General features: G+C 45.0%; 1 protein-coding gene across 1 annotated transcript; it reads right to left on the bottom strand.

Annotated features, from left to right (window-relative positions):
• Nucleotides 1-10,665: 10,665 nt before the first annotated feature.
• Nucleotides 10,666-56,848, bottom strand: WDR86 (WD repeat domain 86). The gene is made up of 6 exons (XM_077809498.1): nt 56,686-56,848; nt 45,432-45,573; nt 42,292-42,715; nt 20,675-20,810; nt 12,970-13,073; nt 10,666-12,864 (listed from the first exon to the last, which is right to left on the bottom strand). The coding sequence occupies exons 1-6, from the start codon at nt 56,846-56,848 to the stop codon at nt 12,646-12,648; spliced, it is 1,188 nt and encodes a 395-aa protein (XP_077665624.1). The 3' UTR covers nt 10,666-12,645.
• Nucleotides 56,849-57,914: the final 1,066 nt, after the last annotated feature.

Genomic DNA, 57,914 nt, shown 5'->3' with positions numbered 1-57,914 from the left:
TCATTCCCAATGCTCTTTATCTTCCTTTTGATTCTAACACTTAGCCCTCTTCTTTTTGGTGTCCCTCCAAATGCAACTGCTGAACAGAGATGTTCCATTTTTGAGATCTGTGGTGGTGCCGTAGCCCTGTTGGTCCCATGAGACTAGAGAGACAACATGGGGGAGGTAATATCTTTTACTGGACCAACTTCTGTTGGTGAAAGAGACAAGCTTTCAGGCTTAAACAGACCGACCTCTTCTTAAGGTCTGGGAAACTGAAGAAGAGCTCTGTGTAAACTCAAAAGCTTGTCTCTCTCACCAACAGAAGTTGGTCCAGTAAAAGATACTATCTCACCTACCTCTTGTGTCCATTTTTGAGAGGCTGTTTATACCACAGAGAATGTGGTATAATATTTTTATTAACTTTATTCAAGCAGTAGAGGGACTCAAAGTCCCATCCATTGTGTCGGTCCATTTAAATGGCCCTACTTCAATGAAGAAAACAGTGATTGGGAAAGGAGGGAATATGACAGCAATGTGTGGTGTTCATAGTCATCTGTATCTAAACCCAGATGAAGCCCCTTCAAAGGTTAGTTTACTGCCTAAGCAGTGTACACAAGTTATTCAGGGGCCTGCTTTTCAGTTTACTCCAGTTAATTCATATGTGCTGGAATTCTAATGAATTAGCCTTCTCTAGAAAACACAAGGACAGTGGCACCTTATGGTCCAGTTAGAACAAGGAGGAAACATGGAACTATAGTTTGGTCCACCAGTATAACAATCTGGAGGAGGTACCTGGTAAGAGTTTTGTCTGCGTGAAATGCCGTCTGATAGAGCTAATGGAGGAAAAGATCCGAGGTTTGGAGATGCAGGTGGAAGGTCTGGTTGAGTTTAGAAAGAAGTTCGAGCAGATTATGGAGCAAAGACATGAGGTATCTGAAGGGAAAAGCTCAGACTTGCAGATGGAAGCAGGACTGAGGAATTCTGAGGGGAGACTGGCTGAGGAAAGTGGTCAGTGGAAGCATGTGACTAAAAGAACCAGGCAGAGGAAAAGACGGGCTAGTGAAGGAGAAATAGAGCTCAAGAACAGGTCTGCAGAGTTGGAAAATGAAGGAGGGGCTCAGCAGGTAGTCACTGAAGGTGGAAGGGCAAGGAAGAAGAGAAGAGTAGCTAGTCCTATAGGAAAAGGGGAAGAGTCAATGGAGATTACACCAAATATGAGCCGCAGGAGGATACAGGATGGGTTGAAGAGGATTACAAGGGAGAATAGGAATGGAAAGAACTTGCAGCCAGAGGGAACAGGGGATAGACTGGAGAATAGCACCATCACCAGGAAAAGGCAGGTCTATGTGATCGGGGATTCTTTACTGAGAAGAATAGACAGGCCTGTAACCAGAGCTGATCCAGAGAATAGAAGGGTATGCTGTCTTCCAGGTGCTAAGATACGGGATGTAGACCTGAGGTTGAAAAGGATCCTAAAGGGAGCAGGAAAGAATCCCCTAATTATCCTTCATGTGGGAACAAATGATACCGGTAGATTCTCGCTGGAAAGTATTAAGGGAGACTATGCTAGGCTGGGGAAGACGCTTAAGGAAATTGAGGCTCAGGTGATCTTTAATGGGATTCTGCCTGTTCCTAGAGAAGGGCAACAAAGGTGTGACAAGATTATGACTATCAACAGATGGCTTAGGCAGTGGTGCTATAAGGAGGGCTTTGGGATGTATGGCCACTGGGAGGCATTCATGGACAGAGGACAGTTTTCTCTCGAGATGGACTTCATCTGAGTAGGGAAGGAAATAGACTTCTAGGATGGAGGCTGGCACAACTGATTAAGAGAGCTTTAAACTAGGAATTAGGGGGAGATGGTTGGGAGATGTCCAGGTTATCTCCACGCCGGATATTAGCATTGAGAGGGAAGAAAACGAAGTAAGAAAGGATACAGCCATGGGTAGGAGAATGTATACAAGGAGGAAGGGCAGTGTGGATACCAGTCTAATAGGTTATACTGGCTGTAGAATGACTATGCCTAATAGGGTACAGAATGTGAGTGAGGCCAAACAGCAAAAATTAAGATGTTTGTACACCAATGTGAGGAGCCTAAGTAACAAAATGGAGGAACTAGAGCTACTGGTGCAGGAAGTGAAACCAGATATTATAGGGATAACGGAAACATGGTAGAATAGTAGTCATGACTGGACTACGGGTATTGAAGGGTATGTGCTGTTTAGGAAAGACCGAAATAAAGGTAAAGGCGGTGGAGTAGCTCTGTATATCAATGATGAGGTAGAATGTAAAGAAATAAGAAGCGATGGAATGGATAAGACAGAGTCCGTCTGAGCAAAAATTACATTGGGGAAGAAAACTATTAGAACCTCCCCTGGGATAGTGCTTGGGGTGTGCTATAGACCTCTGGGATCTAATCTGGATATGGATAGAGCCCTTTTTAATGTTTTTAATGAAGTAAATACTAATGGAAACTGCATGATCATGGGAAACTTTAACTTCCCAGATATAGACTGGAGAACGAGTGCTAGTAATAATAATAGGGCTCAGATTTTCCTAGATGCGATAGCTGATGGATTCCTTCATCAAGTAGTTGCTGAACCAACTAGAGGGGATGCCATTTTAGATTTGGTTTTGGTGAGTAGTGAGGACCTCATAGAAGAAATGGTTGTAGGGGATAATCTTGGTTTGAGTGATCATGATTCAAACTGAATGGAAGGATTAACAAAAATAAATCTTCAGCTAGGGTTTTTGATTTCAAAAGGGCTGACTTTCATAAATTAAGGAAATTAGTTAGAGAAGTGGATGGGACTGAAGAATTTATGGCTCTAAAGGCAGAGGAGGCCTGGGATTACTTTAAATCAAAGCTGCAGAAGCTATCAGAAGCCTGCATCCCAAGAAAGGGGAAAAAATTCATAGGCAGGAGTTGTAGACCAAGCTGGATGAGCAAGCATCTCAGAGAGGTGATTAAGAAAAAGCAGAAGGCATACAGGGAGTGGAAGATGGGAGGGATCAGCAAGGAAAGCTACCTTATTGAGATCAGAACATGTAGGGATAAAGTGAGACAGGCTAAAAGTCAAGTAGAGTTGGACCTTGCAAAGGGAATTAAAACCAATAGTAAAAGGTTCTATAGCCATATAAATAAGAAAACAAAGAAAGAAGAAGTGAGACCGCTAAACACTGAGGATGGAGTGGAGGTCAAGGATAATCTAGGCATGGCCCAATATCTAAACAAATACTTTGCCTCAGTCTTTAATAAGGCTAAAGAGGATCTTAGGGATAATGGTAGCATGACAAATGGGAATGAGGATATGAGGATACCATATGTGAGGTAGAAGTGAAACTCGAACAGCTTAATGGGACTAAATCGGGGGGCCCAGATAATCTTCATCCAAGAATATTAAAGGAATTGGCACACAAAATTGCAAGCCCAATAGCAAGAATTTTTAATGAATCTGTAAACTCAGGGGTTGTACCTTATGATTGGAGAATTGCTAACATAGTTCCTATTTTTAAGAGAGGAAAAAAAAGTGATCCGGGTAACTACAGGCCTGTTAGTTTGACATCTGTAGTATGCAAGGTCTTGGAAAAAAATTATGAAGGAGCAAGTAGTTAAGGACATTGAAGTCAATGGTAAATAGGACAAAATACAACATGGTTTTACAAAAGGTAGATCGTGCCAAACCAACCTGATCTCCTTCTTTGAGAAAGTAACAGATTTTTTAGACAAAGGAAATGCAGTGGATCTAATTTACCTAGATTTCAGTAAGGTGTTTGATACCATGCCACATGGGGAATTATTGGTTAAATTGGATAAGATGGGGATCAATATGAAAATTGAAAGGTGGATAAGGAATTGGTTAACTGGGAGACTACAGCGGGTCCTACTGAAAGGTGAACTGTCAGACTGGAGGGAGGTTACCAGTGGAGTTCCTCACGGATCAGTTTTGGGACCAGTCTTATTTAATCTTTTTACTACTGACCTTGGCACAAAAAGTGGGAGTGTGCTAATAAAGTTTGTGGATGATACAAAGCTGGGAGGTATTGCCAATTTAGAGAAGGACCAGGATATCATACAGGAGGATTTGGATGACCTTGTAAACTGGAGTAATAGTAATAGGATGAAATTTAATAGTGAGAAGTGTAAGGTTATGCATTTAGGGATTAATAACAAGAATTTTAGTTATAAGCTGGGGACGCATCAATTAGAAGTAATGGAGGAGGAGAAGGACGTTGGAGTATTGGTTGATCATAGGATGACTATGAGCTGCCAATGTGATATGGCCGTGAAAAAAGCTAATGCGGTCTTGGGATGCATCAGGCGAGGTATTTCCACTAGGGATAAGGAGGTTTTAGTACCGTTATACAAGGCACTGGTGAGACCTCACCTGGAATACTGTGTGCAGTTCTGGTCTCCCATGTTTAAGAAGGATGAATTCAAACTGGAACAGGTACAGAGAAGGGCTACTAGGATGATTCGAGGAATGGAAAACTTGTCTTATGAAAGGAGACTCAAGGAGCTTGGCTTGTTTAGCCTAACTAAAAGAAGATTGAGGGAAGATATGATTGCTCTCTATAAATATATCAGAGGGATAAATACCGGAGAGGGAGAGGAATTATTTAAGCTCAGTACCAATGTGGACACAAGAACAAATGGATATAAACTGGTCATTGGGAAGTTCAGACTTGAAATTAGACGAAGGTTTCTAACCATCAGAGGAGTGAAGTTCTGGAATAGCCTTCCAAGGGAAGCAGTGGGGGCAAAAGATCTATCTGGCTTTAAGATTAAACTCGATAAGTTTATGGAGGAGATGGTATGATGGGATAACATGATTTTGGTAATAAATTGATCTTTAAATATTCATGGTAAATAGGCCTAATGGCTTGTGATGGGATGTTAGATGGGGTGGGATCTGAGTTATTACAGAAAATTCTTTCCTGGGTATCTGGCTGGTGAATCTTGCCCACATGCTCAGGGTTTAGCTGATGGCCATATTTAGGGACGGGAAGGAATTTCCCTCTAGGGCAGATTGGAAGAGGCCCTGAAGGTTTTTTGCCTTCCTCTGTAGCATGGGGCACGGGACACTTGCTGGAGGATTCTCTGCTCCTTGAAGTCTTTAAACCACGATTTGAGGACTTCAATAGCTCAGACATAGGTGAGAGGTTTATCACAGGAGTGGGTGGGTGAGATTCTGTGGCCTGCGTTGTTCAGGAGGTTGGACTAGATGATCATAATGGTCCCTTCTGACCTTAGTATCTATTAATCTTCAAATTCCAGTATGGAGCATGTTTATTTGATTTAGTACAAAGATTTCTTTTAGTCATGGCAAATATGGATCAGATATTACAGCTCACAGCAATGGTGTAGACAGTGGTATTATTTGTATGGCTTTAATATTTGATATTATTTACAGCTTTTGTACACCAATACAATGGACAGTACAAAAGTTAAATACAATAGTTATGCATTTATGGGAATACTGGTAGCATACCAAAACCCAATAAAGGGAGGCTGGAATGAAACAAACCTGAAAAAGATCAGCTCCGGGACTACCTAGAAACAAACGGAAGAAATATGATGTCCTCCAAGACAGCGGTACAAAGGAAGGACAAGGAAGTGGTTTAGCCCTGAGGGATTTGGGCTTGAGCCTGTGACCAGCTGAGAACTCTCAGCTCGTATTAAAACCAGTGGGAGTTGAGGAGGCTTGGCGCCTGGCAGGATTTGAGCCCTTATTAAATTGATACTGTGTTACCGGATAGAGCTTCCCACCAAATGATGTAGTTGGGGTAGATGGACTTTATAGCTTGATATAGTGCAGAGTGAATAGCAGGAGTTGGGGGACAATTGAGTGTGCATCAGTTTTGATGGAACTGTTCACTTCTCCTGCTTTGTGCTTTCCTTAAGCATTGAAGCTTTGCTTACGCAAGACAGTACAATTTAAAATGAAATGCTTGCCACAGGGAAATTTAAAATTTACTATTGAATGTGTAAGGTCATTCCAACAGAAACAGTTCCACCAGTCATGTAACTAATCCAAATAGCCCATGTGGCAAATAGTGAACAGCTGCCACTGGCAAGTGAGCTGCAGAGTAAGAATTACACGTTGAAGTCTGAGAGTAATTTCAAACATATGTTCGCTACTGTGATCTGCTTACAAGCAAGAGGCAAAACTCAGGTTACTCATTCACCCAACTCTGATCCAAGGGATCATAGCCACCATTTATCGTTCTTTCCCAGCACCATGTGCTGCTGCAGGGCAGCCTGTTCAGTTTATGTAAACATACACAATATTGTTTTCTTTTAAATTTTCTGTACGGGTGTAGGTGCACTTTACCCAGCAGAGAAAAAAATAAGCCTTTACCTGTCCTCCAGCCCAAACTCCAGTGTATTCATCTGAACTCCTAACACACATCACTGAGCTCGCAGACAGCCCATGAATAGAGTGAGCCTCCTGGCTGTTGAGGAGGGAGCCTGGTAAGAGCCACCATCTTATAAATGTGTCCCCTCAGGACCAATGGTTAATAGCGAGCTGCATAGCAAGATGGAGTAGTGCCTGACCGTGGTAGAATACGGGGCCAGTCCTGCTTGCAGGTAGGTTCCTAAACCAGCACTTCTAGATGTGTTCACACGTCAAGCTATAATTTCAAGCTGGTGGAGACTGCCCCAGGCTAGCTCTGGACAAGCAAGCATAGGTCATTCACCTGGAGCTGGACATTACACCTCTAGCTTGAAGTGTAGACATACACCTAGTATGAGTTAAACACACAAACTCCAGTCCCAGCCAACAAAGTGGCGGGGTCACCTGCTGGACATAGAAAACAACCGGTAAACAAACACCTGCATAGAAAAGCAGGACTGTGCATGTTTAGTCAAGCAAAAGGAAGGCGGATAGGGGCAATGATTGCGCTCTATAAATAGATTGCGAGGGACAGGAGGGGTGCTAATAGCATGGTAGGTGACAAGCAGAGGTGAAAGTAAGCCGGTACGCCCTGGTACCGGTAAGGCTTCCCCAGGGGGCAATTTAAAGGGCCTGGGGCTCCCAGCAGTGGCTGGAGCCCCAGGCCCTTTAGATTGCCTCCAGAGCTGCGCTGCTGGAGCCCTGGGGTAGCGGCTGCAGGGCTCCGGCAGCTATTTAAAGGACCGGGGCGGTAGAAGCAGGGGATCCGCGGGGCCCTTTAAATAGCCCCCGGAGCCCCTAGTGGGGGCTCCGGGGGCTATTTAATGGGCCGGGGCTCCAGCTGCCTCTGCCGCCCCGTCCTTTAAATAGCTGCTGGAGCCCTGCTGCTTCCCCAGGGCTCTGGTGGCTATTTAAAGGGCCAGGGCAGTAGAAGAGGGGAGCCCCGGGCCCTTTAAATAGACCCCGGAGCGCTGGGCTGCTGCTGCTACCCTGGTGGGGGGGGGCACTTACCTTACAGGGTGGGCTGGGGCTGGCTCTGACCCCCTCAACCCCGCCCCATCCACCCTAGGCCCCGCCCCTTCCGGGGGCCAGAGCTGGCCCCAGAGTACCAGTAAGTCACTCGACTTACTTTCACCCCTGGTGACAAGCTACTTAAGCTAAAGGACAATGTTGGCTCAAGGGCAAATGGGGGGGTCAACTGGCCATGAACAAATTCAGGCTGGCGATTAGAAGAAGGTTTCTAAGCAGTAGAAGGTTGAGTTAGTATCTTAGTTTGTTTCAAGAACAAGCTGGACAATGTTATGGGTTTCAGAGTAACAGCCGTGTTAGTCTGTATTCGCAGAAAGAAAAGGAGTACTTGTGGCACCTTAGAGACTAACGAATTTATTTGAGCATGAGCTTTCGTGAGCTACAGCTCACTTCATCAGATGCATACCGTGGGAGGAGGTATTGTTTCATATTCTCTGTGTATATATAGAGTCTGCTGCAGTTTCCACGGTATGCATCTGATGAAGTGAGCTGTAGCTCACGAAAGCTCATGCTCAAATAAATTCGTTAGTCTCTAAGGTGCCACAAGTACTCCTTTTCTTAATGTTATGGGTGTAACTGTATGAAGGGGTTACTTGTGATGGTGGGGGGGCAGGGCTCACGTCCATTTTATGCTCATAAAAGCTCATGTTTCAGGCAGCCCGCTGGAGGGGAATCAGGAAGGATTTTTCCCCCACCCTCAAAGTAGTCTGGCAGGTTGGGGTTTTTTTTTTACATCTTCCTCCAATGCATCTGCGATAACCCTCCCCCCCACCCCGCTTCCTGCTTCTGTCGCTCCTCAGCCTTGGGGGTGGGGGGGTCATTGTATAGGGAGCTGCTCCCCTGTTCATCTGGACTCCCCCACACCCAAACACACACCCCAGCTGAGCCTCACTCCCCCCACCAAGCACCCATACACACCTGAACTCCCACCCGTCCTGCACCTGGACCATGTCAACAAGCTCCCCCTGCACCCAGACCCTCCCACCCGCACTGAACCCCAACTTGCTGCACCCAGACCAAGCCTCCCTCCCTCAGCACCTTCACCTGGACACACACACAGCCACCCCACAGAGTCCCATTCCCTCTGTACCCCTGTGCATCCAGATTTTCCACTTCTGAACGGCCCACCTCCAGCTTGCCCTACAAAGAACCCTTACCCCACACCTGGATCCCCCACACTGAGCCCCTCCACACCTGGATCCTGCAAGGCAGAGCTGCTTGCCTCACACCTGGATCAGTGGCCAGGGCTGGGCATGCAAGTGAGACGCTGTTCTTCTCACTTACTGTCTTGGCACCTGGCATGGAGGGGCAGGGCCCTGGGCCGTGGCCCTTGTGCTGGGTGAGGCTCAGGTGCAGCCCCACTGCCAAATCTGGAGGGGGGCACAGGGTGATCTCCTACCTTTGTGCAGCCAGGGTCCTGTGTTCCCCCCACACCCCCTCCCCCAAGCCATGCTGCAGTCTCCACCTTTATTTATTAACAAAATATGCAGCATTTTAAAATGTTGCAGATAGAATTTTTATTTTTTGGTGTAGAATTTTTTGGCACCAGAATTTCCTCGGGAGTATTAGGTGCTTGGCTGGGTCTTGTTCAGGGTCTAACTGCTCACCATATGTGGGGTGGAAAGGGACTTTTCCTCCAGGTCAGGTTGGCAGTGACTATGGGAGTGTTTGCTTTCCACTGCAGTACATGGGTAACCAGAATTAGCTGGGTCTATCTCAATCATTTCTCTGCCACTGCAGCACCTTGGCACTGGTGCACCTCAGTCCCTCTTTTCTCTGTCTGCAGCACCTAACAGTCTCCTGTGGGTTGTAATACTTCACACTAACGTGGGGTGTTGGGTATAAAGGGCTGGTCCTGGATGGCACTGGGGGCCTGTGCTATACACAGGGTCAGACTAAGTGATCTGGTGGTCCCTTATGGCCTTGAAATCTGAGTATAGCTGTACTGGTCCTGTCACTGGGCAAGGCTAGACTTTCACCACTGCATTTAAGAGAGAGAGAAAAAAAGATAGGCCTGTGGCAGCTTGTTTAACTCCTTCTAGGACAACCCTCACCGTATGAGACGTGCTACTTTCCCCCACAGTGTGAGTCAGCAGGCTTTGACCCAAGACCTTCTGATCCCCAGTCGCCAGCTCGACTGCTTGCACTACAGGAACAGCTGATCGCAATGTCGGCTGTTATCCTTGTGGCCCAGGCACTATGTGTGGGGTTCAGCGTGGCACAGACTTTGCCCCAGTTCACACACCTATTTGCTAGACAGTATTAGCGTTGTAGGCATAAGGCTGCCTTGGTTCGCTACTGTGCATTGGGAGGACAGCGTGCTAATGGTTAGGCTGAGCCAAGCCCTTACAGGCAGTGTGACTGAGGAGTGGCACTGTGCTACCGAAGAGCTAGGTTCTGGTCCCAACTTTGCCATCCGTGACTTTATTTGTAAAACGGAGGGTGTCACATTCTCCTGCTTCGGGGGGGAGAAGGAGGCATGAGCTCCCTCGCTTACTAATAAGGGTTGTGAAGTGCAACAGCTAGTGCAAGCCAAGATGTGAAACCAGGGTGTCCTGGCTCCCAGCATAACATACCTTGTGCCAAGGCTGCAGTGTATTTTGTGGCTTTGTCAGTCAAACTCAGTGGATTAAAGCGTTGAGATGTTGGCATCATACAGCTGTAGCAGGCAGGGCATAAGAATTTAGGGACCGTCCTTCTTCACTAGTAACAGACTTGACTGCAGCCCAGGGGTGGCCAACCTGAGCCTGAGAAGGAGCCAGAATTTACCAATGTACATCGCCGAAGAGCCACAGTAATACGTCAGCAGCCCCCCAACAGCTTCTCCCAACACCTCCCGCCCACCAGCAGCCCCGCCGATCAGCACTCCCCTCCCTCCGCATCAGCTGTTTTGTGGCGTGCAGGAGGTTCGGGGGGGTAGGGGGAGGAGTGAGGGCATGGAGTGGGGGGCAGGGCGTGTGGCAGAGCCGGGGGTTGAGCAGTGAGCCCCCCCCCCCCCCCCCCGGCACATTGGAAAGTTGGTGCCTGTAGCGCCAGCCCCGGAGTCGGGGCCGATCCAAAGAGCCGCACGCGGCTCCGGAGCCATACGCCGGCCGCCCCTGCTCCAGCCCATCTAAGCGGGAAACGTGAGGACATGTTTGTAAAGTTCACATGATTTTTTCCCCTATGCTTCTCCCCTTCTCCTCCCTGTCTGACTGCCATTTGTCTGCAGCCAGTCCTATGTATGCAGCAAGAAAATAAAGGATTCAGTTTCATCTATAGATGCCATGTGTTTATTACCCACTCGCAGAGTATTACAGCATTTATCCGCCACAATACAGAATAAATAAAGCCACAAAAATAAAAACACATGGTTATGTATCTGTTTCATTGATTCTACAAAGCGTGCTATATCAACAACAAAAATATAAGGACACTTGAATATTTATGGCTCAGTGATTATCAAGGAGCAGTGAACCTGGACAAGACAAGTGCGCCACCCCTAAATTTAGATCAGCTGTTCTCAACCTGCGGCCCAATTAGCGCACAGCTGTGTACTAAAAAAAATTCAAAATTTGCTGCTTTGGTCTGGTGGGGGCAGGGCTGGCTGAGGGGGAGACAGTCTTGCAGCCTGCTGGAGCACTCCTGCCAGCAGGGGGCTGGTGAGTGGGTCTGTGGATAGGTTTGGTGTGGGGGGGGGCCACTGGGCAGTGAGGATGTGGGGGGTCACTGGGAGCTAGGGGTTTACCAGGGTGCTGCAGAGCCCCAGGTTTCAGGTGGGGCTCCGCTCCTGGCCCCCCTTCTCAGGTCCTGGCTGCTGGCCCGCTCAGCTCCTGGCCCAGTGCCAGGGCTCCCAGCTGCCTGGCCCCACACAGCAGCACTCAGGTCCCGGCTGCTACCCAGCCCCCCCATGGCGGGGTCCAGGTCCAGCTGCTGCCCGGCCTGCACCCAGGGCACTGTTTCTGGCCCCGCTGTGGGCAGGGATGCTGGGCATAGGGGACTGTGGGCAGTTCGGGGGTGGCACTGTGGTTCTCAACCTGCAGCCCACATAATACACTGTGGGCCACATAAACAGGTTGAGAACCACTGATTCAGATGCTTTTCCAAACCTACTGCACCCCTTTCCTTCAGGCACACCTAGGTGGTCTCTAGCAATTTCACTCTAGATCTTTACACACCACCACCTCCCTTCCAACAGGTCCCCACCTTCTTCCATGGTAACACCCTTCTACATTCCCATGCTCTTCATTTCAAAGCCTCTATGGTCTCCAGGCACTCTCTAGCTTTTGTCTGGCTCCTATGGCACCTGTCATGGAATGGGCAGCACCGCTGCCGGGTTAATGAGATGTGAAGGGAGCCCAGGCTGAGCAGAGACGCCAGAGAGCTACTGGGTGGCTGCATTCACTCAACCCCCCCTCCATCACATCCTTCAGAACCAGCATCCCTGAAGCCTGTTGACCTGCTTTCCAAGCCCCACAACAAGGAAACAAGGCCCTCTCCCCACCAGGGTACACCCACTGCCATCCTGCTCTCCCACTCGAGCTGTATGGGGAGGAACTGGCCTGAAGTTCAGGTTGGTCGTTTGCCAGAGTTTTTTAAAGCCCATTTAAATCTCTGCTCTGTTGCTGTAAGCTCAAGCCCCAGAGAGACTTCAGGCATCTGTGTGCCTCAGCCAAACTCTCCTACATTAAAGTCACTCGGATCAGCGAGAGGCAAGGACATTATTACCCCAAAGGGAGCTGAGAAAATTCAATTCAGAGTCATCCTGCAAGGCAGCTTTCGCTTGCACATTCTGCTCCATCGCAGTGTGTTGTAACAGGCAATAAGAAGGGGAGGGAGCCTATTGGCTTATTACTTATTCCTGCCTCTCCTCCTGTCAGGGACCAGCATGATACAGCAGTGGGATCAAATACCACTGTACAGGGAGGAACTGGGAAAAGGAGACTTAAATACAAATTATAATTACAAACAAAAATACAGGGGAAGGCATATCTCATGGACTGCTTTCCACAATGGCTCCTGACCCCATATTGCCCCTGGTCTGTAAGTCATCCACATAAGTTTACTTTCCATTACAATATACTGTGAGATGTGGCGAGACGTCAGTAATAGTCCGAAGAGAGTAGTTTCATGATTCACAAGAATGTGAACTCTTGATTGAGCACTTTGGGCAATGTAATTTCCCACCCCTTTCCAAGGTCTGGCTTATCTGCACCCAGTGGTACAGCAGATGGCTCAGAAAGTTTGTTCCAGGCAATCACATTAGTTCAACAGCCTCAAGTTCCCCATTCTCCTGTTGCATTGTGCAGCCAACTCTGTTATTGAAAAGACGAGACAGGCTTCCCTTCTGAGAGCTCTTGCCCGGGACAGACCGCTCCGTCTTCAGGCGATGCTTGTTTCGCTTGCAGATTCCTTGTACATCCCAGATCCTTAGCGTGCCATCATGGGAAGCTGTGTACAATAATTCATTGTGAATCTGGAACAATAGGGTCATACTTAATCCCATACTGCACATTTCAGGGTCACCACAATCAAAATACAGCTTGGAGGTTTAGTCCTTTACATTTAAGGCCCTCCTCACCTGAATGCAGTTGATGATGAACTTGTGTCCTCGGAAGACCCTCTGCAGGACTCCTGTCTTTGAATTGAAAGCTCGAGCACTGGCATCACCACTTCCTGTAAACACTAACACAAAGAAGCAATGAGGCCTTTTGAGGATAGCCATGTGACCCATCATAAAGGATCAGTTATTCGAGGAAAACACTTTTTGGGCCCCATTCTCCACTTGCTCATACCAGTTTAGCTTCATGGACACCAGTAAGGTTGCTCCCAATTTAGTCCTGTGTAAATGAGAGAAGGGTCATTCTGGAATGTATTAGGAGGAGGGTTGTAAGCAAGACACAAGAAGTAATTCTTCCACTCTACTCAGCACTGATAAGGCCTCAGCTGGAGTACTCCAGCCAGTTCTGGGCACCACTCTTCAGGAAAGATGTAGACAAATTGGAGAAAGTCCAGAGGAGAGCAACAAAAATGATAAAAGATTTAGAAAACATGACCTATGAGGAAAGATTAAACAAACCCTTTTTTTTTTCAGTCTGGAGAAGAGAAGATGGGGGGGGGCATAACAGTCTTCAAGTATGTAAAAAGCTATTATAAAGAGAAGGATGATAAATTGTTCTCCTTAACCACTGAGGACAGGACAAGAAGTAATGGGCTTAAATCGCAATAAGGGAGATTTAGGTCACACATTAGGAAAAGCTTCCTAACTTTAAGGGTAGTTAAGCACTGGAACAAATTACCTAGGGTAGTTGTAGAGTCTCCATTAGTGGAGGCTTTTAAGAACAGGTTAGATAAACACCCGTCAGGGATGGCCTAGATCATACCTTGTCCAGCCTCTGTGCATGGTCCCTTCTAGTCCTACATTTCTATGGTCTTTCCCACCATTGCTAAGCACTCTGGAGCTCCAACAGCAGAGTAGTGTAGACAATGCACCAGTAGCCACTGATGTTTTAATCACCATGAAATACAGGTTTGCTCTGAGCAGGGTTAGATGATGTGGGGCCAGACCCTCAGCTAATGAGAGTCAGCAGAGTTCCACTGAACTTCAGTGGCACTATCTGGATTTACTGGAGCTGAGGATCTGGTCCAGAATGCCAATGTACATAATCCACTGGGAGGAAGAAGTTACTGCACATAACATGAAATGACGGCAAAGGACCCTGTTTTATTAACGTGGGTATCTTCCTCCAGGAGATGCTGCCACGCCTCAGGTTCATCCAACCAGCTCCCGGCTTTACCCCTGAAATGTTCCCCACTCAAAAACATTCGTTTTATTTGTAAAGCAACCAGTTGCTGCTTCTGTGGCTACATTTGTTGTTCCATGCTACACATTCATCACTCAGCCTAAATTCCTTCTGGGCTTTGTTTCCCTCACACACACCTCTCATTTTTCAAAGTACTGAGCTCCTCCTCAAGTCTATGGTTCCTTCTCATGTTAAGTCTACCCGACCACGTTAATTGCACACATTTAGGTTTCCCTTCCTTCTCTCTGTATGTTTCCCTGTCTATACACATGCTTTGACAGTCTCTAGAGTTTCAAAGATTTTTCTGAAGCCTTCATTATCTTTGAACACCATACAGTTCCAGGGGCCCATTCCTTGCTGTAGTATCTTCACTAGTTTCTTCTATTGCATCAAGCAGCGGAGGCAAATACCCTTCTGATTTTGAAAGAAAAACTGCAAACCCCAGTAATTAAGTACGAGTCTAACACTTTCTCTCATAATATATGAAGCACGGCTTTACCACTGTTAGAATAAAGCCTGGGCTTTTCAACCAAAAAAGCTTATCATCAACAGGTAGGATTCCTCTGTGCAGAGATATCACACAAAAGAAAATCCTTTTTCTTCAGCAGTGTAAATGCATCTTCAAGCAACTCTACACATTTCCTTTCAGAAGAGCTGATTTTTTCAATTAACTCTTGTAGCTTAGGATCCTTGAAAGCAATACATCCTTTGAGTGATTTAAGCCACAGGTTAGAGCTGGTATTCCATTACAGTATAGGAGTTTATAGAAATGATTGAAAGTGTCTGTCATGTCTATATTGTATATCACATACTATATGAACTATGGAAGGTTATTATAAATTCAAGCATGATTAGTGATTTTGGGTGCCCAACTTGAGATACTTTCAAGGGGCCTGATTTTCAGAGGGTATATGCTCAGCACCTTTAAGGAGTTTCAGGTTGGGCACACAAAAATCACAAGACTTTTTTGAACATTTCAGACTATGAACAACTAGCTATTAATACGCACAGTAAGGACCATATCAACCAGCTTTAATGGTTGGGGAACATTCTCTTCTAATGGCACCACTTTTCTTAACTATTCCCAGCTCATTGACTTTTCCTACAGATAGAAATTTCTGAACTAAGATAGAAAATAGGTGAAATCAGTGATCCTTGTATTTCATGCCTCATCATAAACTGCCAGTGTGGAAAGTTTTGTGAAACAGAAGGGCATCCAAGGATTCACATTCTGTCTCCAGCCATCTCACCCCTCAAAACAGATGACAAGGCATTGATTGACTACTGAAAGAGAGGAAATGGACAAACGTGGTAGTTCAGTATTATTTACTGGTACACCGAGCAACCTGTCACAGTACATCTAGTGGCATAAGCTTTGCAGATCTCAAATTAAGCAAGGGAAGGCTGGAGCAGCAACTGCATTGCTCTTAGCAAGTACATTGTAGTTCCCTCTTTCTTTCAGGATTTGCCTTTTGACAGGTATCCTTTATTTCCCTGTGAACTGTCATTTTGCATTTAAAGAGATTATTTGTATAACTGAGCTTCAACAGGGCAATGTAAAATCAAGTTCGGGCCAACATTTAGTTTGTAGATAAATAAATTTGTATCCAAACCTACCTACAAACCCAATAGAAACCCCTTTTATGGAGGGTGGAGGGGGTTGGAGAAGAAGGGGTTAAAATTCAGTGCAAGGAGCAGTTCTTAAACAAGATTCCCTGGCAACCTTTGCAACACAAAAACTGCAGCACAGACATCTGAGTTGACTAAATTCATTTTCATTGTCCAAGCCCAAAAATGTAAGAGAGAAACAACAAGCATAACCCGGGAAAGAGAAATTGCACTGAAAAAAAATCTAGTTTTAATAATCTGTGGTGTTATTAATTACAGAGGCAAAGAGAAGATGACGCATAGTTGTGTGGTTAGGATGCTAGCCTGGCCTTCAAGAGGCTTGGATTCAATTCCCAGCTCTGCTGTGGACTTCCTGTGTGACCTTGGGCAAATTGTTTCTTTTCTCTGTTCCCCATCTGCAAAAATAATACTTTGTCTGGCTCGTCTTTTTTCAGCTGTAAGCTCTCTGGAGCAGGCAACGCCTCTGACTATGCATGTGTACAGTGCTGAGCGCAGTGATGCTTTTATCTCTACTGGGGCCTCTAGGCGCTACTGTAACAAATCATATTGTAAACAAATTACTGGTTGTAAGGGGGCAGTTTCTCTTTTACAAGGTTAGAATGGTGTGTTTATTCTTCCCAAACAGGTCCCTAATGTTCTTCATTGCCCACTTGATGTTCTATTTCCCAAATGGGACAGGCCAGCTGTCTCATCAATGGCTGTGATCAATGGCTCCATGTCTAGTTGGCAGCCGGTATCAAGTGGAGTGCCCCAAGGGTCGGTCCTGGGGCCGGTTTTGTTCAATATCTTCATAAATGATCTGGAGGATGGTGTGGATTGCATCCTCAGCAAGTCTGCAGATGACACTAAACTGGGAGGAGAGGTAGATACGCTGGAGAGTAGGGATAGGATACAGAGGGACATAAACAAATTGGAGGATTGGGCCAAAAGAAATCTGATGAGGTTCAACAAGGACAAGTGCAGAGTCTTGCACTTAGGACGGAAGAATCCCATGCACCGCTACAGTCTAGGGACCGAATGGCTCGGCAGCACTTCTGCAGAAAAGGACCTAGGGGTTATAGTAGACGAGAAGCTAGATATGAGTCAACAGTGTGCCCCTGTTGCCAAGAATGCCAATGGCATTTTGAGATGTATATGTAGGGGCATTGCCAGCAGATCGAGGGACGTGATCGTTCCCCTCTATTCGACACTGGTGAGACCTCATCTGGAGTACTGTGTCCAGTTTTGGGCCCCACACTACAAGAAGGATGTGGAAAAATTGGGAAGAGTCCAGCAGAGGGCAACAAAAATGATTAGGGGACTGGAACACATGACTTACGAGGAGAGGCTGAGGGAACTGGGGATGTTTAGTCTTCAGAAGAGAAGAATGAGGGGGGATTTCATAGCTGCTTTCAACTACCTGAAAGGGGGTTCCAAAGAGGGTGGATCTAGACTGTTCTCAGTGGTAGCTGATGACAGAACAAGGAGTAATGGTCTCAAGTTGCAGTGGGAGAGATTTAGGTTGGATATTAGGAAAAGCTTTTTCACTAGGAGGGTAGTGAAACACTGGAATGCGTTACCTAAGGAGGTGGTGGACTCTCCTTCCTTAGAAGTTTTTAAGGTCAGGCTTGACAAAGCCCTGGCTGGGATGATTTAATTGGGGATCGGTCCTGCTTTGAGCAGGGGGTTGGACTAGATGACCTCCTGAGGTCCCTTCCAACCCTGATATTCTATGATTCTCTCGTCAAATCCTTTTAGCTTTTATTATTATATTAAAAGCTAATAATACCCTTGTGAACACCTCTGTCACATGTTTCTCCCAGGTCTGGCTAAATATATCAATGGTGACTGCTTAGTCACAGAGCGTGGAGTGCTATGGAAAGAGAAGGGGATGAAAGAAAAGACGGCGAAGTGTGCAAAATCTAGCAATACTGGGGTGGCAGCTTGGAAAGTTTTATTTGAACTGTGTGTAATCTTTCAAGTGAGCCAATGTCAATTGATTTCCCAGCTGAGCTACAGAGCGGGAATTGTTCTGAGACTTTAGTCTTTCTCATGCTCTCATTAAACAAAGAAAGACCTCCCACCCCTTCACCTCTCCTGTCCTCCTCCCCAACAGGAAGTAGGAGTTACAATAGTGGATCAGACCAGCAGTGTATATAAAAAGAAAAGGAGTACTTGTGGCACCTTAGAGACTAACAAATTTATTAGAGCATAAGCTTTCGTGAGCTTCAGCTCACTTCATCGGATGCATTCAGTGTAAAATATAGTGGGGAGATTTTATATACACAGAGAACATGGAACAATGGGTGTTACCATACAGACTGTAACAAGAGTGATCAGGAAAGGTGAGCTATTACCAGCAGGAGAGTGGGGGTGAACCTTTTGTAGTAATATATAGTGTATATAGTTCAGTATCATGCCTCTGGGCTTGTCTACCTGAACACTTTTTAAGTGCCCCAGAACAACTATGAAATCAAGTTAGCTTACTTGATTCTGATCATGACCAACCAGCCAGTGTGGACCAAGGAAAACCATGTTCAGCATCATGTCAGCTAATCATTGTTTACCCATGATCTGTATGTCTGAGTAGCTCATATTATTCTTTCCAATGTGCATTACCTTCTATTTGTCAACAGTGAATTTCACCTGCCATTGTACTGCCCTTTCACCTATAGGGATGGACCGTTAGTTCCAAATTACCCTACAACAATGCAGTTAGAGTTATTTGCAGGTATCCTATTTGAGGCAGATGTGGAAGAGGGAGCTGAAGAGAGAGCAGTGGCCTTGTGGATTGGCTCAGGAAGGGCATTTCTTCCATGTTGCCTGTATGCAAGAAGGTATGGAGACATTTATTGGGCAAATAGCACACCACAGCTACATCACTGGCAGATCAGGCCAGAGGATGATACATAAAAAGGCTCAGGATCAGTGGTGAGCTGGAGCCGGTTTGCACCAGTTTGCGTGAACCAGTTGTTAAATTTTGAAGCCAGTTTAGAACCGGTTGTTAAAGGGGTGGGCAAATTCCGGCCCAGGGGCCACATCCAGCCCGCAGGACCATCCTGTCCGGCCCGCCTGAGCTCCCGGCTGGGGAGGCTCCCCTGGCTTGGAATCCCTTTTTAATTTTTACTCACCCGGCAGCGCTCCGGGTCTTTGGCGGCACTTCGGCGGCGGGTCCTTCGCTCGCTCTGGGGCTTCGGCGGCACGTCCTTCAGTGCCGCTGAAGACCCGCAGTGAGTGAAGGACCCGCTGCCGAAGTGCCGCCAAAGACCTGGAGCGACTGAAGGAATCGGTTCTTCAGATTTTGGCAGCTCATCGCTGCTCAGGATGATGACTATCTAGGATCAGCGTTATACATGATCCTGAAGCCAAGAACAAGAAGTGTAAATGAGCCATGCTAGAAGAGATAGCCAACAAAGGGATTCAGAGAGCGGCGAGGATATGGTGAGAAGTCTAGGCTGTAAACTCTCTGAGGCAGGAACTATCTTCATTGTTTGTAGTGCCTACCACAACGAGGCCTTGATGGGGTTCGTAGACACAAGACATTACTTATTTGCAGGAATCAGTATGGGAGATTATGAAGGTCTGAATAGGAGTTTTAGCTTTCAGGTCAAAGTAGACAGAATGTTTTGGAAGGGGAAGGAGCCAGGTTTCACAGATGTACATTTTAGTTTGAGAACAATAAATTGTGCATTACAGAAACCCAATATCTTGCTATACCTGCATGCTCTAGTCAGTAGCATAGCCGGGGGGAAGTGGGGGAGCAGCCACTCCGCCTCTGAGCACAAGTGGTGCCCTTTTAATTTATAGCCACCTTTTAAAATTTTTACTCACCCGGCGGCACTCCGGGTCTTCGGTGGCGGAGGCCTTCGCGCGCTCCGGCTCCTCAGCGGCACTTCGGCGGCGGGGGCCTTCGCGCGCTCCGGCTCCTCAGCGGCACTTCGGCGGCGGGGGCCTTCGCGCGCTCCGGCTCCTCAGCGGCACTTCGGCGGCGGGGGCCTTCGCGCGCTCCGGCTCCTCAGCGGCACTTCGGCGGCGGGGGCCTTCGCGCGCTCCGGCTCCTCAGCGGCACTTCGGCGGCGGGGGCCTTCGCGCGCTCCGGCTCCTCAGCGGCACTTCGGCGGCGGGGGCCTTCGCGCGCTCCGGCTCCTCAGCGGCACTTCGGCGGCGGGGGCCTTCGCGCGCTCCGGCTCCTCAGCGGCACTTCGGCGGCGGGGGCCTTCGCGCGCTCCGGCTCCTCAGCGGCACTTCGGCGGCGGGGGCCTTCGCGCGCTCCGGCTCCTCAGCGGCACTTCGGCGGAGGGGGCCTTCGCGCGCTCCGGCTCCTCAGCGGCACTTCGGCGGCGGGGGCCTTTGCGCGCTCCAGCTCGGCAAGGGCCTTCACTCGCTCCGGGTCCTCAGCGGCATTTTGGCGGCGGGGACCTTCAGTGCCGCCGGGTGATTACAGCGGGTGGCACCTTTTTTTATGTCCACTGCCCCTGTACGCTCCACCTAGCTACGCCACTGGCTCTCGTGCTAGCTGGTGCACATGAGGACGGAACCCAGCCACGCTTCCAACCCATCCAGATATACTGTGAGATGTGCAGAAATAAACGGATCCCGCTGCAGCCAGGGAGTAGAAGCAGCTGCATGCACCTGCACTAATGTTCTGCTTGGGAGAAGTGAAGGTGCTCTCAGCAACCGCTCACCAGCAGAGTGAGCGCCATACTTTGGTGCTGAATCTGGTAGCACTAGAGCAGGAGGAAGAGTCAGTGAAGATTTCACAAGATCTCACTCCTCACAGCTATAATGTTACCTTTATTATTCACTTTTAATCAAAGGAAAAACATCCATAAATAGCAGGGAAAATGAGACAAAATTTCTGGAACGGAAACTTACAGATTCCTGCATGGTATTTCAAAGTGCTAACGCTGTGTTTGTGAGTCTTGTATGTTTGGACTTGCTCCCCAGTGTCTGCTAACCAGCACTTCACCGTCTTGTCTGCACTCCCCGAATACAAGTATCGATTCACCAGCTGAAGGGGAAAGAGAAAAGAACATCGGGAATAGCCTCTTGGGAAAATTCAGAGAACTGCACTCAAGTGATTCATCCTCAGTCACATCTTCGAACTGAAAAAAAAAGCAAACAGCTTTTAGAGGGCAGTTTCATCAAAACAGTTCTCTCAGAGCTGAAACAGAATGGCCTGATCCTGTATTCTTTGCACAGCCACGTCCCTCATGGGACTGCTGGGCCCTAAAAATGGTTTCCAAATTTCAAACAAGGGAGAGATTAAGGGCCAGATTCTCTTTTGGTGAAAGTGGGCACATGTCTCTTGAAGTTTATGGAGCTGCATCCACTTGCAGTAGTAGAGAGTTTGGACTAGGTTTGTCAGTTTATAAAAGCACTAGACTAAAAACAATTGGGAAATATGTTATGAGATCACAAATTTCAAATAAAAAAAAATGTCAAAGAACAAATCCTAAGTAATAAAAAGGCAAATTTAAAAAACCCAAGTCAGAGGCTAATGCGATAACAACGGACAAGGTCAGCGTTTTGAAATACTGTGTTTTCTTTGTAACTGTTTTGGATGTGTGTTTCCAGTATTGTTCAATGATGCAATAACATTTTTTAAAAAGCTCTTTTCAGACAGGATCCTAGAAGTGTTTCATAAATTATCTTAGCAATGTAGCAATTAAAACAGTTTCCAATATTATTTGTATTACAGCCATACTGCCTAGAGGCTTCAGCTGAGATCAGGACTTCATTGTGCTAGTCACTGTAAATCCACGTGGTAAGAGACAATGCCTTACAGTCTAAACGGACAAGACAGGAAGGGCAGGAAAAGGGAAGAGATACCTCCACCAGACAGATGGGAAACAGAAGCAAAGGGAGATTAAGTGGCTTGTGCAAGATCATGTAGCAAGTCTGTGGCACAGCTGTGAATTAAACCCAGATTTCCTGAGTCATTGTCCAGTGCCTTAGCCACAAGGCCATCCTTCCTCTCATCATCCTTCCCTAATATGGGAAAGATTTCACTGAGTTCTTCTAACATACAGATAAGGAAATAAACCAAGACAAAACAGGCATCATTAAAATACTAAGATTGTAAACTCTTCAGAACAAGGACTCTGGCTGGGCGCTTGTCTGTAAAGCGTCAAGCATGCAGTTGGTGCTACATGAAAAAAAAGAAATTTCTCTTACCAAAAGTTCCAATTCAGGAGCCAGGGTAATCACAGTTTCACATATCAGGTTTTTAAGGGCTAGTAGGAACCACCTTGGGACTGATTTAAATACGTAAAGAAAAGGGAGAAACAGGTGCTGATTGGAAGAAAAACAGAACTTGCACAAGGAATAATGGCTTATTTTCCCTACGATCACACAGGTTTAAAGGCTGTCATGTCCAGAAGCATGGCTTAAATTCAGCTGGAGCTGACTGGAACAGAGCACCGGTAAATATTTTCAAAACTTGGCTCCTGTCTGAGTTCCCAACAGTTCCCAACGGGGGGGCTGCAAGCTGGTTTCAGGAGGTCCATATAGCACCTCTTGTGGGGCTGAAGCCCCAAGTCCCTGGGCACCTCCCATGAGGAATGGGGGTCGGGGGCTCTGGGAAATACTCTGAGAATTTAAGCCCTGTCCAGAAGATAACCCCTCGCCTGATCAAATTCTCTCTGATGTCAAGGGGAGTCCTGCACAGAGACTGACTGCAAGATATGCACTAACCCAGCTTGACATGGACTTCACTTTTAGGCCATGTCTCTATTCCTATAAAATCACCCATCCCTTCACCATAAAGTAAGTTATTTAAAACACCTCTCCCCCTCCCACACACACACACACACACACTCCACGTGGCTATTCAGCCCCTTTGCTCACCTCTGGATTTTGCAGATAAATTTGATTTCCTTCCTGCCCAAAATCCCATTTAGTGTCCTGAGTCAGCTTTGTAGCAAAGGGGTGAATCATATCTTTACTGCTTGTACAGTATTATGAGACCCTCTAACGAAAGATACTTAAAATATTTATGATGGAGCTGTGCTGCACTGGACGAGAGTAATGTGACAAACTCACACAGAAGGACAAAGATGCCCTTGAAGACACATGCACAAACCCCACCGAATTCAAGAGTAACTGTGCTCATGCAACTCACTGCAGGCAGAACTTGATACACAGGACCTCTTCCAAGGCCATGTCGCAGAAGCTCATAAAACACACAATTGCCCAAAAACTAGTAGTTTGAAATTTCACATCTCATTAAATTTCTGATGCATCAGCAGTGGCATTACTATTACATCTCAAGAAGGGAAACAAGGGAGTGACCTGCTGAATAAACAGACTTTGAGCTACACAAATAGCCTGACAGAGCTAATCTGAGCTCTAACCTTAAAACCCAACCTAAGTGGGCATCGAAAACATTGTCACATTTCACTGCTAATTGGAAAAGGATGGCTGGAGTTTGGATCCTGCTGGATTGTTCTTGGCCAACTCATGGTATTTCTGTTCCAAACATCTTACAGGAGGCAGAATCTACTCAACAAGAACAAACACTAAGTTACAGCCTCTTACAGGTACATGCCACTCTGCATTAACGGTACATTAGGTTATAGTGCTTGAGTTCTCCATTTAAGCGGGTGTGAAAACATTTAAGTCAAGCCAAATAACAGCTATGTGCCTTGGTTTGCTCTCCATCTTTATTTCTCTGCTAAAAATACAATGTGGCAAATGAAGGGGGCTTAGCTGGCTAGTCAATGGAACCCACAGTGTAATGGCAGTGAAAACTTTCCCTGAACAGTCCTAGCTGTGATATGAAGGGATGAACTCTAAGAGTCTTTGTGAACTCTAGTTTAGTCTTTATTCAGTCTGTAGCCTCTGTAACAAGAAGGGTACCAGTTGTACTGATTTATAGGCTTTTCTATGCTGTTCACAACTACAGTGTATGGGCATCACACCAACTTAATGAAATTAGACCCATAATACCCATTTGATATAGGAAAGTATTATCAGCCTCATTTTACAGAGTGGAAAACTGAAGTATCAACACATTAAATATTTTTTTGCCAAAGGTCACTCAGGAAGTCTGTGGCTGAATCAGGAACAAATCTCTCAAGTTCCAGTCCTTAACCACAACATGATCCTTCCTCTCATTTTGATGCTGTTTTTGCAATAGGAACTGAACTGAACCCACCATCTCATTGCACCTAGGGCACCTGTCAGCCATCAGTTGCTGATAGCTTTCACAAACTCCCACTGGATTTGAAGCTGTAACATATGTGGCACTTTGCACCCCAAAGCACCCCATATTTATCATGGTGATGTAATTATGAGATGTTTTGTACAACGTATGCCATGAGAGGTATCATTCTAAAAGTCTGGATCTGCTAAACATTAATATCTTGTTGGACTGTATGTGCTATCATTGCATGTGAAGTTATGAAATCTTGCTATGTGTAAGTTATTAAAATATGATGTGAAGCTGGAAATACCCCAAACTAGCCTTTCAGGTACAACAATGGAGTAGCCAGACAGTGTTAATTGCTGTCATCAACACCCATCAAGGGAAGAATCCACTAACACAGGAACTCGGTATAAGGAAGCCTCCTCCCAGGGAGCACGGAGACAATGGAGAATGTTTGGCCAATGGAGGCGAACCCCTTCCTTCCTCCCACCCTACCCCCCTTCACATTTATAGACTTTCCAGCAAACTGGAAGAAACTATAAAATACAGGGAGTGACATCTTGATTTGTCTTCACTCCCCCACAACTCAACACCTGAAAGAACCTACGGAAGACAAAAGACTTTGAAAAGTGGAGGGGAACCCAGGCTGCCAAGCAGATGCAGCCTGCATATCAAGAATCTGTAAGACTGCTTGTACCATCAGTCAGGGTGAGATATTGCTGATTCAAATCCTATCTAGTTTGTATGAGACTTAGATTGCGATTGTTTGATTTCCTAAGTAACCTGCTTTGATCTGTTTGCTATCACTTATAATCACTTAAAATCTATCTTTCTGTAGTTAATAAACCTGTTTTATCTTAACCAGGGTGTTTTTGAGTGAAGTGTTTGAGAATCTTAGCTGTGTTAACAAATGCTGGGGCATATCTTCCCCACAGCAGGGGGGAGGAGGACAGAATAATTAATGAGCTTGCACCGTACAAATGCCTGTGCAGTGCAAGATGGTATAATTCTGAGTATATGCTCCAATAGGGATGCAATGCTGAGGACCTGGGAAATTGGCTGGTGCCTCCATTGTTGGTCCATGAGTGGCTTAGGTAAAGCACTCAGGTAACTTAGTTGTGTGTGTGGTGCCACCTGCTGTCTTGTTAGGGTGATAACAGGGCCCAGAGGGACTGGCTGTGTGTCGCCAGCAGACCATGGGGAGAGGGCAACCCAGCTGAATAGTTAGGGGAACACAGCGGTTCCAACAGTTTCCAGGCTTCACCTGGGGATACATCACATCACAACCTAGATCTACCTATAGTACTTGTGTGACACCCATCCCTTTACTATCTGAGTGTCTCTCAACACTCCTGTGAGGCAAGGAATTAATAATATCCCTATTTTATAGATGGGGAATTAGGGAAGAAAAATTAAATGATTTGCCCAAGATCATACAGGAACTTCATGGTGAAGCAGGGAATTGAACGTGGGTCTCAAGTCTCAGGCTAGCACCCTAACCACTACACCATTCTTCCTAGATGTGAAAGACTCCATATACCATTACTAACTCTTGACTTATCCAATCCTGTTCCTTTATTAAAGCAAAATCTATTTTCATACAAAAACAAACCGTACAGACCAAAGAGAGTGAACTTTAGGGTGATCAGATGTCCCTATTTTACAGGGACAGTCCCAATATTTGGGGCTTTTTCTTATATAGGCACCTATTACCTCCCACCCCCTGTCCCAATTTTTCACACTTGCTGTCTGGTGACACTAGTGAACTTTCTAGTTTAGTGAGGCCTCACCCATTTGTTTTTCTGAGTAATATTTGCTTCCAGGGTATAAAATATGGAATAAAATACTTTAGGCAATCTCCTAAAAAACTCATTGGGCTACTGAAATGGAAAAATGACTGCGGCCTCAGGCTTGAAATAGTCTATATCATACAATGCATATCAAGTACACAAAATCCTACATTAGGTCTTCACTTCAAAATGTCAGATATTCTAATTTTAATTTATATTTGTTTCATTACAAAGATACAGATGCCTTATGCTGACAAGAGTGCAAATTAATTTCCCATGATTTAGGTGGGAGAGGGGAAAAAAAGAGAAACTTTACACAACAGCTTTTTTAAATATACCCAAGTCTGTCAACTTCTGATTTATAAGTGATCAGAAGATACAATTACAAATTCTAATCTGTCACTGCCTGGAGAAGCAGTGATAGCCTCAGAGCTGTACTTTCCTTGGCTGACTTTGGAGAAGCTTTGTTCGTTTTGGCCAATTTCCCAAGAGAGCTCCTGTCGGGGAAAAGCATAGCAAACCAAGGAGACTTCTAATAGATTAGAGAGCACAGGCTGGGATTGCAGCTCTGATATCAATGAGAAAAGTGGACACTGAAGTCCCTAATTCAAAGAGGTCTAAACATCTGAAAACTAGTTAGCTAAAAAAGGAGATGGCAACCAGCTGCCTGGTTTTAAAGCCTTATTTACAAATGAATTATATGGAGTGGCTATCACTGCATAGCTGGCCAGAACTCCAACCCATTCACTTGCCCCATTGCTGAGAGAGGCATTTCCTCTGCACTCTGTGCTAGCTGAAACACTAGCTCTCACCTAGGACAGATGAATAAAACAAATTTGAGCATACAGGCCACACCATTTTAGATATACTATTGCATGAGATATTTCAGGCAGACCAGTTTAGTATTAGCAAAATTAGGGCAGGAGCAAAACAAATTATAATGGTAACATTGTTACAGCTTTAGCTATGGTGAGGTCATCTTCGGGGTGGCCCTGCTCTTGGTTGGGGTCTCTAAGACACTACTTTACTACAAACAATACAACAACAATGTTCTCACCCAGGCAGCTCTCAAGACTGAAGAGGCCAGTAATGGCTTAATGTTCAACAGTTTGGTGGATCTGAATATGCACAGCAGCTCAAGATTTCCCTTCTCTTTGTATGACGGCCAAAAATATCTGCAGTACAACTGCCTGGCTGGTACTTATGCCAAGGCTCATAGACATGTGCTTTCCTCTCACAGGTACATCTCTGCCAGAGGAGAACAAGTTCACGTCTCATCCCTCCAATCAGATTTGGACAAATATTATTGTTGTCAGTGCATCCACATGTATTCCCAGACACTCCTGTGTCTCTTCGCTTACCAAATTCCCAATTATCTGCTTACTCATCACTTCACTGGGCCGCATTCCCCAAACTTTTCCGCAGGAGACTCATTTAAACTGAGCTTGTTAAATTCAGAATCACTAATGGCACCAATTCCTGAGGTCCAACTATATGAGCTTTCAGCTGAGCTGGCCTTTCAAGATCCTATTCCAACCACATTCATTTTAATGAACAAAAAAAACTCTGCAGACAAGAGGTTGTTTTCTGACAATCAGACTATAGTTATGCTGGCTGGAGTCTCAGAAAGAAACAAACAGTCCAACCCCTCCACTGCAGCTTGATCTCTTGGATTGGTGCTGAAACTATGCTTCTCTAGTACCCCTCAGGTACTGTACAAAAGTACATTACACTGATTTATATGTGTATCACCTGACTAGTTATAAAATAAATATTAAGGCAAATTACAAGATTTAAGAATATTTCAAATCCACTTAACAACTGGACAAGTCATTCCTCCTCTTGTGATCACACTAGGTCAGGAAATGGAGTGTAGGTGACAATTTAGTAGGTGGCACTCCTCCACCCCTTGCATTCTAAAATTCAATACATCTTTAGGGGGACTGCTCTACTAAAGGTGCCATATTTTGGAAGAGACCCAAAGCTAAGTTCCTGCCTGTTTGTGGTCCTGTTGCACTTTTCACCACAGTAGGAATATTTCCTCTGGCTTCCAAGCTAAATCCCAAACTGCATAACTTTGTTCTACTAACCTATGTTCTCAGAAGAACATAGGAGATTCCACACTGGTCAGACCCAGTGGTCTATCTAGTCCAGTATCCCATCTCCAACAGTAGCCAGCACCAAAGCTCAGGGGAACTGTACACAACAGGGCAATTTTGAAGTGATCCACCCATCTTTCAGTTCTGGCTTCCGTCTGCCAGAAGTTTAGGGTCACCTCAAGCATGGGGTTGAATCCCTGACCGTCTTTGATAATACCCATTAATGGACCCATCATCAATGAACTTATCTAGTTCTTTTTCTAACCCCGCTATACTTTTGGCCATCACAACATCCATGGCCATGAGTTTCACAGGCTAATTGTGCCTTGTGTGAAAAAACATTTCCTCTTGTTTGTATTAATCCTGCGGCCTATTAATTTCATTGGATGATCCTTGGTTTGCATATTGTGGGAAAGGGTAAATAACACTTCTCTATTCACTTTCTCCACTCATTCATGATTTTATAGACCTCTATCATATCCTCCCTTAGTTATCTGTTTTCTAAGCTGAACAAACCTAATCTTTTTAGTCTCTCCTCAACAAAAGCCATTCCATATCCTTGATCATTTTTGTGGCCCTTCTCTCAACCTTTTCCAGTTCTATTATATCCTTTTTGAGATAGGGCAATCAGAACTGGACACAGCATCGTAGGTGTGGGCTCACCATGGATTTATATAGTGGTATTATATTTTCCATCTTATTATCTATCCCTTTCTTAATAGTTCCTGCCATACTGTTAGCCCTTTTGACCACTGCTGCATATTGAGCTGAAGTTTTCAGAGAACTATCCACAGTGATTCCAAGATCTTTCTTGAGTGGTAAAAGCTAACCCATCATTTTTATATTATATATTACTGTAGTTGGAGTTATTTTTTCTCCACTGTGCATTACTTTGTCCTTATCAATATTGAATTTTATCTGTCATTTCTTGCCCAGTCACCTAGTTTTGAGATCCACCTGTAACTCTTCACAGTCTGCTTTGGACTTAACTACCTTGAATAATTCTGTATCATCTGTAAACTTTGCCACCTCACTGTTCACCCCCTTTTCCCAATCATTAATGAATATGCTGAACAGCACAGGTCCCAGTACAGATCCTTGGGAGACCCCACTGTTTACTTCTCTCCATTGTGAAAATTGACCATTTATTCCTACCCTCAGTTTATCATCTTTCAGCAAGTTACTGATCCATAAAAAGACCTTCCCTGTTGTCCCGTGACTACTTAGTTTCCTTATGAGCCTTTGGTGAAGAACCTTGTCACACACTTTCTGAAAATCCAAGTAGAGTATATCAACTGGATCACCCTTGTTCCCATGCTTGTTGACCCCCGCAAAGAATTCTAGTAGATTGGTGAGGCATAATTTCCCTTTTAAAAGCCAGGTTGACACTTCCCCACTAAATCGTATTTATCTATGCATCTAATAATTCTGTTCTTTAGCACAGTTTCTACCAATTTGTCTGGTACTGAAGGTATGTGTGCCAGCCTACAATTGCCAAGAGATAGACATTGGAGCCCTTAAAAAAAAATCCATGTTACCTTACATACCTTCCAGTCAGAAGCTGATTTCAGCAATAGATTATGTACTACAGTTAGTAGTTCTGCAGTTTCATATTTGAGTTGCTTCAGAACTCTTGCGTGAATAAACATCGGGTCCTGGTGACTTGTTAAATTTTTCAATTTGTTCTAAAACTTCTTCTATTGACACATAAGTATGGGACAGAACTTCAGATTTGTCACCAAAAAAGGAAAGGTCTGATGTGGGTATCTCCTGCACATCACCTGCAGTGAACACTGATGCAAAGATTACCTTTAGCTTCTCTGCAATGACCTTGTCTTCCAGGAGTGCTCCTTTAACACCTTTAACACTGAATGCATCCGATGAAGTGAGCTGTAGCTCACAAAAGCTTATATTCAAATAAATTTGTTAGTCTCTAAGGTGCCACAAGTCCTCCTTTTCTTTTGCAAATACAGACTAACATGGCTGCTACTCTTTAATACCTTTGTCATCTAGTGGCCTTGCTGCCTGTTCGGCATACTTAAAAATATTCTTGTTAGTTTTTATATCTTTAAAGCAAGTTGCTTCTCTGGATTGCATTTTTGTACTTTTACACTTAACCTAACAAAGTTTGTGCTCCTTCCTATTATCCTTACTAGGATTTGACTTGTAAATTTTTGCCTCTACTGGCCTCCATTACTCTGCTATTTAACCATGCTGGCATTCTTTTGGTCCTCTTATTGTCTTTTCTGATTTGTGGTATACATTTAGTCTGAACTTCTATGATGGAGTTTTTTAAGTAGTCCAGCATGCTGTCTGCAGGCATTTAACCCTTTTGGCTGCACTTTTTAATTTCCATATAACAAGCATCCTTGTTTTTGTGTAGTTTCCCTTTTTAAAATAAAATTTTACCATGGCAGGTTTTTCTGTATTATCCCCCACCAAGGATATTAAATTTAATTACATTATGGCCACTATTACTGAGCAGTTGAGCCATATGGATCAGATCCTGTGCTCTGTTTAGGTGTAAATCAAGAATTGCCTCTCCCTTTGAGGGTGCCAGGACTAGCTGCTCCAAGAAACACTCATTTATGGTGTCTAGAAATTTTATCTGCATCATGTCCTGAGGTGACATTTACCCAGTCAATAGAAGGATAGTTGAAATCACCCATTATTATTGTATTTTCTGTTTTTACTCAAGTATGGAATTTCTATCTATAGATATCCTATGGTACAGTTTGTTTCATTTAAGATTTTTACTAGGGCTGTTGATTAATTGCAGTTAACTCACGCGATTAACTCAAAAAAATTAATCGTGATTAAAAAAATTTATCACAATTATTTGCAGTTTTAATCGCACTGTTAAACAATAGAATACAATTGAAATTTATGAAATATTTTGGATGTTTTTCTACATTTTCATATATATTGTATTCTGTGTTGTAATTGAAATCAAAGTGTATATTATTTTAATTACAAATATTTGCACTGTAAAAATGATAAACAAAAGAAACAGTATTTTTCAATTCACCTCATTCAAGTACTGTAGTGCAATCCCTTTGTCATGAAAGTGCAACTTACAAATGTACATTTTTTTTGTTACATAACTGCACTCAAAAACAAAAAAACAGCGTAAAACTTTAGACCCCGCAAGTCCACTCAGTCCTACTTCTTGTTCAGCCAATCGCTCAGACAAACAAGTTTGTTTACATTTACAAGAGATAATGCTGCCCTCTTCTTATTTACAATGTCACCAGAAAGTGTATTTGCATGGCACTTTTGTAGCTGGCACTGCAAGGTATTTATGTACCAGATATGCTAAACATTCATATGCCCCTTCATGGTTCGGCCACCATTCCAGAGGACATGCCTCCATGCTGATTACGCTTGTTAAAAAAATAATGCATTAATAAAATTTGTGACTGAACTCCTTGGGGGAGAATTGTATGTCTCCTGCTCTGTTTTACCTGCATTCTGCCATATATTTCATGTTATCGCAGTCTCGGATGATGACCCAGCATGTTGTTCATTTTAAGAACACTTTCACTGCAATTTGACAAAACACAAATAAGGTACCAATGTGAGATTTCTAAAGATAGCTACAGCACTTGATCCAAGGTTTAAGAATCTGAAGTGCCCTCCAAAATCTGAGAGGAACAAGGTGTGGCGCATGCTTTCAGAAGTCTTAAAAGAGCAATACTCCGAGGCGGAAACTTGTAATCAAATATAAATATAAAGTGAGCACTGTACACTTTGTATTCTGTGTTGTAATTCAAATCAATATATTTGAAAATGTAGAAAACATCCAAAAATATTTAAATAAATGGTATTCTATTATTGTTTAATCGTGCAATTTTTGTAATCGCTTGACACCCCTAATTTTTACTTTATTTGACTCTATGCTTTCTTTCACATATAATGCCACTCCCCCACCAGAGCAACCTCCTCTTGCAGTGTCATTTTGATAAATACCCACAGAAGCTGTACATCAGTAGTAGATAAAGTAACCTCTGGGGACAGTTGGTAGAGCACCTTGGAAATTCTCAGGTTAAGAGGTACTGTATATATTTAGGGAAGGTTGTCCAAACTGTTGTGGTAAGGAAAGCACGTGTTTGGTTATGAATTGAACATGCTCCCTTAGCCATGCCCTGACATTTTTAAATGTATAGGTCTGAATCAGCTGCATCACTACATCCTCCCCAGCTGTCTCCAAACAGCTGCTGTACCTTCCCTGATGCAGCTGCTCAGCTGCCACGCTGGTTATGTGTTGCACTGCAGGGAGAGGAAAGAGTGAGTAGCTCTAGCTGCTCCACAACCTGGTTAGGTAACAGGCAATGGAAGTCTCAGAGGGAGCAGGTTGGAAGCTTGACTGGCTCTGCGTAATCCAATGGGAGCACCTAGCAAAGGATAGCCCAAGAAAGGGGGAGAGGGAGGCTGAAGAGGCAGTGGGGAAGAAAACCTAAGAACCAACCACCACTCACGGCTCCCTGATTCTACCCCCAGAACAGCCTGGAGGCTACTCTAGCTTGTGCCAGCTGACAGAGATACTCAAGAGACCACATGCCAACTGAGGAAATCCAGAACACAGCCCAATCCTGCCACTTCACTGTCCCCACACCCCCAACATGTCTTTTGCACCTGGAGCCACAGGAAATGAAGTATAAAACCTGGGTATTCCAGCTATATTCCCACCAGACACCACCCCCCATATGCCAGGGGAATCTCTGGCAGAGCCTTGCAGGAGGCTTCTGCTCCCTTTTCAGCACCTAAAAAGTGCAAAGGGAACAAGACAGAAAAATCTGCCCCAAAGTACTCACTGTCACCCCTTGATCTTTCTGAAGCAATATGTCTGGCCCTCAGATTGAAGAGGTCTGACACGACAGATGTATGGTATTCTAAGGCAGGGCCCATGCATGTAGTGCTGCCTATAGCTAAAACTACCTACCACTTTTCATTACAAGTCCATTTTCATTTGCTTACAACCTTGCCGAAATTTAACCGCTTGGACTGAAATTTTCCAGGCTTGGTTTCTGCCTCAGGCCACAGATTTTTGTGAAGTTTCAGCAAAAGCAGCTCAGTTACTTTTGAGAACAAGACTCAGGAAAAGTAGGTTTCTTGAAGAGCTGTAGGGTGAAAACCTGGCTCCATTGAAGTCAATGGCCTATAACCCGTTGAAAGAAATGGGGCCAGAAATTTACCCTACTGCTTAGGGGGTCTGAAGCAGGAATTAAGCATATTAATCATTTTGTTTATTTTCCCCACTTATTTTTGCCTTCTGATTATACCTTTAAGAGCAGTAATTGACTACTAGAGCATCCTCAAAACATGTTACTGTAATAGTAGCACAGAGGGAGCAGAGAAACAACCTTTAACCCCAAAAATGTATCCAAACAAAACAGAGGTTATTTGGTGCCTGCATAATTCAGCTTTAAGTTTTCCCTCTAAGAGAGAGGGATGCTCAAATTCCCATGCTACAATAGCTTTTGGGCCTGTAGGACCTAGCAGCAACCGTCTCCTTTACGAAACAATGGCAACACTTATTAAACAGCGACTAATATATTTTTGCCCTGCAAAGGAGCAGCAATCATTTTATACACCAGTAAACAAGGAGAGAGTTGACTGCATGTGTTTTCCCATGGAAGCTTACACAATACATCTATTTAAGACCATTTGGGCTTGAAATCCTTTAAGTTACAGCCACCAGAGCATGGAATTTCTAAAAATATCCTGTTAAAAATGACCTGTTATCTCAACTATACACTCAGAAGAGAGGAGCAATTTTATCCAAGCCTCTTCACGCCAGATGTCCCCCAAACCTGCCATTTTGTGGCTGGGGGGGAGGGGTTGCCATAGAAACACAGTGAAATATAGACAGCAAGATGTACAAATGAAATAGGATTTTGCTAACCTAAAAACTACACCATGTCTTTTCTTTTCTTCTTTACCATTTCCTGGTTTTCTTCTATCAGTCTGATCAAGCCCTCGGACCGCTACCCCTTCCTACTTCTCCATATGGGCACCAATGATACTGCCAAGAATGACCCTGAGCAGGTCACTGCAGACTACATGGCTCTGGGAAGAAGGATAAGGGAGTTTGAGGCGCAAGTGGTGTTCTCATCCATCTTCCCTGTTGAAGGAAAAGGCGCAGGTAGGGACCATCAAATTGTGGAAGTAAATGCGTGGTTACCCAGGTGGTGTTGGAGAGAGGGCTTTGGATTCTTCCACTGTGGGATGTTGTTCCAGGAAGTAGGATTGCTAGGAAGAGATGGGATCCATCTAACGAAGAGAGGGAAGAGATCTTCACAGGCAGGCTTGCTAACCTAGTGAGGAAGACTTTAAACTAGGTTCGATGGGGTGTGGTGACCTAACCCCTGAGGTAAGTGGGGAAGTGGGATACCGGGAGGAAACACAAGAAGGAGGGTAACAGGGGAAGCCTCCTGATTCATACTGAGAAAGTAGGGCAATCGGCTAGTTATCTTAGGTACCTGTACACGAATGCCAGAAGCCTGGGAAACAAGCAGGAAGAACTGGAAGTCCTGGCAGTCAAAGAACTATGATGTGATTGGAATAACAGACTTGGGGGGTAACTCACATGACTGGAGCACTATCATGGATGGGTATAAACTGTTCAGGAAGGACAGGCGGGAGAGAAAGGGGGGAGGAGTTGCAGTGTATATAAGAGAGCAGTATGATTGCTCAGAGCTCCAGGATGAAACTAGAGGAAAGCCTGTTGAGAGTCTTTGGGTTAAGTTTAGAGGCGAGAGCAACAGGGGTGATATTGTGGTGGGCATCTGCTACAGACCACCAGACCAGGAGGATGAGGTAAACAAGGCTTTCTTCGGACAACTAACAGAAGTTTCCAGATCACAGGCCCTGGTTCTCATGGGGACTTCAATCACCCTGACATCTGCTGGGAGAGCAATACAGCAGTTCACAGACAAACCAGGAAGTTTTTGGAGAGTGTTGGGGACAACTTCCTGGTGCAAGTGCTGGAGGAACCAACTAAGGGTCATATGCCTCTTGACCTGCTGCTCACAAACAGGGAAGAATTGGTAGGGGAAGTAGAAGTGGGTGGCAACCTGGGCAGCAGTGACCATGAGATGGTTGAGTTCAGGATCCTGACAAAAGGAAGAAAGGAGAGCAGCAGAATACGGACCCTGGACTTCAGAAAAGCAGACTTTGACTCCCTCAGGGAACTGATGGGCAGGATTCCCTGGGAGGCTAATATGAGGGGGAAAGCAGTCCAGGAGAGCTGGCTGTATTTTAAAGAAGGCTTACTGAGGGCGCAGAAACAAACCATCCCAATATGCAGAAAGAATAGCAAATATGGCAGGCAACCAGCTTGGCTTAACAGAGAAATCTTCGGTGAGCTTAAACACAAAAAGGAAGCTTACAAGTGGAAACTTGGACAGATGACTAGAGAAGAGCAGCTAGTCCTATAGGAAAAGGGGAAGAGTTAATGGAGATTACACCAAATATGAGCCCCAGGAGGATACAGGATGGGTTGAAGAGGATTACAAGGCAGAATAGGAACAGAAAGAACTTGCAGCCACAGGGAACAGGGGATAGACAGGAGAATAGCACCGTCACTAGGAAAAGGCAGGTCTATGTGACTGGGGACTCTTTACTGAGAAGAATAGATAGGCCTGTAACCAGAGCTGATCCAGAGAATAGGAGGGTGTGCTGTCTTCCAGGTGCTAAGATACGGGATGTAGACCTGAGGTTGAAAAGGATCCTAAAGGTAGCGGGAAAGAATCTCCTAATTATCCTTCATGTGGGAACAAATGATACAGCTAAATTCTCGCTGGAAAGTATTAAGGGAGACTATGCTAGGCTGGGGAAGACGCTTAAGGAAATTGAGGCTCAGGTGATCTTTAGTGGGATTCTGCCTGTTCCTAGAGAAGGGCAACAAAGGTGTGACAAGATTATGACTATCAACAGATGGCTTAGGCAGTGGTGCTATAAGGACGGCTTTGGGATGTATGGCCACTGGGAGGCATTCATGGATAGAGGACAGTTCTCTCGGGATGGACTTCATCTGAGTAGGGAAGGAAATAGACTTCTAGGATGGAGGCTGGCACAACTGATTAAGAGAGCCATTAACTAGGAATTAGGGGGAGATGGTTGGGAGATGTCCAGGTTATCTCCACGCCACAATTTAGCATTGAGAGGAAAGAAAATGAAGTAAGAGTGGATACAGCCGTGGGTAGGAAGAAGGGCAGTGTAGATACAAATGTAATAGGTTATACTGGTAGTAAAATGACCGTGCCTAATAAGATACAGAATGTGAGTGAGGCCAAACAGCAAAAATTAAGGTGTTTGTATACTAATGCGAGGAGCCTAGGTAACAAAATGGAGGAACTAGAACTACTGGTGCAGGAAGTGAAACCAGATATTATAGGGATAACGGAAACATGGTGGAATAATAGTCATGACTGGACTACGGGTATTGAAGGGTATGTGCTGTTTAGGAAAGACCGAAATAAAGGTAAAGGTGGTGGAGTAGCTCTGTATATCAATGATGAGATAGAATGTAAAGAAATAAGAAGCAATGAAATGGATATAACTGAGTCCGTCTGGACAAAAATTAAATTGGGGAAGAAAACTATTAGATCCTCCCCGGGATAGTGCTTGGGGTGTGCTATAGACCACCGGGATCTAATTTGGATATGGATAGAGCCCTTTTTAATGTTTTTAATAAAGTAAATACTAATGGAAACTGTGTGATCATGGGAGACTTTAACTTCCCAGATATAGACTGAAGGACGAGTGCTAGTAATAATAATAGGGCTCAGATTTTCCTAGATGCGATAGCTGATGGATTCCTTCAGCAAGTAGTTGCTGAACCAACTAGAGGGGATGCCATTTTAGATTTGGTTTTGGTGAGTAGTGAGGACCTCATAGAAGAAATGGTTGTAGGGGATAATCTTGGCTCAAGTGATCATGAGCTAATTCAGTTCAAACTGAACGGAAGGATTAATAAAAATAAATCTGCAGCTAGGGTTTTTGATTTCAAAGGGGCTGACTTTCAAAAATTAAGGAAATTAGTTAGGGAAGTGGATTGGACTGAAGAATTTATGGATCTAAAGGTAGAGGAGGCCTGGGATTATTTTAAATCAAAGCTGCAGAAGCTATCGGAAGTCTGCATCCCAAGAAAGGGGGGAAAATTCATAGGCAGGAGTTGTAGACCAAGCTGGATGAGCAAGCATCTCAGAGAGGTGATTAAGAAAAAGCAAAAAGCATATAGGGAGTGGAAGAAGGGAGGGATCAGCAAGGAAAGCTACCTTATTGAGGTCAGAACATGTAGGGATAAAGTGAGACAGGCTAAAAGTCAAGTAGAGTTGGACCTTGCAAAGGGAATTAAAACCAATAGTAAAAGGTTCTATAGTCATATAAATAAGAAGAAAACAAAGAAAGAAGAAGTGGGACTGCTAAACACTGAGGATGGAGTGGAGGTCAAGGATAATCTAGGCATGGCCCAATATCTAAATAAATACTTTGCCTCAGTCTTTAATAAGACTAAAGAGGATCTTAGGGATAATGGTAGCATGACAAATGGGAATGAGGATATGGAGGTAGACATTGCCATATTTGAGGTAGAAGCGAAACTCAAACAGCTTAATGGGACTAAATCGGGGGGCCCAGATAATCTTCATCCAAGAATATTAAAGGAATTGGCACAAGAAATTGCAAGCCCATTAGCAAGAATTTTTAATGAATCTGTAAACTCAGGGGTTGTACCGTATGATTGGAGAATTGCTAACATAGTTCCTATTTTTAAGAAAGGGAAAAAAGGTGAACCGGGTAACTACAGGCCTGTTAGTTTGACATCTGTAGTATGCAAGGTCTTGGAAAAAATTTTGAAGGAGAAGGTAGTTAAGGACATTGAAGTCAATGGTAAACAGGACAAAATACAACATGGTTTTACAAAAGGTAGATCGTGCCAAATCAACCTGATCTCCTTCTTTGAGAAAGTAACAGATTTTTTTAGACAAAGGAAACGCAGTGGATCTAATTTACCTAGATTTTAGTAAGGCGTTTGATACCGTGCCACATGGGGAATTAATAGTTAAATTGGATAAGATGGGGATCAATAGGAAAATTGAAAGGTGGATAAGGAATTGGTTAAAGGGGAGACTACAACGGGTCCTACTAAAAGGTGAATTGTCAGGCTGGAGAGAGGTTACCAATGGACTTCTTCAAGGATCGGTTTTGGGACCAATCTTATTTAATCTTTTTATTACTGACCTTGGCACAAAAAGTGGGAGTGTGCTAATAAAGTTTGTGGATGATACAAAGCTGGGAGGTATTGCCAATTTAGAGAAGGACCAGGATATCATACAGGAGGATTTGGATGACCTTGTAAACTGGAGTAATAGTAATAGGATGAAATTGAATAGTGAGAAGTGTAAGGTTATGCATTTAGGGATTAATAACAAGAATTTTAGTTATAAGCTGGGGACGCATCAATTAGAAGTAACGGAGGAGGAGAAGGACGTTGGAGTATTGGTTGATCATAGGATGACTATGAGCTGCCAATGTGAAATGGCCGTGAAAAAAGCTAATGCGGTCTTGGGATGCATCAGGCAAGGTATTTCCACTAGGGATAAGGAGGTTTTAGTACCATTATACAAGGCACTGGTGAGACCTCACCTGGAATACTGTGTGCAGTTCTGGTCTCCCATGTTTAAGAAGGATGAATTCAAACTGGAACAGGTACAGAGAAGGGCTATTAGGATGATTCGAGGAATGGAAAACTTGTCTTATGAAAGGAGACTCAAGGAGCTTGGCTTGTTTAGCCTAACTAAAAGAAGGTTGAGGGAAGATATGATTGCTCTCTATAAATATATCAGAGGGATAAATACCGGAGAGGGAGAGGAATTATTTAAGCTCAGTACCAATGTGGACACAAGAACAAATGGATATAAACTGGTCATTGGGAAGTTCAGACTTGAAATTAGACGAAGGTTTCTAACCATCAGAGGAGTGAAGTTTTGGAATAGCCTTCCAAGGGAAGCAGTGGGGGCAAAAGATCTATCTGGCTTTAAGATTAAACTCGATAAGTTTATGGAGGAGATGGTATGATGGGATAACATGATTTTGGTAATAAATTGATCTTTAAATATTCATGGTAAATAGGCCTAATGGCTTGTGATGGGATGTTAGATGGGGTGGGATCTGAGTTATTATAGAAAATTCTTTCCTGGGTATCTGGCTGGTGAATCTTGCCCACATGCTCAGGGTTTAGCTGATGGCCATATTTGGGGTCGGGAAGGAATTTCCCTCTAGGGCAGATTGGAAGAGGCCCTGAAGGTTTTTTGCCTTCCTCTGTAGCATGGGGCACGGGTCACTTGCTGGAGGATTCTCTGCTCCTTGAAGTCTTTAAACTACGATTTGAGGACTTCAATAGCACAGATATAGGTGTGATGGTTTTTTTTGTAGGAGTGGTGGGTGAAATTCTGTGGCCTGCGTTATGCAGGAGGTCAGACTAGATGATCATAATGGTCCCTTCTGACCTAAATATCTATGAATCTATGAGGAGTATAAAAATACTACTCGAGCATGCAGGGGTGTAATCAGGAAGGCCAAAGCACAATTGGAGTTGCAGCTAGCAAGAGATGTGAAGAGTAACAAGAAAGATTTCTACAGGTATGTTAGCAACAAGAACATGGTCAGGGAAAGCATGGGACTCTTACTGAATGGGGGAGGCAACCTAGTGACAGATGATGTGGAAAAAGCTGACATACTCAATGCTTTTTTTTGCCTCCGTCTTCACTGACAAAGTCAGCTCCCAGACTGCTGCACTGGGCAGCATATTATGGGGAGGAGGTGAGGAGCACACAATGGTGAAAGAACTATTTAAAAAAGGTGGACATGAGCAAGTCCATGAGACTGGATCTAATGCATTCGAAGGTGCTGAGGGAGTTGGCTGATGTGATTGCAGAGCCATTGGCCATTATCTTTGAAAACTTGTGGCAATCAGGGGAGGTCCTGGACGATTGGACAAAAGGCAAATATAGTGCCCATCTTTAAAAAAGAAAAGAAAGAGAATCCAGGGAACTACAGACTGCTCAGCCTCATCTCAGTCCCTGGAAAGATCATGGAGCAGGTCCTCAAGGAATCCATTTTGAAGCACTTGGAGGAGAGGAAGGTGACCAGGAACAGTCAACATGGATTCACCAAGGGCACGTCATGCCTGAATAACCTGACTGCCTTCTATGATGAGATAACTGGATCTGTGGATATGGGGAAAGCAGTGGACATGATATACCCTGACTTTAGCAAATCTTTTGATACAGTCTCCCACAGTATTCTTGCCAGCCAGTTAAAAAAGTATGGATTGGATGAATGGACTATAAGGTGGATAGAAAGCTGGCTAGATCGTCGGGCTCAATGGGTAGCGATCAACAGCTCAAAGTCTAGTTGGCAGCTGGTATCAAGCAGAGTGCCCCAGGGGTAAATCCTGGGGCCGGTTTTGTTCAGCATCTTCATTAATGATCTGGATGATGGGATGGATTGCATCCTCAGCAAATTCGCGGATGACACTAAGATGGGGGGCAAGGTAGATATGCTGGAGGGTAGGGATAGGGTCCAGAGTAACCTAGACAAATTGGAGGATTAGGCCAAAAGAAATCTGATGAGGTTCAACACGGACAAGTGCAGAATCCCATGCACCGCTACAGGCTGGGGACAGACTGGCTAAGCCGCAGTTCTGCAGAAAAGGACCTGGAGATTACAGTGGACAAGAAGGTGGATATGAGTCAATAGTGTGCCCTTGTTGCCAAGAAGGCTACCGGCATATTGGGCTGCATTAGTAGGAGCATTGCCATCAGATAGAGGGAAGTGATTTCTCCCCTCTTTTCGGCACTGGTGAGGCCACATCTGGAGTATTGTGTCCAGCTTTGGGCCTCCCACTACAGAAGGGATGTGGACAAATTGGAGAGAGTCCAGTGGAAGGCAACAAAAATGATTAGGGGGCTGGGGCACGTGACTTACGAGGAAAGGCTGAGGGAACTGGGGTTATTTAGTCTGCAGAAGAGAAGAGTGAGTGGGGGATTTGATAGCAGCCTTCAACTACCTGAAGGGAGGTTCCAAAGAGAATGGAGCTAGGCTGTTCTTAGTGGTGGCAGATAACAGAACAAGAAGAAATGGTCTCAAGTTGCAGTGGAGGAGGTCTAGGTTGGATATTAGGAAAAACTATTTCACTAGGAGGGTGGTGAAGCACTGGAATGGGTTATCTAGGGAGATGGTGGAATCTCCATCCTTAGAGGTTTTTACGGCCCAGTTTGACAAAGCCCTGGCTGGGATGATTTAGTTGGGGTTGGTTCTGCTTTGAGCAGGGAGTTGGACTAGATGACCTCCTGAGGTCTCTTCCAACCCTAATCTTCTATGATTCTAACTCATATGAATTCCAAGCTCAGAGAGGATCTAGGTAACAGATCTAGGAAAATTAGATCTGCCTTTCCTTTAGCCATACAGAAGCTTAGGAAAGACAGAACAGCTTCTGTGGAAGAGGAGTTGTTTCAAGGTTACAAAATGCCATTATTTCCATTACTATTTATATTTTAACGCCTGGCCAGGGCAGACCCATCTCCCCAAATTAAAATTATGCTCTCACCCCATTTGCTAAACAAAAATATTACATTAAGAGTTAAAAATAGATTTGATAAAAAGCTCCTTATTACCTTTCATAGAAACATAAGACTGGAGGGGACCTCCCGGGTCATCAAATCCAGTTGCCTGCTACTGGAGACAATCGTGTCATATAACCCCATTCATATTTTTATCAAGCTCTATTGTTAGATTAAGTTGATTGCCACCGTTACTCCTATTGAAGGCTGCTCCAGAACCTCACTCCTCTGATGTTTAGAAATCTTCTAATTTCTAGCCTAAATTTATTCATGGCTAGTTTATACCCATTTGTTCTTGTGCTAACTTTGTCCTTTAGCTTAAATAGCTCTTCATCCTCCCTGGTATTTATCCCCTGAGGTATTTAGAAACCAATCATATCCTCTCTCGGCCTTCATTTTTCAGAGCTAAACAAGCAAAGCTTTTTTAGTCTCCTCTCATAAGATAGGTTCCCCATTCCCTTGATCATCCAACTAGCCCTTCTCTGCAGCTGTTCCAGCTGGAATTCCTGCCTCGCTTCTACCTGGCTTTTTATCCCAAACACCAGTTTCTGGCTACTTTGTGGTCTGAGACTAAAGCTTATGCTTCTTAGTCACACTTACTGGAACATTTTGTTTCATAGCTTGTCAGTACTGAAGCTTTTTAGCCACGGACGAGGCAACAACTGGACAGGTTTCCTGCATGTTATTGCTGTACACTGTCTCAGAGGAACCTCTTCTGAGTATAAGGTGGCAGCTCAGTCCCCTTGGCCTATTCAGTTCTTGGCCAAGAATGGTACGATGTGGATAACCACCTCCAGGTGGCAGTATGAAACATACTGGTTCTTACCTCTAGACAGATAACCGATCCTTGATGCTCTTTGAACACTTTTAACTGCTCGCCGGTTACAATATTCCATGTTCGGATGGTATAATCTGTGCTGCCAGAAAATAGCTCCCTGTTTGGAGCATCGAGTATAAGGCATAAAACAGCCCCAGTGTGCCCTAGCAGGGTCTGGTAGCAACGCCCACTCGACACCCACCAGACCTTAACAGTGCAGTCTGTGCTTCCTGTCACCAGGAAGTCTCTGCTCAGTTTCTCCTGCTCCTCCTCTGACTCATCATGAACATCCCTGGAGGAGTAGTGAGCCAGAGTCAGAACACAGTTCCGATGGCCCCGGAATTCCTGGATTTGCTTCTCCTTATCCACACTCCAGCACCGAGCTGTCCTGTCATAGGAGCCGCTAAACAGATAGTCTTTGGCAACCAGGATCCTGTTAAAAATAAAGAACTAGTATACACATTGTTGCTTTGTGCTTTAACTGCCGCCCCCTCACCCCCGGTGACTGCATAAAGGGTACTGTACCAAGACTGCAATGAAGCACAAGAAGCAACTGTCCTTCAAATAACTGTTCAACCATCAGATATATTAAATATATCAATGTGAGCGCCTCATTGCCACACGCAAGGACATGGCACAGTCCTGCAGAGACTTACCCAGTTACAAGTGAAAACAAACACATTACAAGGCAGAAGACTACTCCATTCAGGGTTCATCCAGGTTTTGGCCTTTGGTATTTGATTCTCTGCTGCTTAACATTTCCATTCCAGTTTAGGACACCATGTTGCTAGCAAGCAACTCTAATTCCCCACTGAACCTGCAAGACGTATCTAGATTTCTGATACACTGACAATGGAAGATTCCCAGGATCATAAGACTTGCCAAACCAGATCAGAGATCCATCTAATCTGCTATCCTATCTTCAACAGTGGCTAACACCAAATGTTTCAGAGGAAGATACAAAAATCCCATAGTGGACAATTATATATGAAATAATTTGCCCATAGAAGAAATTTCTTCCTAATTCCAGCTAATTAGGGGTTATTTATACCCTGAAGAATGAGGGTTTAATCCTCTTACAATTTTTTATCCTCATTTAATTGCTGATCTTTTCATTAACTATATGAATTACATGTAAAAAACAGGATAAAAAGAATGTTAAAGTTACAAATATAAGCATTTGGAAGTTAGGAAATCCCAGTATTAAGGTTGCATGTGGAACCTTAATTTGGCCCTTCTGCATATACATAATCACGTTATCTTTCCCTTCCCTCTCCTCTACCCCCACCCCCCAAAAAGCCAAAACAAGCCAAAACAAAACCTGCTTCAGCATTCTGAAGTCAGGTAACTTATTTAGGTACCTAAAATAGACTAATTTTGGGCACCCTTTAAAAAATAACCTTGACTAGCAGCGCTACCATGTGTTATTCATTAGTTATCAGTTGCTTTTATAAACTTATTTAGCAGCTCATTTTTCATTATGGCTATTTAGTTGTCCAAAAGCCAAAGAAAATAGCCAACAATAACAGCAATTAAACTAATCGAACATTTAGTTTCCAAGAACTTGGAACCACAGGTGATGGTTCCTAAGACCAATTATCACACAACTGTCAGACAAACAGGCAGGTTAAAAACAACTTTTAAAAAAATACCTAGTCAAGGATCTCACAAAAAGAGGATGATCATCATTATCCCAGTTTTACAGATAGAGGCTACGGCTACATGAGAGAGCCGTGCACTACAGCGGCGCAGCTGTAAGCTCTCTAATGTAGCTGCTCTACGTAGATGGGAGAGAGCTCTCTCAACAGCTTCACTACTTCAGCCCTGGCGAGCAGCTGCTCCCTATGCTGGCAGGAGAAGCTCTGCCATCGACATAGTGCTGTCCACACCAGCGCTTATGTTGGTGTAATTTACATCACTCAGGGGGGTGGTTTATTCACACCCTGAGCAACATAAATTATGCTGACAAAAGCTGTAGTGTAGACATAGCCAGAGAAACTGAAGAACAGAGGGGTTAAGTGACTTCCTTAAACTCTCAAAGGGAGTCAGTGACAGATGTAGGATCAGACACCCAGTCCAGCACTCAGTCCACTGGACAACAGAAGATCTGATCAAAGAGCAGCATGCAGCCCATGAAGTTCTACCCTGCAGTTCATAGCACCTTCACCTTAATGAGGAAAAGAAGGTTGTCCACTTAGATCAAGAAGCCAAATGTCCAAATTACAGACAGGGCAGGGTGGGTTAGGGTTAGGAATACTTCTAACCACCTTCTTTTCCGTAAGTTAGACATGGCCCTTTGGCACCTGTCAGGCTGCAAAGGCAGCCATCTAAAATGGGCAATGTTTTGGTGTCCCTTTAATTCAAGATGTCATGAAAACTGGCTGACCCAGTATTTGAGCTGTCTCCTCCAACTGTTTACATATTCTGTTACATGCGTGTATTTGTTTTTTCCTTTCAAAACAAATGCTTCAATTGCTCTATTCCTAAATAAGTAAATATTTTCCATCAATCAGGAGAAACCCTAGGATAACAAGCTAGGGAATATGCAAGTTCAGTAAGAGGTCACAGTGTAATTTTAAACTTAGTTTTAACAATAAGGAATAAATCATTCAAACAGGACCATGTCCTTTTTGCTAACAAGAATGGCTGACACGCTGCTTTTAAAATCTATTTATTACAGGTATCTGCTTTCAACTGAGCAATTTCTCCTAGAATTCCATTCCCAGTGGCAGATTCACCATACTGTGAGCCTTTTGCTGTTCTCCCATCTCCAGTCTATAGCTGTGTCAGCACCGTTGCTAGGATAACTAATTATTACCGCAAAGAACATGAGTAGCAGAGAGTCAAAGATTTACACAACCCATTTAGTTGTATAATGGAGATTACCAGATAAATTGTCTTTCTACCAGGATACAAGGTGGGTGAGATAATATTTTTTGTTGGACCAACATCAGTTGGAGAGAGAGACAAGCTTTTGAGCTACACAGAGCTCGTCCTCAGGTCCCACAAAAAATATTACCTCACCCCCTTGTCTCTCTAACATCCTGTGACCCACAGGGCTACAACAGCACTGCATACAATTTATCTCGTGTCCAGTTACAGAAGCACAATGGAATGATCCTTTTAAATGAAAAATCTGTAGTACCAACCTGTTGACAATTGATGTGTGTCCTCGGTAAATGGCCAGACACTGGCCTGTCATCACATCCCACTTTCTAATTGTGTGATCTGCACTACATGTGAATGCAACCTCATTTTCTAAGTGGCAAAAGGTGATGTAGCTTTCATGTCCTAGGAACAATGAGGGAGATAAAAAATATTCAATATGTTTCAAACAGAACAGGTCGGGCAAGCTGTGACATGCTTTCTTTAGTTTAATTTAAAAAAAAAAAACTAGTTTGAAATTGGCCTGATCCAAAACCCCAGACCCTAATACTTTTGCGGCTGCAGTTTAAAAATCCACAACTGAGTTCATCACAAGCAGGAGCTCATGGAAAACATGGCACTTTTAATTTTAAAATCATGAACTCCATCTTTGATTTACTGCTTCACTGGTATAAAGAATAAATTAAACAGAGGCATAGGTGCTGGAACTAGGGGTGCTGGGAGTGCTGCCGCACCCCAGGGCTTGGAGTAGTAACAACACAAATACATGGTTTCCGCATTCCCCCACTATAAAAATTGTTCAAGGACCACTGAACAGAGGTATGGTGGACCATTTCAATGATTACTGTCAACCAATTTAAGGCCCATCACTGAGCTTCTTGTTGTTTTAAAGGGTATTACAGAAACAATGAGCCAAATTCATCCTTGGTGTAACTCAACTGAAATCAACTGAGTTCAAATGAGCAATGAATTTGGTTCACTATATAAATACAAGTCTTTTCTCTTCTCTTTTTTAATTTGGTGAAAAAAGTGTATTTCAACATTACCCTCTGGTTTTTTAGACAAACAGCAGCACTGGGCTAGTGCAGGAAATTCTGAAATTCAAAAGACTAATTGGAAAGTTTCATTACCCAATCTAATTTAATAAGGTCCAATGTGAGTGAAATGCAAGCAACTAAAAGAACATGAGTGATGAAAAATAAATCAGCTGTATTCCCCCCCCCCCATTATTTCTAATAACAAGTAGAAATATTAAATATGCTTTCAATGGCAACAGTATCTCTTTAAGCAAATATAATAGAGAGAAAGAATAAAGGCATTGTCATTACTATTTATACAGTGATCAGAGCGTAGTAGGCTTTATAGTCAGATTAAAAACAGACATGGTCCCTGCCCTAAAGAGTTTACACTCAAGCAAAAGTGTGGGAATAGAGGCAAGGAGGAGTAGGGTTACAACATTTAGGTTGAGTTGTTATTTGATTGTACCATTAAGTGTATTTTACTGGGCCTCTGTGAGTTCAAGATTCAATTCCCACCAGCTCTGCCATAGCCTTCCAATTTGGCCTTGTCACAAGATCTCTCTGGGCCTTGGTTCCCCATCTGTAAAACAGGGGTATAATACTTTCTCTCCTTCCCCCCACCCACCGCTTCATTTTATCTGTTTAGATTGCTTACTCTTGGGGTAACATCTCTTACTATGCGGCTGTACGGTGCCTAGCACAATGGAACCCCAGTCTCAGCAGGGGCCACTAGGTGCTATGATTATTATTCCAGTAGCTTTGGGGTTTGTTTGGAGGGGTGGGGGAAAGAGGTAGAACATGACAAGCAGAAGAGGATGGAGAGAAAGAGGAAGGAACAAAGATATAGGGAAAGGAGTGGTAGAGTACGGAGAGTTATGCAGAAGAGGGAAATGGGAAAGGGTAGAGGTAAGGATCATCAGGAGGAGAGCAGATGGTAAAATGAGGCAAGCAGTCATAGTTAACTGACAGCATTAAAAATATGTGACTTAAAACAAGTGACTAAAGATAGTCAATTAGATATCAGGGGGTAGCTGTGTGAGTCTGTATCCCCAAAAACAACCAGGAGTCCAGTGGCACCTTAAAGACTAACAGATTTATTTGGGCATAAACTTTCATGGGTAAAAACCCCACTTCTTCAGATGCATGGAGTGAAAATTACAGATGAAGGCATTATATACTGACACATGAAGAGAAGGGAGTTACCTCACAAGTGGAGAACCAGCGTTGACAGGACCAATTCAATCAGGGTGGATGTAGTCCACTCCCAATAACAGATGAGGAGGTGTCAATTCCAGGAGAGGCAAAGCTGCTTTTGTAATGAGCCAGCCACTCCCATCTCTATTCAAACCCAAATTAATGGTGTTAAATTTGCAAATGAATTTTAGTTCTGCTGTTTCTCTTTGTAGTCTGTTTCTGAAGGTTTTTTGTTCAAGTATAGCTACTTTTAAATCTGTTATCTACTTTTAAAGATTTAAAAGTAACAGATTTAAAAGTAGCTATATAAGCTCCTAGTCAAATACTTATCTAGAAGAGGGACACACGCAATATACTGTCAGACTAACTGTAGACCATGCTGTGCACAGGAATTTGTTTATTGTTAATCTGACAGCATATTGCACATCTTGTCAACTAGAGCATAAATTTTTGCAATGAAACGAATATGTGGCTGACTTCCAGAAAGTCAGAGTCTTTCCAGATGGTATCACAAGTAAAGGTAAACTGAAATGCATTTTAAGTAAATAAAAGATGGCTCTGGGGATTAGTAATGTGATATAGCACTCTTCTAGCTGCTGGCTGAGTTCCAACATAGGTCACGTGACCAAAAGTTGTTACCATCAACAGCCAATGAAAAGTGAGCTTGATGGCCTCAGTCCAATTACCCAGGGACTGTAATGTGCACCGAAAAAAAAACCCCCACACACCAAAATTTGGCACCCTTATAAGCAGACTCAACACACTGGTCAAGAATCAGGCCATCTGATCTATACTATGAACCCTTGTACCTATGCTGAGGTTTTGTGAAAACCTTCCACCAGTGCTAGCAAATTTGGGAGTGTGAGTGTAGACATTCACCAGCATCTTGAGCACCATGCTACATAATTCTGCTCTGAGCAGCTCTAGACCAGTGGTTTTAAAACTTCGGGTCACGACCCAGTACTGGGTCATGGAATGCAAGGCACTGGGTCACCTTCCTCAGCACCCAGGTACCATGGCGCCTGGCCAGTAAAAACTAGTGGTTCCTGGCAATGGGAGCTAGGGCAGGCAGGGGGTGGTGCCTGTGGGTGAGAGCTGCTTGCGTGCCTCCGCCTAGGAGGCAGACCTGCTGCTGGCTGCTTCTGTGGCGCAGCGTGGTCTGTGGTGCCAGGACAGGCGGGAAGCCTGCCTCTGCACCCCGGCTGTGCTGCTGACCGGGAGCTGCCGGAGGTAAGCCTGTGCCCCAACCCTGCACCCCGATCCCCTGCCCCAGCTCAGAGCCCCCCCAAACCTGAAGCCCCCTCCTGCACCCCAAATGCCTCATCCAAGGCCCCACCCCAAAGCCTGCACCCCCAGCCCAGAGCCCTGACCCCCCTCCCACACCCCAACCCCCTGCCCCAGCCCAGAGCCCCCTCCCACACCCTGAATCCCTCATTCCTGGACCTATGCCAGAGCCCTCACCCCAACCCTCTGCCCCAGCCCTGAGCCCCGTCCCACACCCCAAAGCCCTCATCCCCAGCCCCTTTGGGTCATGGGCATCAACAATTTTCTTCAACTGGGTCACCAGAAAAAAGTTTGAAAACCACTGATCTAGACAACCTGGTGGCTGAATCACTTCACCACTATCTACATTAGTTACTCTTGGAGGAATTATGCACCACTGCACACATGCAAAGTTCAAGTCCCCTGCAGATATTTTCCCCCCTGCAGAAAATAGATTCTGCAGGGGAAGTGCTGCAATTACACCTTTCACCCACCAGGGGCTACTGTTGTGCCAGAAGAGGGCAGTTGGCTCATGGGCAGGAGAGGCTGCTTTCCTCACAGTGCCCTGCCTATGGGGACAGGTGAGGAGGCACAGTATATGTGAAGCACTTAGAGGAGAGGAAAGTGATCAGGAACAGTCAGCATGGATTCACCAAGGGCAAGTCATGCCTGACTAATCTAATTGCCTTCTACAAGATAACTGGCTCCGTGGATGAGGGGAAAGCAGTGGACGTGTTGTTCCTAGACTTTAGCAAAGCTTTTGACACTGTCTCCCACAGTATTCTTGCCAGCAAGTTAAAGACGTATGGGCTGGATGAATGGACTATAAGGTGGATAGAAAGTTGGCTAGATTGTCGGGCTCAACGGGTAGTGATCAATGGCTCCATGTCTAGTTGGCAGCCGGTATCAAGTGGAGTGCCCCAAGGGTCGGTCCTGGCTCTGGTTTTGTTCAGTACCTTCATTTATGATCTGGAGGATGGTGTGGATTGCACCCTCAGCAAGTTTGTAGATGACACTAAACTGGGAAGAGAGGTAGATACACTGGAGGGTAGAGATAGGATACAGAGGGACCTAGACAAATTGGAGGATGGGGCCAAAAGAAATCTGATGAGGTTCAACAAGGACAAGTGTAGAGTCTTGCACTTAGGATGGAAGAATCCAATGCACCGCTACAGACTAGGGACCGAATGGCTTGGCAGCAGTTCTGCAGAGAAGGACCTAGGAGTTAAAGTGGATGAGAAGCTGGATATGAGTCAACAGTGTGCCCTTGTTGCCAAGAAGGCCAATGGCATTTTGGGGTGTATAAGCAGGGGCATTGCCAGCAGATCGAGGGACGTGATCGTTCCCCTCTATTCGACATTGGTGAGGCCTCATCTGGAGTACTGTGTCCAGTTTTGGGCCCCACGCTACAAGAAGGATGTGGAAAAATTGAAAGAGTCCAGCGGAGGGCAACAAAAATGATTAGGGGACTGGAACACATGACTTATGAGGAGAGGCTGAGGGAACTGGGGATGTTTAGTCTACGGAAGAGAAGAATGAGGGGGGATTTGATAGCTGCTTTCAACTACCTGAAAGGGGATTCCAAAGAGGATGGCTCTAGACTGTTCTCAGTGGTAGCAGATGACAGAACAAGGAGTAATGGTCTCAAGTTGCAGTGGGGGAGGTTTAGGTTGGATATTAGGAAAAACTTTTTCACTAGGAGGGCAGTGAAACACTGGAATGCGTTACCTAGGGAGGTGGTGGAATCTCCTTCCTTAGAAGTTTTTAAGGTCAGGCTTGACAAAGCCCTGGCTGGGATGATTTAATTGGGGATCGGTCCTGCTTTGAGCATGGGGATGGACTAGATGACCTCCTGAGGTCCCTTCCAACCCTGATATTCTATGATTCTATGTGGGGGATGGACAGAGTAGGGCACATGGGGCTTCTGGGGGGTCATGTAGACTGGGGTTCACAGGGGGTAGTGGGGGGACAGACTGGGGCAGGAACACAGGAGCTAGTGGGTGATAGCATTAAGCCAGGGAGTGGGAGTGCAGGGCCACATGGGAACAGTGGAGGACTGGTGGCTGAGTGGAGGTGCAGGAACACATGGGGACAGAGGCAGATGTGCCTGACTGAATGGGAGAGGCTCGGGGTCAGCCAGGGACTCCATGGGGGAGGCTCCCCAACTCCCTAACAACTCCTCCCAAAAACAACTATTCCACACTTCTCCCACTCCAACCCACACCCAACAACCCTCCACGTTCACTCCTAGGCTGTTTCCCAGCAATTACTTCCCTCTCCCTCAGCTCCTCTCTTACCCCTGACTCCCACAAGCTTTTGCACTGTTTCTGAGAGGTGCAGGAAATAAACAGAGCCCTGCAAATCCACGGGTATCTGTTTTATATCCATGGACCATTTTTGCAGATAGCCACTCGGATGCAGATACAAATTTTGTATCCGCGCAGGGCTCTGACGGTAAGAGTCAGGCAGGCAGCTGTGAGAAACCATGGCTCGGACTCTCCACCTGCCCTGGGCAGGGCGCCTGGGGTACAGGGACACAGACTGGGGCTGCTCAGGCCCCACGCAGGGCAGGTGGAAGGTCTGCTGCGACTCCCCACAGCTGGCTCTTAGCATGGCCAGGCTGCGGCTCAAAGGGCCAGTCCCCCACTGGCTGGAGCTGGGTCAGGGAGAGGCATGCTGGCAGCTGTGGAAAGCCGAGGCAGACCCTCCACCTGCTGTGGGTGGGGGACCCGAGCAGCCCCCAACCCGTTTCCCTGACCCCCCAGATCACCTGCCCAGGGCAGGTGGAGGGACCCAGGCTCCCCACAACTGCAGCTTCCCAACCCAGCTCCGGCCAGTGGGGGACAGGCAGCTGTGGGGAGCTGCAGCGGACCCTCTCATTGGCCATGACTCCGCGGCTCCTCACAGCTGCCCGGGTGGCTTGTATCATGGCTAGGCTGTGGCTCCAAGGCCCTACCCCCCGGCCAGAGCCGGGTTGGGAGAGCCGAGTGGGCAGCTGTGGGGAGCTGGCATGAAGTCATGGACCTCAACCTGCCCTGGGTGGGGGGCCCGAGCAGCTCCACAGGTCACCATGCAGCAGTGACCAGTAGCACTGGAACAGGGGACCAGGAGGGGCCTCGCCCATCCACTCTTCACAGGGATGGACCCCTCCTCCTTCCCTTCTTCTTCTCCTACCAAGGGGAGGGACTGACAGCAGCCCCCAGCCATGTCCCTGCCCCCCAGGCTCCCTGCCCAGCCAAGGGCAGGTGAAGGGTCCATGACAGCTCCCCACAGCTGCCCACGTGGCTCTCCATGACCCGGCTCTGGTGGGGGGGGGGGGTGCCTCAGAGCCTCAGCCAGGCCACAGTAAGTAGAGCCATGCAAATCCGTTGATATCTGTGGATATCCACAGACAACTTTTGTGGATCACAGATCAGATGCAGATACACAGATGCAGATCCAAGCAGGGCTCTCGAAATATGTTTCTTTATTGTAGTTTAAATGAATTATTACTCAAAGTTCTGTATTAATATGCCTATTAAGGATTCTATTTGATAAAAATATTTCCTGAATCTTTTTTGTTGTCTATATTGTTACAAAAAGAAAAGGAGTACTTGTGGCACCTTAGAGACTAACAAATTTATTTCAGCATAAGCTTTCGTGAGCTACAGCTCACTTCATCAGATGCATTCAGTGGAAAATACAGTGGGGAGATTTATATACATAGAGAACATGAAACAATGGGTGTTACCATACACACTGTAACAAGAGTGATCACTTAAGGTGAGTTATTACCAGCAGGAGAGCAGGAGGGTTGGGGGGAACCTTTTGTAGTGATAATCAAGGTGGGCCATTTCTTGGACGTTGACAAGAACATCTTAGGAACAGTGGGGGGGAGTGGGATAAACATGGGGAAATAGTTTTACTTTGTGTAATGACACATCCACTCCCAGTCTCTATTCAAGCCTAAGTTAATTGTATCCAGTTTGCAAATTAATTCCAATTCAGCAGTCTCTCATTGGAGTCTGTTTTTGAAGTTCTTTTGCTGAAGTATTGCCACTTTTAGTTCTGTAATCGAGTGACCAGAGAAATTGAAGTGTTCTCCAACTGGTTTTTGAATGTTATAATTCTTGACATCTGATTTGTATCCATTTATTCTTTTATGTAGAGACTGTCCAGTTTGACCAATGTACATGGCAGAGGGGCATTGCTGGTACATGGTGGCATATATCACATTGGTAGATGTGCAGGTGAACGAGCCTCTGATAGTGTGGCTGATGTGATTAGGCCCTATGATGGTGTCCCCTGAATAGATATGTGGACACAGTTGGCAACGGGCTTTGTTGCAAGGATAGGTTCCTGGGTTAGTGGTTCTGTTGTGTGGTGTGTGGTTGCTGGTGAGTATTTGCCTCAGGTTGGGGGGCTGTCTGTAAGCAAGGACTGGCCTGTCTCCCAAGATCTGTGAGAGTGATGGGTCGTCCTTCAGGATAGGTTGTAGATCCTTGATGATGCATTGGAGAGGTTTTAGTTGGGGGCTGAAGGTGATGGCTAGTGGCGTTCTGTTATTTTCTTTGTTCGGCCTGTCCTGTAGTAGGTGACTTCTGGGTAATCTTCTGGCTCTGTCAGTCTGTTTCTTCACTTCAGCAGGTGGGTATTGTAGTTGTAAGAATGCTTGATAGAGAGCTTGTAGGTGTTTGTCTTTGTCTGAGGGGTTGGAGCAAATGCAGTTGTATCATAGAGCTTGGCTGTAGACAATGGATCGTGTGATGCGGTCTGGGTGAAAGCTGGAAGGCATGTAGGTAGGAATAGTGGTCAGTAGGTTTCCAGTATAGGGTGGTGTTTATGTGACCATCACTTATTACCACCGTAGTGTCCAGGAAGTGGATCTCTTGTGTGGACTGGTCCAGGCTGAGGTTGATGGTGGGATGGAAATTGTTGAAATCATGGTGGAATTCCTCAAGGGCTTCTTTTCCATGGGTCCAGATGATGAAGATGTTATCAATGTAGCGCAAGTAGAGTAGGGGCATTTGGGGACGAGAGCTGTGGAAGCCTTGTTCTAAGTCAGCCATAAAAATGTTGGCATACTGTGGGGTCATGCGGGTACCCATAGCAGTGCCACTGATTTGAAGGTATACATTGTCCCCAAATGTGAAATAGTTATGGGTGAGGACAAAGTCACAAAGTTCAGCCGCCAGTTTAGCCGTGACATTATCGGGGATAGTGTTCTTGACGTCTTGTAGTCCATCTTTGTGTGGAATGTTGGTGTCGAGGGCTTCTACATCCATAGTGGCCAGGATGGTGTTTTCAGGAAGATCACCAATGGATTGTAGTTTCCTCAGGAAGTCAGTGGTGTCTCGAAGATAGCTGGGAGTGCTGGTAGTGTAGGGCCTGAGGAGGGAGTCTACATAGCCAAACAATCCTGCTGTCAGGGTGCCAATGCCTGAGATGATGGGGCGTCCAGGATTTCCAGGTTTATGGATCTTGGGTAGCAGATCCCCAGGTCGGGATTCCAGGGATGTGTCTGTGCGGATTTGTTCTTGTGCTTTTTCAGGGAGTTTCTTGAGCAGATGGTGTAGTTTCTTTTGGTAACCCTCAGTGGGATCAGAGGGCAATGGCTTGTAGAAAGTGGTGTTGGAGAGCTGCCTAGCAGCCTCTTGTTTATATTCCGACCTATTCATGATGATGACAGCACCTCCTTTGTCAGCCTTTTTGATTATGATGTCAGAGTTGTTTCTGAGGCTGTGGATGGCATTGTGTTCTGCACGGCTGAGGTTATGGGGCAAGTGATGCTGCTTTTCCACAATTTCAGCCCGTACACGTCGGCGGAAGCACTCTATGTAGAAGTCCAGTCTGTTGTTTCGACCTTCAGGAGGGGTCCACCCAGAATCCTTCTTTTTGTAGTCTTGGTAGAAAGCTCTCTGGGGTTAGTATGTTGTTTAGAGGTGTGTTTTTTACCTTCAGTCCTTTTGGTATGATGTCCATCTGTTTGCATTTGGAAAGAAAGATGATGTCTGTCTGTATCTGTATGAGTTTTTCCATGAAGTTGATAGATTTCCACTCCATACGGCTAAATTCAGTGCCTTGCATAATGACAGGTTTCAGAGTAGCAGCCGTGTTAGTCTGTATTCGCAAAAAGAAAAGGAGTACTTGTGGCACCTTAGAGACTAACAAATTTATTTGAGCATAAGCTCATGAGCTATAGCTCACTTCATCGGATGCATTCAGTGGAAAATACAGTGGGGAGATTTATATACACAGAGAACATGAAACAATGGGTGTACATTGGTCAAACTGGACAGTCTCTACGTAAAAGAATAAATGGACACAAATCAGACGTCAAGAATTATAACATTCAAAAACCAGTTGGAGAACACTTCAATCTCTCTGGTCACTCGATTACAGACCTAAAAGTGGCAATACTTCAACAAAAAACTTCAAAAACAGACTCCAGGAGAGACTGCTGAATTGGAATTAATTTGAAAACTGGATACAATTAACTTAGGCTTGAATAGAGACTGGGAGTGGATGGGTCATTACACAAAGTAAAACTATTTCCCCTTGTTTATCCCCACCCCACCCCACCGTTCCTCAGACGTTCTTGTGAACTGCTGGAAATGGCCCACCTTGATTCTCACTACAAAAGGTTCCCCCCCACCCCCCACCCTGCTCTCCTGCTGGTAATAGCTCTCCTTAAGTGATCACTCTTGTTACAGTGTGTATGGTAACACCCATTGTTTCATTGTCTCTGTGTATATATATCTCCCCACTGTATTTTCCACTGAATGCATCCGATGAATTGAGCTGTTGCTCACGAAAGCTTATGCTGAAATAAATTGGTTAGTCTCTAAGGTGCCACAAGTACTCCTTTTCTTTTTGCGAATACAGACTAACATGGCTGCTACTCTGAAACCTATATTGTTACAGATATACTTATTGACAGGTAATTTAAAATAAATTAACAAAATAATTGAAACTGGAGTGTTTATATTGTGTTATTTTGACTAATAATATAATAATATATGCCGAATTTTGAAATATTTTGCACAGAATTTTTAATGTTTGGGCGCAGAATTCCCCCAGGAGTAAATAGTGCTCTGACCATCATGCACTAGAGTAACAGTGAATAATTCACAAAAACCTCATTGTAGATGAGGCTTCACTGATGGGTTACGGTTGTGGCACCTTGGTTATGTTGTGGGTGAAGCCTGCAGTGGTGTTTGTTCTGTTGGCAGAGGGCTGTCAATATGGTGACTTTCACAACACCAAATTTATATGATTTTTTTCATTAAATATGATAAACTGTTTCATGTAGATTTGAAACTAGCCAACATCCTTAAGGGAGATTATGCGTGGGTAGAGCCCCAAACCCTAGCAGTAAGTAGGCCTGGTTGTGAATACACCCAACCCTTATTGAGTGGATTGAAAAAGAATTATAATCCTAAAGGGGTATGCAGGAAGTTATCTAAAGGGCAGCTTTTACACTGGAAATTCAAGATTTCAATTCACAATCCCCTCCTGCAGGGTTTCTGCATTCTTTAATCGTTTTGAGGTTAGTCTAGGGATTGTGTACGAAGATGTAAATCTCATTAAACAGGCAAAAACAATTTCAGAAGAAAAAGCCTAGCAGTTTGCATTAGACACATGGAAATGTTTTGTTCTACTGAAGAAAATCCCATTGTTCACTGAGGCCTGTTTCTCAACTGTAAGGTCAAGAAGTTCTGAAGAAAAAAAAAGTCTCCTGGAAAAAGTGAAGATTTTAAAAGAAAAAAACAGTTACACTTGGGTGAGCAGCTGAGGACTGCAGTGAGGAAGCAGAAGTTAAATTGCTGTGTTCTACTCCAGAGGCCAAGGGATTCCTCTGTGCGGTAACATTTGTAACTTGCTTTGGGATGAAAGAGCTTCTAGTTAATATTACTCTTACTGATTCTTAAGCACGATATTTGGCCACTCAACCTGCTCCAGAGACTGGAGAAGATGGAACATGCTGTGTCAGGTTTGTCCCATACCTTAGAATAAACTGTACTTGAACTCAGAACCTAGATAAAAGGGACACATACTGTACCTTGGAAGTGGCCATGGCACTGGCTATCTGCAGTGCTCCAGAGACGTGCAGTGCCATCTTCACTGCCCGTCAGCAGGTGCTGCCCGTCTGGGCTCAGACTGAGCCAGTTGATGCCTCCTCGGTGATCAGAACAGACCTTCAGTGCCGAGCCACTGCTCCCCATCCTGCTGGCCTCAGCACAGGCCCCAGCAAAGGCAGAGGACCCAGACAGGGGTTGATTCACTGATTCCACACCACTTTAGAAAGGTAGTATGAGCCTGCAGCGGGCTCCCAGAGACCAACTTCAGCCATTACTATGGCCCTGAGAAACCAGCAGGCTAGCCTAGTCCCCTGCAAAAATGCACAAGGTCACAGAACAGGACACACATCCATCCTTAGCATGGATAGTTACCCTTTTCCCCTCCCCTGGTCAGGACATATTAAACTAACTGATCCTTGACCCTTCATGAGTAAACATGGGAAATGCAGCAATTCTCACTGCTATAGGCATGGGGCTGAATCTATGTTGCCACCCTGCCCCGCACACTTTATTCTGGTTATAAGAAAGGGCTTGATTTTCTGCAGTGAAGAACACTGGTAGCTCCCACTTCTCCCTCTGGCTGGCTGTAGTGCCCATAATCTGGTGTCTTGACCACCCCAGAGGATTCTAATGTACCCTTGAAAGGTTTAAAGCCAGGTCTGACTAAACACAGGGGATTAACACCTTAAAGCAGCACAAAACCCGGCCCTGAACAGAAAATACCCCCCACCCCCCGGACAGAGATCTGTCTCTTCTACAGTTTGCAAAACATGTGTAGCTTGTCATGCCAATGCAGTATTATCAAACTGACCTGACTGGACATGATGTCAGCCCAGGGACCCTTACCCTGGCCCCACAAAACCTGCCCTTTCTAAGCACAGCTCTCTCACACCCCCCTTGGGAACTAACTCTGCTTTTAGCCCTTATTCATCACCTTCATGCCAAGTCCTGAGCAGACACATTGGAAAAGAGGTTATATGCCAACGAGAGCAGTGAGAATGCCCACACCACCTCCTCTCGCGTCCTAGGAGCAGAGGCCAGGGCAGGTTTATTCCCTGTGGTACAGTTCCTAGTATTGCTATTCAGTGCCCCTCCTCTGCGGTACAGGCCCACAGGTTTCTGCCTGCACCTCCCACCGAGGGGAGATGGAAACCAGGCAAGGGCTCTCCCCTCTTTCCCTGGATTATATCCTCACCTTCCCCAACCCCCA

The sequence above is a fragment of the Eretmochelys imbricata genome, chromosome 2 (assembly GCF_965152235.1).
Source record: "Eretmochelys imbricata isolate rEreImb1 chromosome 2, rEreImb1.hap1, whole genome shotgun sequence".
Classification (NCBI taxonomy): domain Eukaryota; kingdom Metazoa; phylum Chordata; order Testudines; family Cheloniidae; genus Eretmochelys; species Eretmochelys imbricata.
The sequence above is the reverse complement of the archived record's forward strand: the minus strand, read 5'-3'. Positions and strand labels throughout refer to the sequence as shown.

Coding starts and splice junctions, on each gene's coding strand:
- WDR86 (XM_077809498.1), bottom strand. CDS start 56,848: ATGGGGAGCAGTGGCTCGGCACTGAAGGTCTGTTCTGATCACCGAGGA. Junction 42,716..45,431: donor CACACATCAATTGTCAACAG/GTTGGTACTACA, acceptor TATTTTTAACAG/GATCCTGGTTGCCAAAGACT. Junction 13,074..20,674: donor GAAATACCATGCAGGAATCT/GTAAGTTTCCGT, acceptor TCTTTGTGTTAG/TGTTTACAGGAAGTGGTGAT.